The sequence below is a fragment of the Lycium barbarum genome, chromosome 5 (assembly GCF_019175385.1).
Source record: "Lycium barbarum isolate Lr01 chromosome 5, ASM1917538v2, whole genome shotgun sequence".
In the NCBI taxonomy this organism is placed as follows: Eukaryota; Viridiplantae; Streptophyta; class Magnoliopsida; order Solanales; family Solanaceae; genus Lycium; species Lycium barbarum.
The window spans coordinates 20,163,169-20,235,257 of NC_083341.1; the positions used below are offsets into that span (position 1 = coordinate 20,163,169).

General features: G+C 36.0%; 3 protein-coding genes across 5 annotated transcripts in view; 1 reads left to right on the forward strand and 2 right to left on the reverse strand.

Moving 5' to 3' along the window:
• Window positions 1-5,844: 5,844 nt before the first annotated feature.
• LOC132640668 (DNA-directed RNA polymerase I subunit 1) lies at window positions 5,845-27,606 on the reverse strand. The gene is made up of 19 exons (XM_060357354.1): window positions 27,319-27,606; window positions 26,678-26,847; window positions 25,264-25,435; window positions 19,508-19,828; window positions 18,372-18,632; window positions 17,636-17,815; window positions 16,302-16,464; window positions 14,841-15,031; window positions 14,157-14,420; window positions 13,027-13,115; window positions 12,795-12,942; window positions 12,475-12,693; window positions 12,037-12,354; window positions 11,808-11,946; window positions 11,503-11,708; window positions 9,657-9,955; window positions 8,258-8,398; window positions 6,949-7,705; window positions 5,845-6,504 (listed from the first exon to the last, which is right to left on the reverse strand). The coding sequence occupies exons 1-19, from the start codon at window positions 27,325-27,327 to the stop codon at window positions 5,911-5,913; spliced, it is 4,641 nt and encodes a 1,546-aa protein (XP_060213337.1). The 5' UTR covers window positions 27,328-27,606; the 3' UTR covers window positions 5,845-5,910.
• A 21,333-nt stretch (window positions 27,607-48,939) lies between these two features.
• LOC132640669 (uncharacterized) lies at window positions 48,940-56,542 on the forward strand. Of its 3 annotated transcripts, XM_060357355.1 has the most exons (6): window positions 48,940-49,772; window positions 50,414-50,480; window positions 51,345-51,433; window positions 52,122-53,552; window positions 55,202-55,268; window positions 56,133-56,542. In XM_060357355.1, the coding sequence occupies exons 4-5, from the start codon at window positions 52,124-52,126 to the stop codon at window positions 55,222-55,224; spliced, it is 1,452 nt and encodes a 483-aa protein (XP_060213338.1). In that variant the 5' UTR covers window positions 48,940-49,772; window positions 50,414-50,480; window positions 51,345-51,433; window positions 52,122-52,123; the 3' UTR covers window positions 55,225-55,268; window positions 56,133-56,542. The 3 variants fall into 3 exon arrangements, 2 of the variants coding, with proteins under 2 accessions (XP_060213338.1, XP_060213339.1); XM_060357356.1 differs by lacking the exon at window positions 55,202-55,268 and having other exon boundaries at window positions 52,122-53,540; XR_009582326.1 differs by lacking the exons at window positions 48,940-49,772; window positions 50,414-50,480; window positions 51,345-51,433; window positions 52,122-53,552 and adding an exon at window positions 53,972-54,560.
• A 7,518-nt stretch (window positions 56,543-64,060) lies between these two features.
• LOC132642369 (uncharacterized) overlaps window positions 64,061-72,089 on the reverse strand; it is a 14,428-nt gene continuing 6,399 nt past the window's right edge. Inside the window, exons 3-10 of the mRNA XM_060359597.1 lie at window positions 68,872-68,994; window positions 68,721-68,789; window positions 68,489-68,592; window positions 66,799-66,882; window positions 66,590-66,677; window positions 65,855-65,971; window positions 64,852-65,018; window positions 64,061-64,744 (exon numbers count right to left, since the gene is read on the reverse strand). Coding sequence (XP_060215580.1) covers window positions 64,465-64,744; window positions 64,852-65,018; window positions 65,855-65,971; window positions 66,590-66,677; window positions 66,799-66,882; window positions 68,489-68,592; window positions 68,721-68,789; window positions 68,872-68,994 — 1,032 coding nt within the window. The 3' untranslated portion in view covers window positions 64,061-64,464. The remainder of the gene's footprint in view (window positions 64,745-64,851; window positions 65,019-65,854; window positions 65,972-66,589; window positions 66,678-66,798; window positions 66,883-68,488; window positions 68,593-68,720; window positions 68,790-68,871; window positions 68,995-72,089) is intronic.

Here is a 72,089-nt window from a genome sequence, read left to right on the forward strand (position 1 = left end):
TGTGTACATGAGAATGAATTTTTCCCTTCCGCCTTTGCCGTAGCAAATACTAAATGGACACGATTCATTCTGATCGTTTGGTCCTTACATCGGAACCTAATGCAGAAGATCCGGTTCTTGGTTTTGCCGTAGAAAATTTTATGTGGACACAATTCGTTTTGATCATTTGTTCCTTACATCGGAACCTAATATTGAAGGTCCGGTTTTATTTTGTTGAGGGCGGCCTCCGGTTTCAGCTAACCGGGGTAAACTTCGGAGTGGGTGTGATAGTCCTCTAGCTCTTATCCGAGCTGCAAGATCGGGTGAGTGCTATTAAGTCCCCACTCGTTGGGTGTGACCCCGAGTTTCCGGGCGTCTGTCTTCGTCTTCGTTGAGTAACACGTTGTACTTGTTGCCTCATTAAAAACCTTGTCAGAAAACCCATTTTGGGACAAAACCGCACTAAGGAAAAAAGTGCAACACGTGTTTTCAGGCCTAAATTCTAACTTTATCCGGCTCTCGATTTTTCTGCAAAAAGAGAAAGGTTAAATAGAAAACATGGGGAGTTCATACCTTAACAGTAGTATCTTTTCAGATGAGCCACGTTCCAATTGTTGCGCAACTGTTGCCCGTTCATGGACTCCAACTGATACGATCCTTTGCCCGTTATCCCGGTTATCTTATACGGACCTTCCCAGTTCGGACCCAGTTTTCCTTCGTTGGGATTCTTGGTGTTCAAGGTAACTTTTCGAAGCACCAAGTCCCCAACTTGGAAATGCCGAAAATTGGCTCTTCGATTGTAGTACCTTTCCATTCTCTGTTTCTAGGCTGCAATACGGTCTAACGCGTTTTCGCGAAGTTCATCCGTGAGGTTGATTTTTACGGCTATGGCCTCCTTGTTTGACTCCCCGGTAGTATAGCTAAACCGGAGAGTGGGTTCACCAACCTCTACGGGAATAAGGGCTTCAGCCCCGTAGATTAACGAGAAAGGAGTTTCTCCTGTACTTGATTTTGATGTGGTTTTGTATGCCCACAACACCTCCGGTAATATTTCCCTCCAGTGATGCTTTGACGCTTCAAGCTTTTTCCTGAGGTTTTGGATTATTGTCTTGTTCGTGGATTCCGCCTGTCCGTTCGCACACGGGTGATACGGGGTTGATACAATTTTCTTGATCTACAATCCCTCGAGAAAATCATTGACTTTTCCACCCACGAACTGGGGTCCGTTATCACAGGTTATTTCAGTAGGGATGCCGAAGCGACAGACGATATGGTCCCATATGAAGTCAATGACTTCCTTCTCTCTGATTTTCTCAAAGGCCTGCGCTTCAACCCACTTAGAGAAATAATCAGTCATAAACAGAATGAAACGGGCTTTACCTGGTGCCCATGGTAGTGGACCAATGATGTCCATCCCCCACTTCATGAAAGGCCAAGGTGAAACCACCGAATACAGCAACTCCCCGGGCTGGTGAATCATCGGAGCATGTCTCTGACACCCGTCACATTTCTGGACAAAATTTTTCGAGTCTTCGTCCATCCGGTTCCAGTAGTAATCGACCCTGATGATCTTTCGGACCAGAGCTTCGGCACCAGAGTGGTTGCCACAGGTTCCTTCGTGCACCTCTCTCTTCACATACTCCGTCTCTCCGGGACCCAAACACTTAGCAAGGGGGCCGAAGAAAGATTGTCGATACAATTGGCCGTCCACTAAGCAGAAACGCACAGCTCTGGTCCTTAATGACCGTGATTCTTTTGGGTCATTCGGGAGCTTTCCATCACGCAAGTAGTCGATGTACTTGTTGCGCCAATCCCAATTTAAACCCATTGTGTTTATCTCGGCATGTCCGTTTTCTATCGCTGTGTTCAACAAGTGCACCGTAGTCCCGGGGTTGATTTCTTCCCCTTCGACCGAGGATCCCAGATTTGCCAATGCATCGGCTTCGCTGTTCTGCTCCCTCGGTATATGCTGCATGGTCCATTCTTTAAACCGATGTAGTATCACTTGGATTTTTTCAAGATACCTCTGCATCCGTTCGTCCTTGACCTCGAAGACGCCGTCACCTGGTTTACGACCAAGAGCGAATCGCACTTTGCCCCGATTGTTTTGGCCCCCATACTTCGGGCCAATTCCAAACCTGCAATCATAGCCTCATACTCGGCTTCATTGTTAGTCAATTTAGCAGCTCTAATAGACTGTCGGACGGCATCCCTGGCCGAGGTTCTAAGGACGATCCTTAGCCCGGAACCTTTGAGGTTCGAGGCTCCGTCCGTATGTAGCGACCAAATACACGAGGCTTCCCCCGAGGTTAGCAGAAGCTCTTTCTCAACCTCGGGGACCATAGCCGGGGTGAAATCTGCCACAAAGTCGCCCAAGATCTGGGACTTGATGGTCGTTCGAGGTTTGTACTCGATATCATATCCGCTAATTTCGACGGCCCATTTAGTTAGTCTACCCGATAATTTCGGTTTATGCATGATGTTTTTGAGGGGGTAAGTAGTTACTACACATATTGGATGGCATTGAAAGTAGGGCTTGAGCTTTCTAGAAGCACTTACCAGTGCCAATGCCAATGCCAATTTTTCCAAGTGGGGATAACGGGTCTCCGCATCCCCCAAAGTTCTACTTACATAATAGATAGGGAATTGCGTACCTGATTCTTCTCGGACCAAAACGCCACTTACCGCTACCTCGGAGACAGCAAGGTAGAGAAAAAGTGGCTCGTCCGCCTTTGGTGTGTGCAACAATGGGGGGCTAGACAAATATCTCTTCAATTCTTGTAAAGCCCTTTGGCACTCCGGTGTCCAAACGAAGTCGTTCTTCTTCCTTAGTAAGGAGAAGAAATGATGAATCTTGTCCGAGGACCTCGATATAAAGCGACTCAACGCCGCTATCCTTTCGGTGAGCCTCTGTACTCCTTTGACGTTATTTACCACCTCGATATCCTCGATGGCCTTGATCTTGTCCGAGTTGATTTCGATCCCCCGGTTTGACACCATGGAACCCAAAAATTTACCGGACCTTACCCCGAAGGCACATTTTTTCGGGTTAAGCTTCATGTTATACTTGCGGAGCACGTCGAAGGTTTCCTGCAAATGTTTTAAATGGTCCTCTGTTTCGAGGGACTTGACCACCATGTCGTCAATATAAACTTCTATTGCTTTCCCTATTTGTTCTTCGAACATCTCATTAACTAGGCGTTGGTAAGTTGCACCGGCATTTCTTAATCTAAAAGGCATGCCATTATAACAGTAAGTCCCATATCGGGTAATGAAGGATGTTTTCTCTTGATCCTCCGGGTGCATCCTAATCTGGTTATACCCGGAGTAGGCATCGAGAAAACTTAACATCTCATACCCGGCCGTCGCATCGATCATTCTATCGATGTGAGGCAATGGGAATGAATCCTTCGGGCATGCTTTATTTAAATCCTTGTAATCAACACACATTCGAAATTTATTACCTTTCTTGGGCACCACTACCACGTTAGCTAGCCAATCCGGGTACTTTACCTCCCGGATAGAACCTATTTTTAAAAGCTTTGTTACTTCGTCTTTTACGAAGGCGTATTTTTCTTCCGCCATGGGCCTTCTTTTCTGCTTCACCAGGGGAAACTTCCCGTCTAAGTTGAGCTTGTGAGTTGCTACCTCTAGTGATATACCTGTCATATCTATATGGGACCATGCGAAACAATCTGCGTTAGCTCGAAGAAATTCAATTAACTTGCTCCTGAGCTCCGGGGTTAACCCCGTGCCTAGGTATACCTTTCTGTCCGGTAGATACTCGAACAAGATGATCTGCTCCAGCTCCTCTATTGTCGACTTGGTTGCGTCCGAGTCATCCGGCATGACGAATGACCTGGGTACGTCGAAATCATCCTCTTCGTACTCCGGATCCAGTCGCGAGTGCTTTGATTGCTATTTGGTGTTCGGTTCCCCGGTTGGAAATGTGCAGACATGCGTTAGAGGATAATGGTCTAAATCACGAAAAATCCTCGAGTAAAGGTTGGGCCGCCATAGAGAGGAACGCACTAAATGATGTGTAATAATTAGAGTATCTGAACACCCCTATTTCCAAGAACACTAATTAATGTTACAGAATCAGAAAGTAAAAAGGAAACAAAAGAGAAGGAGAAATGGTTCATGTATGGGTAAACCCCTATTGCGCATTATTTAAAAAGTGCGCAATAGGACTTAATGATGGCTGTCCCAGTTAAGTTCTATTGGGCACAAAAAAGGTGCGCAAAAGATATTTCTGTCACTTTTTTTTAATGGGTTATTTTGGTCTCAAATTCTACTTTTTGAGTCATTTAAGTTGCCGGCTCTCATTTGTTTACCTTTGCTTGTCGCATTTTGTTTTTTGAGAGTCTATATGGCTAATCTTCAAAGTTAAATTGAACTGGATTAATTTAATATATTAAAATTAAAATTTAGATGTTAGAAAACTATACGAAAATAATGTAAGTTGTAATTTTTCTCATATTAATATTATGAAACAATACATATTAAAATGTTGGTAAAAGTGAGAGGAGGGTGTATATGATTATGCATGCATTGAGTAATTGTTCTTCTGTAGGCATCTAGTAGTTCAGTTGGTTGGCTCCCTGAATTATCTCCTCATTGATGAGGGTTTAAATCCCCACGTTGTAATCTCCTCCCCATTTCTCCTTCCCCTACCCCATATTTAATAAATTTAAAAAAAAAACCTATGTAAGAAATTAAAAAAGAAGAAGTAATTGTTGTTTAAGCAAAATGGATGTAGCAAGCTATTAATTCCATTGTAACTTGGTAACGGAATATGGGAAGCAGGATGATTTTGAGCTGATAAAGCTTTTCTTTTTTTTTTTCATACCAAAAACGGAAAAGAAAATAATAATCACTTCAGTCAAAGCTTAATTATTTTTTATTTTATTTTATTAGGTGCTTGAACTTTACCGTAAATTCTCACTTTTGGTAAAATGTTAATTCCACTGAATTGGTTTGGTAACTTTTGCTAAAAGCATTCTTTGTTAGTACTCCCTCACCTCAAATTATGTGGACCAACTTTTCTAATCTAGTTTGTATTAAAGAAATATCACCTTTCTATACCTTTCTATCATTAGAGATAATTTAATTTTAAAATTTTCCTTTTACTTTTAATAAAATATTTATAACCACACAAATGACTAAGTTTGTTTTAGATCACAAATTTTAGATGTCTACTTTCTTTTAAAAGAAAACGTTGTTCGAAGTCAAACGATGCCACATAAATTGAGACGAACGAGTAATAATTATCAGCTAATAAGACTTCTTCCTCGTTACTGCTTATACTACATAGTTGATAAGCTGTTTTCTTTACAGGAAAACTTTATGTGTCAACAAAAACAAAAGTAATTACAAATTATTGGAGCTTCACCCCACAATTAATCACAAATTGAATCTCATATCAGTTCTACCCACTCAAAAAGCCATAATTGCTAATCATGTTATGCTCGAACATCTAAACTACAACAGCGTTTTATTTTATCTGAAATAAATCACAATGTACTAAAGATGCAAGATCAAATATCTCACCTTGAATGGAAAAAGGAGATTCGAACCGTCATTCCATTAATTATCAATTTAAAAACTATGTACAAGTATTAGTATAAATCATATTCTAGGCCAGGCTAGCTCCTAAAATGATGATTAATGATGAAGACAAATCAGTCAAACCAAGGTATTGTAAAAGTTTTCCCATCTAAACGTCATTGCTTTGCTCTTTGGCATATAGTTGAATGAATGAATTTCCAGAAACTGTTACTCATGTAACAGTTTCATGGTAAAAGAAATTGATTCAAGGTGGAATTTGAACAGCAGATTAACAACTACTTATAAACAAATGCAGCACAGAAACTGAAAATCCCCAATAAATGACTATACACGAATAACAATATTATGAGTACTTATACATCAAATATCTAAATTCTGCATTATGTCAAAACAACCAGTACCCATCTTCACTGGCAAACCTAAGCAAATTCTGGAGGATGGCGTCTCCAAGTAGTCAGTCAAACCGTGAGAGGCTGCTTCGACAATGAATTTGGAAGCCGTTTCAAAAGACATCTTAAGGAACGGTGACAAAGACTCGGATATCCTTCCATGTCTGCTCATTGGCTGGTATCCACCCGTATGAGTCATGTAGTCAGCTATTAGGCTCAAATGTCGATATTCAACCTCAACCCCATATATTCCAAAAACTGTCTTAACCTCTCGTATGATTGCTGCTCGGGCAGCTTCAACTCCATATGTATTCAGTATAGCACGAATATTATTTGTGTATATTCGATTAACATCAAGATGATCTTGCATTTTCCAAAAGGTTCCAAAATCTATTCCAGCTGCTTTCAGGGCCCAATAAGCAGAATCAGCGACTTGGCTTTGTTTCTTTGTTTGCTTTTCATCCCAAATTACAGTATTTTCAGTTACTTCATACTTGACCATTCTGCATTGGTCGATTTTACCGGAGTTCTTAATATACACTTTCTTTGCAGTCTTCTGGGCAACCTGCATGCATTAGAAATTTAGATGTTATCTCAGGGCAGCATAAAGTAGAACTAGTAGTAAAGGTTCTAAATCTGACTCCGCAAATAAGGGGTATTGTGGACAATCAAATTTCAAGGCAAACAATTTAACATTAAGTTTAGCTGAAGAATGACGATAGGGCAGATAGGCCTAGCAAAGTGTTCAATAAAAGTGCAGACTAAAGAAAAGATACATAAAAAGAAGGGGTACTAAAGAAAGACATTAAATTACCCCATTTTTAAGACCGAGAAGTCCAGAGCCAACTGCAGCCTTCGAAACACGGTCCCATTATTCCCGAGTTTCAAAGGCTACAGTTAGACCTAAAGGGTTGGCTCCAGATAAATTTCTCGGTCTTCAACAAAAAGGACATTTTAATGTCTTTCTTTAGTAATTATTGAGAGAATAACAAAAATGGTTGAAGATTACCTGAGCTAGCAAGATATGAGGTTCATCGATGAATCTAAAGTGGACCTCGAAATGCAATCCCTCCACAGCAGTAAAGACGGACCTGTCTGAATCCTTTTTGCTATGTTTTTCCTTATTTTTCTTCTGTTTGATAGTCTTTTCGGTCTTCGACTTACTTGGTGTCTGCTCTTCATTGCCAGGGTCTCCAGTTTCCTCTTCTTCCTCCCTACTTCCAGTGTCATGCCCTTGATCAGGTTCCCCTTCTTCAACTTCCGCAGTGGTCTCAGCTTCATCTTCACAACCGTCCCCATAATCCATCTCATCCGTGGTTTGCCGTTTTCTTTTTTGTGCATCTGAACTAAGATCTTCGGTTCTTTCGTCCTCGGCTTCATCATCATCATCATCATCATCATCATCATCATCATCATCATCCAGCTTTTCCTCATCGTGTCTGGTACTGGAAGCATTTTCTTCCGTCTCATTTGAAGCCACCGATTCCGAGCTTGACTTGAAGTCCTTTATGCCATTAATTTTAGAGAGCAAGGCCAAATGGCTTTCTATTGCGTCCTCCAATTCCCTTTTGAACACATATTTTAGGGTATACTTGCAATCTTCTGATGACACAAATTCATGCTTTTTTAGCTTCACCGTGAGCTTGTAAAGTCGAGAAATTTTATTGTTGTGGATTGATAGTGGAAAAAGATTCACTTCCATACTCTCAATCACATCTGCAAGAGTGATCTTCTTCACTTCTGCCAAAAGAGACTGGGCATCATCCCTGAATATCACTTAAAACTTTTAGATTTTTCTGCAGCAGATTTCAAGAAAGTGTTGACAAGACAGATATACAGAATAATATCCATGAGAAAATGAAGCAAGTCTTTGGGTGTGTTGGTATGACGAAAGTCATTTTACATGGAAAATGTTTTCAATTGCTGGTGTTAGATAGGTGGGTGAAAAATCTTCCGAAAAAAATATATATATTAAAGATCAATAATAATATCAGCAAATTGGAGAGTGTTTCCGTGAAACTTTTGAGTTCTATAGATTGTTCTATTCAAGCAAATAATGTGAAGGTAAAAGTTACGGAACATCCTTAAGTGAGGAAAGTCATTTTCCTCATTTTGATGAAATGTTTTCCATGGAAATGACTTTTGTCATACCAAACACCACAAGATGACTATCTCACAGAAACCTGGAAGTCATTTTCCCTCATACCAAGCACACCCTTTACATTGTCAATGTGGAGTAGAGAACTATTAGCTCAAAGACCAATCCGAAGATACTCTCCCCATCGCCAAATAATAAATGAAATCGCCATTCAACTTACTTTGATTTCCAACCAAGGAAGGGGCACGTCATGATGGGAGTCTTAATCACATCAGAGGCAGTCATCAAAATCTCCTGAAGACGTGGAATTCCAAGAGTGACATTCATTTCTCCACGACCAGCAAGATGAAAAGTATTCAATCTGAAAGTGAGAACAACATTTAATACATTAATTTGTTTAATACATTACTATGTCCCAACAAGATTTGTTATCAACGAAGTCCTGGAGATGGAACATTCAACATTTTCTAATTCCCCCTCACTTTACCTTGTGAATCCATCTTTTAAACCAATTTTCATCAGAATTCATTCGCCATCAGCAGTAATTTTGGACAAAATGTCAAATGTTGCCATTTATTTGCAAGCGAAAGAATTAGTATGGCTCATTGGAGTTTTCAAAAGAGAAGAAAAGTTGATTTGCAGAAATGAACGACTAAATAACCACATTACTCCATCATTTTACTATTTGCCTTCCTCCAGCTCTGTCTGTGGTTTATTTACTTGAGCAGTAAAAACAAATTATTCAGTTATCTATAATAATCATACAGCTTCTAAAAGCAACGTACACATTTGTACCGGTGGTTTATAAAGATCCTACCCGGTTTCCCTCCTTCGCACTTACTACTTCAATTTACTTTCTTGTGCGAGTGATTTTAAAACAGGACTGTTTAAAGATTGGACTACACCTTCTTTCATGCTCCAGATAAAAGTAGTCCATCTGTTTCTATTGTATCTTAGTTTAACGGGGCATGGAGTTTAAAAAGGGAGACTTTTGAATCTTGTGATCTTAAAATAAAGAAGTGTAATGTGACAAAATAACCTTTAAATCTAGTAGTCTGAAACAAGTCATGTGGGATAAATAGAATGAAAGAGTTACAATATAATAGTGACATTCTTTTTCAAAGAGATTAAAGAAAAAGTAGGACATACAAATTGAAACGCGGGGAGTAATTGAATTAGAAATACAGTATCATAGGTATGCTACAAGAGCACAATATTGGAGCAAAAAGCCTAAAATTCAAGCATTGATCGTTCCAGTAACATCAGAGGCTGATCTATGATTTAAAGTTTATGAGTTAGGAGTTCCAACCTTTTGAGTTTTTGGGTATTAATAATTTATACATATTAATTGAATTTTTTTTAAGACAAATACAGAGTTTGGGGCTAAAGATACCGGGTTATGCCAAACCCGTATTGTCAACTCTACATCAGCCCCTAAGAAACATGACATTTTGATTTGAAGACCTTATCTCAACTTCTCTTTACATCATATTTGGTTAACATTTCGGTTAGGTGATATCATATTCCATTCCTATTTCGATCTCATCATGGTTCAAAGGTACTTAATAAAACAAAGTAAATAATCCACTTAGAGAATAACAAGAAGTATATTGTCTTATGTCATTTGGGTTGATGGTTCACCAACTGACTGACCAGCAAGGACACCAACCGGCTCTCCCGAATCGGCGAGACTTGAGAGGTATTTTTGTTCCACTAATTGTAGAAAGTCCGCCTCCTCCTCTTTCAGTTGCTTTAATATCTCTTCCTTTTTCACTTGCTTCTCTAGTTTCTTCTCTAACTTTTTCGCTTTGTTTTCCCAGAAGTGCTTCACTTTTTCTTCCAGGCCATCAGGCAATTTCTCAATATATGAGTTGAGCTTGCGTCCATGACACAACTTTTGGCAGATGGTTTCTTGATTCTATACAACAATGAATACATAAACGAGTCATTTAATATTTCTCTCAGCAGAAAAGAGACACAGAGGATACACTTGCGAAAATAAAAAAGTAATGAAAAAGTAACAAAAATGAAAAACACCGAGCATCAGTCTGGGGACACACGAATATTAAGGAAATTATGGTGTAATAAGCACAATGTTAAATTTTGTATTATTTCTTTACACAACCAATGGAAAACTTCAATCGCTACATGCTAAATACACAATTCCTCTCAACAATTACTCTGTTCCATTTTGCATGGAAAAAAAGAAAGACTACATAGCATACCAAAAGAACCCTAAGAACTTATGTTTTTTTAACATGACATTTGTATGGCTATAAGCTAAGTTACTCGGACTCGCCTAAAATGTCATCGGGTGCGTGTCGGATCCTTCAAAAGTAGTGTATTTTCAAAGGATCCGACATGGGTGCGGCAACACTTTCGAAGAGTCCGAGCAACTTAGGCTATAAGAACACGTCATTAATAGTTCTCATTAATTTTTGAAATAGAACGGAAAGGAAAGAGTGTCAAGTTTTATTCCAAAAACAAAAATCTTTCTTTCAAGGTAATGACTAAAATTTCTAACTTGAGAACTTAGATTTCATAATATCAAGATACCATACAGAATTTGCCTTTTGATAAATAATGTTATAATACACAGCATCTGACATGTATATGACATCAAGTCAATACATTGAATCAAAAGTACGACGAGTCCATAGTAAAGTTCATAAACTACACTCCCTCCACTACAATTTATGTTTCTTACTTCCCTTTTTAGCCTCTATCAAAACTTTCTAAATCTAGTAGTAACTCTTTAATACCAACATCCTACATGTCATGCTTAAGACCAAAAATATTTAAGGGCATTGTGGTAATTAACGTATACTTAGTTTAAGATCACCAAGATTCAAAGTATCCATTAAATTGATTAAGGAATTCTGCAACATGGTAACGTGCATCCCAAGACCACAGATTTAAGTTTCTATAACATTTTATTAAAACCCATCACTGTTTTAAGCACAAGAAGAAACTATTACATGGTAGTAGCCAAAAGAAATAATGTTTGACAACTTAAACAATACGGCAGCTGCACAGCAACAAATCACCTTTACCATTTTTTTGGACAAGCAAAAATGTCACCGTACTTTTCCAAGCTTCTTTTAAGGTTCAAAATCAGGTTTCATAGATAATGATTTTGGAAACCACCAAACATTATAAAGCCATGCTTCAAGAGTTTCTACCTCATAGAAAGTATGAGCAGACATGATAATTTATTATTCTCGTACTCATTCTTTCACTTCCCAAAATTACCAAACACGTAAGCAGGATGTTTCAGAGACAATTAAAAGGAACTGATAATTTGTCAAGGTTTAAATATAAGTAATAAATAGTCATAGCTTGCATGTCATGAAGTTCTTTTAAAACAATAATATGAGACAGCAACAGAGCACCACCTTTAAATTATGAGTGCTATCAACTATCCCATAATTAAATAGAAAAATTCCAAAAGATATACCAACTTACCGTACTCCCCTTTGCCCCAGTAATTGTCATAAGGGCAATGCAGTTTCGAGGGAAACGTTTCAACAATCCTTTCAGCAGCAACTCTTTATTAAATTGTGAGCCTTTATTCACCAATTTATTTTTCATTTTCATGTCTAAGGTTGCTGTAGCAGCTTCTTTATTGCTGCTTATGGCTTTTTCAATTTCTAGTTGGAGCTCCAAAGGGCCTGACATAAAAGGCAATATTTTTCCCATCAGTTGCCCGACACAATCCTTAGCCTAATGAAGATAGAATTAACACTGAAAAACCTCATGACATAAAATACCTATTTCTCCCCTCTTGAACTTCACAAAATCACAATGAGCCTCTTCACCAACATCCTCTCCTTCAAGTTCCTCCTTCCTTCGAATATCGTAATGTGGTAAGATGACAAGATCATCAATACCACAAGTGAAGCCATGAAACTGAAGAGACCGAGTAAATTTTGATGAAAGATTTCATCAAGAAACCAAACATATCAGGAGAAAGAAATAACTAAACACAAGATAGCGAACCTGCAAGAAAATAGTAAATAAACGACTCAGAGCAGAAAGTAAAATGCCTGCTTTGTTGGACCCATAAAGCTCCTGAATCGTGTGAACTAACCCAAACTTTCCAAACTGAGCCTTGTCGATTACACCACGCACAAGCTCATTTTTCCAAATTAGGAATTTATTTTCAGCAGTTCTATCTTCTTCTTCTTCTTCTTCACTTGACTGATACTCAGCTAGGCGACTCTGGCTCAGGAAATACGGATATGGAATTTTCCCTTTGTTTTTCACGGTACAAGGTGCACAGCCCTTTGTCAGATGATTCAGTAAAGCAGTGATGACCTACAAACGCAGAGCTAAATTGGTCAGTTCTCTATGTAGTTGACCTTTATGATTACTCTAACATCTCGTTCAAGATCTGAAAATGCAATGCATAGTGAGCTAGTTTTTGCTAGTCTGCACCTGCTTCCCTGTCCAAAGAGGCTTTGGTTTCCACACAGCAGGCAAGATAGTCTGTACAAAACCTTCAGAATCTATTACAGGAACTTTATTTAAATGATTTCCGGAAGTTAAACCGGACCCAGCAGCAAACATGCCAGACCCGTACAGAAGCTGGTTAAACTCCTCAAGGGTCAAAAATGTATTCTTCATGGTAAGAAGCACTGAACCTACAATATGATCCTGGAGAAAGTGAATACGAGAAAAAATTATCAGTTAGAAATTCTGATCAAACACATAACAAGATTGAATCACAAAAAGTTGTTCAATTTGGTTTTTCCAACCTGAATAAGGCCTCTAACAGTATCTCCCTTGGTCGGAACAATGTACTGTTCGTTAGCATTTACAATGTTATATGCTTCGGCACGAGAAATTTCATCTTGTGGAAAGTGGACATTCATTTCATCACCGTCAAAATCTGCATTATAGGTACTGCAACAAATACAGATTGTTATTCCCGCGTAGAACTTTTGTAGCATTACATACATGGGAAAAAAACGAATAGAGAATTCCAACCTGCAATTAGCATAGTGCATGCGAAGTGTTTTCTCTCCTTTCAATATGCGGACAACATGAGCCATTATACTGGGCTTGTGAAGGGTAGGCTGTCATCAGATTTTTTCCAGTTAGACCATTGTGCAGCTATGAACGAGTAGCAAGACAACAAAAAGCAGTTTATGGATACACATTCCATTGATCACTGTCGTGAAATATTTTATTTAAGTAGGTGAAGCACCAAACAAACTATTATACACCAAAAACTAGAACCAGCTCACTTTTGCACGACACAGTTATGGATACACATTCCATTGGTCACTATCATAAATATTTTGTTATGCAAGTGAAGTGGCAGAGAAGAGCCAACAAGAGACAGATAGGTGAAGCGAGAAATGAACAAAAGAACATAAAAAGTCAAAAAAAAATGAATGGGAAAAAAGGAGAAAGATCACATTTTTGTTTAAAATTTGCTTCTTTTGTGCTTTGAATAATTAAAAGCTTAGATACCATTATCTTTAATGAGCTAACTTGCTGACATTGTTCCATTGCATCTAACCCCAGGCAATCACATAGTTATCTACATCAAATATGATATGCTTGTGTGATCCATCCCATAGATAGCAAAAGTTAAAGTGGAATATCCATTAGAACTTCTTTTTCCTTAATTACAGCACATCATAGTTGCCAAGGATTAGTCTGTTACTCCCTCTGTTTCAACTTATGTGTCTTACTTTCCTTTTAGTCCATTTAAAAAAGAATGTCACTTTGTATATCCACTAAGTTTCTAACTCCAGCATTACCATTTTACCTTAAATGATAAAGGGGTATTTTTGGTCTGTTTTACACATTTAGTTTAAGATCATAGATTCAAAAGTCTTATTGACATTCTTAAAATCTGTGCCCCCAATCAAATTAGGGTAAAATTAGAAATAACCACTTTTCTAATTGAAAAATAGCCACTGTCCCGAAGGTTGCAACTTCTACAGTGAAACTCCATGACAGTTTTCACTTTTAGAAGTTGCAACCTCCAAGACAATGAAATAGAGGGAGTAGAGGGCAGTTAATTTGACAATAGTATTTACACCCCTAGAATGAAGCATGAAATACTGCATACAACCAGCTCTGCAGACTGAAGCAAAAAGCTCTACCTGTCGATTCACAAGAACAATATCCCCATCTTGTAAGTGCCGATAAACAACTTTGCCTTCAAATTCAAACTCATTGTCCCTCCCAGATTGAGTCACTGCTCCCCTGGAAGAAGGCAATTTTCTAGATATTGCTTTACGCAAGTCTCTACCTGGTGGCAGTTTCACGATAGATATTCTATCAGCAACAGAGACAGCCCCAGGAAGGGTTTCAGGTCCATTGAGAATAGCATCTCTCATTTTGAAAGCATTCCAAGGAGTCAACCTCTGATGAAAGAATGAGATAATTAGCACAGAACAAGCAAGTACAGGAGATGCTAAAAGTTAAGCATTCAGCTCGAATATAAAAACAAGATGTGTAGAATACTTTTCTACCCTTCTCCCTCTTTTGTCATTGTTTTTCCCGTTAACTTGCCATGTCAGGTAACTAATATAGCCAAACTATACTCCGTAAATAAGCCTGGGTATTGAATATCACAGGGAAATAGTTTCTCTAACAGGTTTATTGTTCAACCCATGTAAATCGAATAAGGAATCCCATACAAATCGTAGAATATAGCCAATTTGAACTCCATTTTGTGAGCATAGAAGTTGAAACTTGCATTTCTTGTTCTATTTTAATTTCTAGATAGGTAAGAAACAGCAGAAGAATTCCAAAATAAGTAAATTTAGCATCTTCACCCATACCTCAGGATAGGTTAGCCTTAAAGCAAAATATGGTGGAATCCCAATTTCATTGACAGACAAATAAGGGTCCGGAGATATAACTGATCGGCAGGCAAAATTGACTCTCTTCCCCATCATTTTCTGGCGGAAGATACCTTCTTTCTTTTCCAACAATTGACATATGCCCGTACCAACATCTTTTTGACCTTGACCTGCCATTTAATATAGATAAAGCAGCTAATCAGCCCAAAAAAATGATTGCAATCTGACAACCAGAACCGCGGAAAAGACTTAATCGCCCCAATAAGCCATTTTCAGCAATGGAAACTCAAACCACAACTCAGCGCCAATAGCAAATAAACACCATAACACCATGACGTTACAACATTGCATAGAAAATTAGATGTTGCAAGGAACATACATAAACCCCTGATTTCCTTAGAAATTACATACTGTTGAAATAACATACCGCACCTCATACATGCAAGTGTACAGAAAAATAAACCAACTAAATTCAGACAAAACTGAGATTCTTAGCTGCAATCAAGTTTCAAGCCCGTTCCTACTTTGACAGTAGAAGACCTATAAACAAAAAATATGCATTCTAAAGCTTAAATTTTTAGATAAATTTGTAACGTAATCCAATATGATAGAATCAAGTCTCACCATCGCCATTAGCAAGATAAATTTCACATACTTTATGAAAGAAAAATAATTCAAACTCGCACATAAGGGGGCGTGTTGAAGACCTAAAATAAATCAGTAGAAGTGTGGGACATCTCAATTTAAGCTTTTAATGAGATGGTCACATAGTTGAACACGGATGGATGATCCACAACCTGCAATTTTGCAGGATAATTCAGGATATGCTATAGTTCCCCTAACTGCATCACTTAAGGTGCCTAAAAATTGCAAACCCGTTTCTCCTCTTCCAACCTACAAATGGCCGCAAGATCTGTCAGAACCAATTCCTGATATGTTTGGTTAAGATATCTGTTTTACTAATCCCTACATCATCTTGGGAATAGTCGGGTAAAAGAAGAAGTACCGAGTAACTTCGGCATGTGACAAGTGTGTACATATACTCAGATCGGTATATGTCATATTCACTATTTTAAAAATGAGAACTGAAGCACACACTTCTTTAAGGTTAAATGCACAATTTATAGAAATTCAAAGAGTACCATAAATTTATACATTTTAGTACGATAATAATCATTTCAATCAAAGAAATAATTTCAGCATCTCATAAAGGATAATGATGATATTAATCCAATTTCTCAAAGTTGAGATTCAAAGAATTGATCGTTTTCGCTGGGACCACTTTGCACATAATTTTGAAGTGTACATTTATCTAAAGCGCACGGCATTGCCCATGAAGCTATGACCCCTTGCTTTGCATTGCTCCATCCCATTAAGCAATGGCAATTAATAATACAGTTTATAAGCAGCATTGGTAACAAAAGAGAGGAATTAACTCACCAGCAGCTGTTTTGCTATCAAACAGCACATTTACAGATTGTTGAAGATCCATCAAGCAGCTAATGATCTTAGACCCTCCAGCCCGGTTCATATGAGCATTTCCCAAAGCTATATTTGACTGTAGGACCTTGCCAAGAAGAACTGTATGTGGATGCTCCATAACCTGAAGAAACATCAAATCTGAAATGTAAGAAAGTGAGGAATATAAAGATAGGATGAGAAAATTTCACAAACTTGTACCTCTGTGGCTTCAAATGTTATGTAAACCTCTTTCCTTTTGTATTTAGTGTATCAAAATTATTGCAACTAAAAGGAGGACAAGTTTTGAAACAGCCTCTTCACAAGGCAGGGGTAACGCTGCGTACACACCACCCTCCCCAGACCCCACTTGTGGGATTACACTGGGTATGTTGTTGTTGTCAAAGGAGGACACGTTTTTCCTCAATGTGTTAGCTTTATGTTTCCTTTATTTTGTGTACTTGAACTAAAACATAGTATGCACACGATCAAAAACCCTTAATCGATTGCCTCCTCAACCCTTTAAAAGTGAGCTATAACTTTGAAATGGAAGAGACAATGCTTGATACAAGGAAAAAGGAGAAGAGATATGGTAATGTGCAAACACCGAAAAAGCATGACCACGTGTCATGGGCATTCCTGTTAAGTACATAGGGAGAAACTGGTTCTTTAATTATCGGTGCTCCAGAAGGAATTTTGTGGCACAAAGAGTATTAAGACAAAGGGTACCCTCATTCACCCACTTTCTTCATTCTAGTCATGGAAGGATTCAACATATTAATGGCTAAAACCATCCAATTCAGAATGAGTTGAGGGAGATGGGGAAAAATGACGTAAACTTAGATGATGCCAGTTTACTTCCATAAATAGAAACATAAAGCTCCAGCTAAACATCTGCAGTATCCATTCAAAGTAGCAGAAAAGACAAGCAATATTCAAAGATTCTGAAATATTAATTTAATTACTGCTGCTCAAGTACAGGATAAAGAGAGATCCAAGTAACTACGACATAAAGACCTAATGTCAAATATCTTTTTTTAAAATCTGTGCACATCATAGCAATATCAACCAAATAAGTAGACATAGTATACGCAATATGTGCAATTGACAAAAGTAGATGCCCGAATAATCTCCAAAAAAGATTCACCAGTCAAGTGATCTAATAGTGTATGTTCATTATTAACCTACAATTATAGTAGAAAATGTATGCGAGAACAATTGGGCTATCATATACAGTTTACGACAATCATACACAAGTTTGAAGGACACCCAACAGGTTCTTAGTGTCACTGAAAAGAGAAAAGCAAAATGCTTACTGAATTACCCCCTTTGGCTGGAGGACGGAACTTGATCGGTGGTACAAGAATGGAGTCCAAAAAGAACATGGAGGGTCCAGCCACCTTGTCAGGTGCATCACGGTGAAAACCCTGAATATCACAGAAGAACTCACAAAGACGAGCTTCATTTTCCCATAAACCCTTTATAATATTTCTGACCTGTCAATTATAACCTAAAAATGTTGATAAACAGAACTCCAAATATATATAGCAACTAAGATATTATTTTATTGAAGGAATAGCAACTAAGATATTATTATCATTCGAGGCCAATGACTGTAACTAGATATATTAGAGGAACACACCTAGAATACATGCAAGGTATGTTTTGTGTCACGGGAGTCATTTTTCCTGGAAAATGTTCTCCAAGAAAAATATTCTGGTGTTTGGTTGGCGAGTGGAAATTTTTCCAGGAAAAAACTATATATTAAAGATTAATAATACTGACAGTGTTTTGATGAAAGTTTCAAGTACTCTAGATTAATAATAATGCCTCAGTGTTAACTCAAACAAGTAATATGAACTTAAGATTTAGGATAATTGTAAGGACAATGACTTCCCAAAAAGAGGAAAGTCATTTTTCCCTTTTGATGAAAAATGGCTTCCATCATACCAAACACCAGAAAATGACTTCCGTAAGAAAACATTTTCATGAAGTCATCTTCCTTCAGACCAAACACACCCGTAAGCTACAAGCTTATGGCAGAAGCCATACCAGAGAAGGCAACTGAGCTAATGATAATAAGTCTTTCTGTTGCTTAATCACACCAGACTGGTCAACCCCATGCCTCCCACGAGCCATAGAATTTTCTAATCCATCGGAGGAAGCCTCATATAAGCTGGTTTCAGCTTCCCCTAATAGCTCAGTGGCATTTAACACCTCAGGGGAAGGATTTTCCTCACTTCCACCAGCGTACCGCAGATTGAACTTCTGATCTTTTATAAAATTTTTCTTGATTTCCGTACTTGAGGTATCCTACAAAAAATTACAAATAGAGCAGAAAGCAGCAGTTTAATACTTCACAACTGCAAGATAATCTCTATGCCTGTAAAAGTAGTGTGTCATTTGATTCATTAAAACATTTAACAAAGAGATCACAAATCAAAGCTACTAATTGACAAACACCAGAATTTAACAGAAGATGCTGAGGATAGTACTTCAATAGTTTAAAATAAAAAAATAAAGTACAATGAAGTTGGAAAAGAATTGATAAGAGTATATAGCAGCAACGATTAAATAGCCACAATTTAAAAATGTTAATAACAAAATTTATTCAAATAGAGAATGTTAAGTTGTACATGGACCACATGGTACAGGAAGCCACAATGGAAACATGAAGAATGGCAAAAGCAATACTTAGATATAAATTATGCAAAACAAACTGAGAAGAAGAACAGTTGATAAGCTATTCTAAACGCGCTTCTTTAACAATTGACCGCGCTTTTCTGTAGTTTTGGAGGGAAGTGTGGGTTGGGAGGGAGGCTACTTAATATATGTGAGTCTGTCATAGCTAATACTAGGGAAAAATTACACGCAAGGTAACCTAGAAACCAATGTCATCCAAAGGGGAAAAAGGGATATGGTATTCTTCTGCAGATGAAAAGCTACAAACTACAGATTTGCAAAATATACCTAAATATTGGATTTGTTTCAAAGTATTGAATGATATGGAAAACTACTTTTTAGAAAATGATATGTCAAGCTCTGACAAAAATTATCTATTTTATAAAACAATCAATACGCATTCGGTATAATCAGTAGGTGAATACAACATGATGTCCATCTAAATCTGAACAATGCATACTATTAAAGGGAATTTTAATAACGCATTGAAGGCGCTAGAGACATACCATATGAAATCGTCCAAAACTAGGTTTGGTGATCTTTGGATTTTTTGCTTTACAGTTGCTACATTTCTTAGATTTTGTCTTGAGAATTCCATCGATAACTGCCATGGCTTCAGTGAACTGGAAATTGTCCCAACATGACCTTTTATTGTACTCAGAACGATCTTGCAAATTCAAGTCATCTATTGTACATGACATATGACTTCCTTCGCTTTCTTCCTGATCAGTTGAATTATCAGAAGAGATGACATTTTTGGCCCCAATAACATCACCTTTTACGATTGACTCTAATTCGGAGACGCACTTTTCTGTGGGTCCAATCCCCTATCCCATATTTTAAGGAAGAAAGATTTTTCTTCCTTTGATAAAATCACATTTGTAGCAATTGTGAAATTAGCCAACTAGTCGTGACGTAAGCGCTTACCTCATCATAGTCGTGACGTAAGCGCTTACCTCATCATAGGAAATTCATTCCTATAAATAGGCAGCTTATGATTCATTTGTAATACACCAAGATCATTTGCTATACACACTAAAATCTCAGACAATACATCTGAGTGAGAGCAAAGTGAGGTGTTCCATAGACTGTAAGAAAATAGTATGTGAAGAAAAATAGAGTGTGAGTGATATTGTAGTGAGGTGGGAAAATCAAAAGAGTGTTATTTCTTTTGAGGGTGTAGTGGTCTTAGGAGTACTTGTACTGTGTGTTCCTTACTATAGTGATATCAGCTGCTCCTCTTGGCCGTTGTTTTTCCCTTATTCAGAAGGGTTTCCGCGTAAAATCTTGGTGTCATTATTGCTGCATTTTATTCTTGCTGATTTAACCATAACTTAGTGTTCCGCGTTTATCACTAATACCGTGAATATTATTTTTGCGGATCTATTTTATTCCCATCAAGTGGTATCAGAGCCAAGGTTCTGTCTGAGTATGCTCTGTGGTTGCAGCACAGTCTGAACTTCCACATCAGAAAAGAATTACTTTGGTCTTCGAATAAAATAGTATTTGTATTTGTGATAAACGATGGAAGCCAACACTAGTAGAATGGTTACTTTGAGTGGCGTAAATTATGCCATTTGGAAGGGCAAAATGGAAGATTTGCTCTATGTTAAGAATTTTCATCAACCTGTCTTTGGAAATAAAAAGCCTGATAATAAATCAGATGAAGAGTGGAATTTGTTGCATCGGCAGGTTTGCAGCTTTATTAGACAGTGGGTTGACGATAATGTGTTGAACCATATTTCTGGAGAGACACATGCTCGGACCCTATGGGAGCATCTTGAAAGTTTGTATGCTCGAAAAACTGGTAATAACAAGATGTTTCTGATAAAGCAAATGCTAGGTTTAAAATACCACGATGGTTCCGCAATGACAGATCATCTGAATATTTTTCAGGGGATCATGAACCAGTTATCTGCTATGGGTATTAATTTTGATGAAGAAATTCAAGGCTTGTTTCTACTTGGTTCCCTACCAGATTCTTGGGAAATTATTAGAACTTCATTATCAAATTCTGCTCCGGATGGTGTGATCTCTATGGATCTTGCCAAGAGCAGTCTTTTAAATGAAGAGATGAGAAGAAAATCTCAAGGCTCCTCCTCATCAGATGTCTTGGTGACTGACACTAGGGGGAGAGGCAAGAATCGTGGTTCTCAAAATAGAGAACATCATAGAAGCAAATCCAGAAGCAGACTTAAAGATATTGACTGCTATCATTGCGGGAAAAAAAGGCACACAAAGAAGTTCTGCCGGATTTTGAAAAAAGAGAATAGAGAAAAGGAGGAAAAGAAAGAAGATGGCAATCGTGTTGCCGCTGTCACTACAGAAGATCTTGTTACTGTCCTTGATGCGGATATGATAAATATTGCTTGTGATGAGTCAAGCTGGGTTGTGGACAGTGGTGCCGCATCTCATGTGACATCAAGGAAGGAATTTTTCTCATCCTATACTCCGGGTGACTTTGGAACTTTGAGTATGGGTAATGAGACTGTATCCAGGGTGGCTGGTGTTGGAACGATTTGTTTGAAAACTAGTATTGGAACTAAACTAGTTTTAAACAATGTAAAGCATGCACCTGATGTTCGTTTGCACTTGATCTCTGTTGGTGTTTTGGATGATGAGGGATATGTCAGTACCAATGGTGCTGGAAAGTGGAAGCTTACTAAAGGTTCCATGATTGTGGCTCGTGGCGAAAAGCGTCGTGGTCTATACTGGACTACGGCCTCTACCTGTGTTGATATGGTGAATGCAGTTGAGAGTAATAGCTCTTCAACGTTATGACATAAGAGGCTTAGCCACATTAGCGAGAAAGGACTAAATGTTCTGGCCAAAAAGAAATTATTGTCAAATTTCGAAAGTGCTAAATTAGAAAAGTGTGAGCACTGCTTGGCTGGAAAACAAAATAGAGTTTCTTTCAAGTCTCATCCTCCTTCAAGAAAGACAGAGTTGCTTGAGTTGGTGCATTCAGATTTATGTGGTCCAATGAAGACAAGGACTTTGGGTGGTGCACTTTATTTTGCTACCTTTATTGATGATTGCTCAAGGAAACTTTGGGTCTACGTCTTAAAGACTAAAGACCAAGTGTTGGGTGTCTTTAAGCAGTTTCAGGCCTCAGTTGAAAGAGAAACTGGAAAGAAGCTGAAGTGTATTCGTACTGATAACGGTGGTGAATATTGTGGACCGTTTGACGAATACTGCAAGCAACAGGGTATCAGACACCAGAAGACTCCTCAGCTTAATGGTTTAGCAGAGAGGATGAACATGACCTTAATGGAAAGAGTCAGATGTTTGCTTTCTGAAGCAAAGTTGCCGAATTCCTTTTGGGGTGAGGCTTTATTGACGGCTGCACATGTTATTAATCTATCCCCTGCGGTTGCTTTGCAAAGTGATGTTCCAAACAGAGTTTGGTATGGAAAGGATGTTTCCTATGACCACTTGAAAGTGTTTGGTTGTAAAGCTTTTGTACATGTGCCTAAAGATGAAAGGTCGAAATTAACTGCCAAGACAAGGCAGTGCATCTTCATTGGTTATGGCCTTGATGAGTTTGGTTACAGGCTATATGATCCAATTGGGAAGAAGGTTGTGAGAAGCCGTGATGTTATCTTCATGGAGGATCAAACCATTGAAGATATTAACAAAGCGGAGAAGATAAAATCTTCAAGTTCTGAAGGTTTAGTTAATCTCGATCAAGTTCCTCATACAAATGCTGATGAAGTTGGTGGGCTCGATGACGATGGTGATGCCCAGAATCATGTTCCAGATCAGCATGTTGATGATGATAACGATGCTGCTATTGATGAAGTAGATGCTCCTACTCATGAAGTCGTGGATGAGTCAGATATTCCACTTAGAAAGTCTACTAGACAGCATGTTCCTTCTTCCCGTTATTCACCTAATGAGTATGTATTACTCACTGATGGGGGAGAACCTGAATGTTATGAGGAGGCCATGGAAGATGAGCACAAGGATCAATGGATTGAAGCCATGCAAGATGAGATGAAATCTCTGCGTGAGAACCATACTTATGAGTTGGTGAACTTGCCTAAGGGCATGAGAGCTTTGAAGAACAAGTGGGTGTTCAAAGTTAAAGCCGAAGAACACAGCTTGAAGCCCAGATACAAAGCTAGATTGGTTGTTAAGGGATTTGGTCAAAGGAAAGGTATTGACTTTGACGAAATATTTTCTCCTGTCGTGAAAATGTCCTCCATTCGGACAGTTCTTGGTTTGACTGCTAGTCTTGATTTGGAGATTGAGCAGATGGATGTGAAGACTGCTTTTCTTCACGGTGACTTAGAAGAGGAGATTTATATGGAACAACCTGAAGGCTTCAAGGCAAAAGGTAAAGAAAATCTTGTATGCAAACTCAAGAAGAGTCTCTATGGATTGAAGCAAGCTCCCAGACAGTGGTACAAGAAGTTTGAGTCTGTTATGTGGGAGCAAGGCTACAAGAAGACTTCTTCAGATCACTGTGTGTTTGTACAAAAGATTTTCTGATGGTGACTTTATCATCCTTCTGCTATATGTGGATGATATGTTGATTGTAGGCAAAAATGCTTCCAGGATTGACGAGTTGAAGAAACAGTTGAGTAAGTCTTTTGCAATGAAAGACTTGGGTCATGCTAAGCAGATTTTGGGCATGAGAATTACTCGTTCGAGAGATGAAAAGAAGCTTTATTTGTCGCAGAAAAAGTACATAGAACGTGTACTAGAGCGCTTCAATATGAAGAGTGCTAAGTGGGTTAGCACACCTCTTCCTGGTCATCTGAAATTGAGCAAAAAGATGTGTCCTACAACAACAGAGGAAAAACAGAGAATGGCCAAGATTCCTTATTCCTCTGCCGTCGGAAGTTTAATGTATGCAATGGTATGCACTCGACCAGATATTGCTCATGCAGTCGGTGTTGTTAGCAGATTTCTCGAAAATCCAGGGAAAGAGCATTGGGAAGCTGTGAAGTGGATACTCAGGTATCTAAGAGGAAGATCAGATGAATGCTTGTGTTTTGGAGGATCAAATCCAATTTTGAAGGGCTATACAGATTCTGATATGGCAGGTGACCTTGATAACAGAAAATTCACTACTGGATATTTGTTTACTTTTTCAGGGGGAGCTATATCATGGCAGTTAAAGTTGCAGAAGTGTGTCGCACTATCTACAACGGAAGCGGAGTATATTGCGGCTACTGAAGCTGGCAAAGAGATGATATGGCTCAAGAGATTCCTTCAAGAACTTGGATTGCAGCAAATGGAGTATGTTGTTTATTGTGACAGTCAGAGTGCAATAGACTTGAGCAAGAACTCCATGTACCATGCGAGAACAAAACACATCGATGTCAGATATCATTGGATTCGTGAGCAATTGGAAAGCGAATTGTTCCAAGTCAAGAAGATTCACACGAATGAAAATCCTGCAGATATGCTCACCAAGGCGGTACCGAGAGACAAGTTCGAATTGTGCAAAGAACTTGTCGGCATGCACTCAAATTAGAAGCCAGTGTACCCTCCTTCAGGTGAATGGGACTGGAGGGGGAGATTTGTGGGGTCCAGTCCCCTATCCCATATTTTAAAGAAGGAAGATTTTTCTTCCTTTGACAAAATCACATTTGTAGCAATTGTGGAATTGGCCAACAAGCCAATTCTTTTGTTCACATTTTCGTGATGTAAGCGCTTACCTCATCATAGTCGTGACGTAAGCGCTTACCTCATCATAGGAAATTCATTCCTATAAATAGGCAGCTTATGGTTCATTTGTAATACACCAAGATCATTTGCTATACACACTAAAATCTCAGACAATACATCTGAGTGAGAGCAAAGTGAGGTGTTCCATAGATTGTAAGAAAATAGTCTGTGAAGAAAAATAGAGTGTGAGTGATATTGTAGTGAGGTGGGAAAATCAAAAGAGTGTTATTTCTTTTGAGGGTGTAGTGGTCTTAGGAGTACTTGTACTCGTTACTACACAGTGTAAAATTCCTTACTATAGTGATATCAGCTGCTCCTCTTGGCCGTGGTTTTTCCCTTATTCAGAAGGGTTTCCACGTAAAATCTTGGTGTCATTATTGCTGCATTTTATTCTTGCTGATTTAACCATAACTTAGTGTTCCGCGTTTATCACTAATACCGTGAATATTATTTTTGCGGATCTATTTTATTCCCATCATTTTCAACCTAACTCAGGAAACAAATGTAGAGTATTAGTAAGGAAAAGAATATATGGTAAGTTAGTAACACAAGTGCTAGAGAAAAGAAATAATAATCCTTTCACAAAGAAAATTACCTCTTCTCTTGGTGCCCTAAAATGCAAGCAATAAAAGCATGTTCTTTGCAGAAGATTGTAAAGCATATTGAAAAGCAGGGGATTGTAGACTGGCGAAACAAGTTCAATATGACCACAGTGACCAGGGAAGTGACGTGAACGTTGGCCACATGATTTACATCTGAACGGGTCATTACATAACAAAGTCAACAGAAAGACCTAACGAAGAAAATGTATCCAACAGAACGAGAAATAATTAAACATAATAAGCCACAAACATTTTTAGAATGGTAACAGTACCATAAATAAAACAGCATTGAGGCAATGCTGAAGCCATTTACAGATTTAGAAAAACAAAAACAACAAAATGAACCCCAAAACAAAACACCTATTGTATTCTATAATGAGTCTAAAGTTACTCATGGATTCTGCATCTTCCACAAAACTATACCTATAGTCACGTGTTTATATTTTTCTCAAATATATTAACCTAAGCAAAAGACAAACAATACTGTAAATATCAAATTCAAAACATTGCACCTCACTTACAGAAATTACACTTGCAATCAAGTTTGGGTTTCCGTAGAAAGAAATATACTTCTTAAATTATGATACCAAAAACAGGTGTATATATAAAAGACGTTGGGCATACAAGACATTCTAATCAGTGCGGAGTTCATGAATGCAATAGTAAATATACTTTAGACGATAAGAAGGCCCCAATTGCATAGTATTACACATGAAAAAATATGCACTAAGGAACTATAAGAGGAAGAACTTGAAAGTTTTGGTTATGGTGAAAAGCATGTGGATGGGTACTTGGAAGAAAATTTTGATTACTTCCCAACTTATCCCAGTCGAAGTTTAAGCTATTGAATCCCTTTGACATAAAGAGGTGATTAGTGTAGCGGTAAGGGGTTTAAAAGTTGCTTGTCATAGTTCAAATCTCAACAATGAAATTCTAGCTTTTTGAAATTCCCTTTTATTAACTTCTGGCTCCGCCATCGAAGAGGCCATTGCAATGATAATTTCTATCTTACAGCAACCATCAACCAGCGGCGGAGCCAGGATTTCACCTTTACGGGTTCTGAAATTTAGATCGGCGATTTCAAGTGCTAATAATTGAGTTCTAAATTTCATATTTGTACACATATTTAATGAATTTTCTTACACAAATAGAATGTTTGGGTAAAAGTTAGTGCGCTTGGCCGAACCTATATATGGGCTTCTACCTCCACCCATGTCATCAACCGTTGAAGCATGCGTTCAAATATATACATAATTCAATTTACTTATCCTAAAAAAGTCATCATACGATTAAATATAACAAAAATACGATAGTTCTTTCATCTAATCATAGCTATACATAATCGAATAGTCCATAACATGTATGCACAAATTACAAAAGAAAAAAAAAACTTACTGAGAATTATCATCAAGGGAACCCATAGCCGGGTCATAAAGCCCACCAGGAACGGGCTGCCCTATCGTATCGAGCAAATTAGGGTTTGTAACTTTAACAACACTATGCTTATGAACTTCTTCATTTGTCATGAAACTGAAGTGAACTGCCTCAACGGTCTCTGTTGCACCCTATTATCAGCAGCAATCATTTTTTGTTAAAAAAAACAATAAAATAAAATGCAACCAGGTCACATCAACAAAAACAAAAACAAGAAAAGAGTTAATGGTCAAAAACACACACTGAACTATCACTTTTTCGCGAGTTTCACACCCTAACTATCCGTTGTTCCCTTTTCTTGCCCGAACTATCAACATCTTTCCCGTTTCTTATCTGAACTATCACCGTCTATGTATTGAAACACATCTCGAAGCTGATTAGGCCAATTATCAGTTGTTCTCTTTCCTATCTCCGCTCAACACCTCCTCGAAGCTGATTAGGTCAATTATCAGTTGTTCTCTTTTCCTGCCTGAACTATGTGTTTTAATACAGATGGTAATATTTTAGGTAAGAAAAAGGAACAACTGATAGTTTGGATGTGATCACGAAAAAGTGATCATGAGTATGTGTTTTTCACCATTAACTCATAAAAAAAGACGTACCTGAATCATCTTGAAAAGTTGAAAGAGCTGTTTTTTGCTCTTCTGTATAGTTTGGAGGTTATGAAAAGTTATTTTGAAGAAGTTTACTACTACAAAACTTTGTCACGTTAATAATGAGTGACAGGAAAATAGTTAATGGACAGAATTGTATCAAAATTTCAGGCAAAATCTGCAAACAAAGGGTATAAGAAGATCAAAAGAAAAATATCTAAGAAGCATATAGTAATGAAATATAATATCTAATAACAAAGTCGGCAATTCAAGTTTTTTTTGAGAGAAAGAACAAGAGTTTTTATGCTATTATTTGTTATTTCCTGTGCTTTGATTATTCTATGTTATCTGTGTCGTTTGCGTTACTTCATTTCCATATCGCTTTGAATCTCTTAGCCGTATCTGACCTCTTTTTATGTTTTTATTGAGTCGAGGGTCTCTCGGAAACAGCCATCCTACCTTGGTAGGAGTAAGGTCTGCGTACACTCTACCCTCCCCAGACCCCACGTTGTGGGATTTCACTGGGTTGTTGTTGTTGTAAAGAACAAGAGTTTTTCTTCTGTTTCTGTTGGGATTGACAAGGTAACAAACAGGGCCTAACGGTTTGAGGAGGGTTTTGTGCTTTAAGTAACTTTTCTATTTATTTGTTTATTTGCAGTTTAGTCCTTAGACTAATAAATTACTCCCTCCGTTCATTTTTGCTTGTCCACTATAGACCTGGCACTACCTTTAAGAAATAATAAATGAAGTGCATATTTTACGATAATATCCGTATTAATTGGTGTATGACCTTTTAATAAATTTGAAAAATGATTTGAAATGAGTAATTAATGTTAGAGGTAAAACAGGAAAAATAAATTATTTCTCTCTTGATATGTGAAAGTGGACAAGTAAAAATGAAAAATTATTTTTTGAATAGTGAACTAAAAGTGAATGGAAAGCATCCCGCTTTAGTAGAGTTCGAAAAAAGATCGCACCCTAAGGAATGTGATATAGATAGCTTATCCCAGCGAATGTCAATTATACTAATGTGTGTATATATGTTATATTAACATTAATGTTAATATATTAATATATTATTAAATATTAAATCTCATCTTATCTTATCTTAAATTTTAAAAAGCATGAAGGCCTTTAGAGAAATATCATTCGCCTTTTTTACCCTTTAAAAATAGATTTCACACTAGACAAAATTGTACTTAAATTATTTTGTAATATTTAAGACTTTAGAATTAACTGAAAGTTTGGCTATTAAATTTTTTCTAATCTACATCTATATCTATATCCATCTATATATAATATAAAGCTAGGCATAGACAAGTTGATGTGGCACCTCTCTTTGGCCACCATTCCTATTTATCTTTTTTCTCATTTTTTTGACATTTTCTCCTATTTTTCTCAATTATTCTATTTTTAAAAATCTTTTCTATCTCTAATTAATATAAACTGAATAATTAATACATATTTATGATTATGCTTTTTAATCTTCTTCATCTTTTTTCTCATTTCAACAGTTCATGGTCAACAATTATTTAATCCCAATTAAGCATATCAATTAATGCACCTTAATTTTTATGATTTTCAATCTCCTTCCGGATTAGTTGGTGCTGCTCAAATTGTCCATTCATATGCCATATGGTACTTCAGTTTTGTAGTGGTAAGCTTATGCCTAAAAGTCTAAAAATTTTCCATTTTTTTGTTTCTCTCTCTGTATATTGTGTATGGTAAAGTATATGTAGTTTATAGATTGTTTGATCCGTCTTCAATCTATTTTATAGGTGTGAGCAATGAGAAGTTGTGAGAGTAACAAAGAGTAATAATAGATGAAAAGTGTAAAGTTTCAACTGTATGGGTCACAAAGTTTTTCTCAAACAATTGTTGAGATATACTCTAAATATTGTTGAGTTTTTAACAAATTTCTCTCTTTATCTTTACTTTTAGTTTTCTTTAGCAATAAAATTTTAACTTTTTATATTATATGAAAGTAGACCAAATGACTTTGCTATGATATATATAGACCAAATGACTTTGCTATGATATATATAGATTGCTATATAACTGTGATATGATCTGTAGATGTATCTTTTATGCGCTCCCACTGCTTATTAAATTTGACTGTGCGAGGTTTTGTGACATGCTATACAACAATCCTTCCGATGTCAATTTGAAGAGATTTTCTCCTTTATGTTCAAAATATTCAGGCCGTCATGAATGGATATAGCTAATAACACATGTAAGCACTCCTTGTATTTGACTCCCGTAATTCAGAAGGTATACTATCTCATTGCATATTTTTACTCTTGTGAAATTTTTTTAGTTTCAAATATTTGAATCTTTTTTCGTTTTATTTCGTTAGCCTTTTTTCTTTTAATTTTTGTTGAATGTTCTGAATATTAATGGCATGTACAAGATATAGATCTAAAGTGAATTTTATCAAGGGCTATGGTACATTTATCCTCATTCTTATGTTTATGTTGACGACTTTTATTCCATTGTGATGATTGTTAAAAAAATTATGGTAGTCTACAATATGTTACGGAGCTTTTATTACTTTATGTCAGAAAATTACTTTTTTTTTTAATTTCTAAATCTATCATCTTTTGAACAGAGTTAGTGGTGACGAGAACCTTTTTCATGGCAAAAGTGAGGTGTTAATGACACTTTCTTATTAATGTGATTCAAGGCTTCATAGCAAGCTGTTGTCTTCTTCTTTAAGTTTTTTCATTATCAATTTGAGTGTGTGTGATTACTTAACATATTTTTCACTTTTTTAGAGCCTGTTTGGCTTAGCTGATTTAAAGTAGCTGATAAACATTAAGTGCTGATAAGTATTTCTAAGTGTTCAAGCTGATTTAATAAATAAACAGTTACGTGTTTGGATAAAATTGTTGAAACTGATAATAAGTTGTTGAAGTGTTTGGCAAAAAAGTGTTGATAAGCATTTTTTCTGTTAGAATGACTTAAATACCCTTAAAGTTGTTTATAATAATAAGAACGTAAAGTCCAAATTAATTCAAAATAATTTATGCCTCATTTATTTATAATGTAAAATTGATTAGATAAAATTATTTCTTATGAATATAAATTATTTTATGATAAGCAAAACTACAGTCATAAGCTTTAATAAAATACTTAATAATTATACTGAAATTTGCTAGGATAACATACTCAAATAGTACACAAAATATTTGAATAGAAGAAATGCATATGCAATTAATGAAATTTTGTTTGTTGCTACTTAAATTAAAATATTCAACTATGATAAAAATTCTGAGCCATCAAATCACGAGTTGCTGTGTTTTAATTTTTAAAGACGTAGGGTGAGGAAATGACGTGATGGAGAGGGTTAGGGGTTTTGTTAGAGTAAGGGTATTTTAGGGATTAAAAAATAATATTAGGGATACAGTAGTAAAAGTCTTGGTCAAACTAAAAGTACTTATAAGGTTAAGGGTATTTCAGAGATTATAAAATAATATTAGGGATAGAATAGTAAAAGTCTTGGTCAAACTAAAAGTGTTTATAATCTAAAAAAATAATAAGTTGGGGGAGACCAACTTATGGCTTATTGCTTATTTTAGCTATATAAGCACTTTTATTTTTACCAAACATGCAAATAAGCCAAAAAATGACCAGCTTATAAGCTTAGCCAAACACCCTATTAAATTATCTAAATTCATGTTGTTGTTTCACTTGCGTATTTACTACATATTGTAGTAAATGCTACCTTGATTTCAATGATTCTCTGAGCCATGATCTATTTGATCCTTCAGAACCAGCTTTATCATTGAGTAAAGAAAAGGACCCTTAGTCTTTGGATTTGGGCGCAAGCAAAAGAAGAACAAAAAAAAAGAGGCTTTGGCTTATTAAGAAGCATACAGACGACATAGTAAGCAGAAGCACGTGACTCAAAAGAAGGGCATCGCTATCACTTACGCAATTTTAAGAATAATTGTCTCATCTCTAATTTTTTATTTTCTTTTCATTTCCTATGATTAATGCTCATTATGATTAATGTTCATTATTGTGTAATTATATAAAAATATTACTCATGTTACGTTTACAAACAGGTCCAACAGTCACATTCTTAATCTTCTTATAACTACTCTTTACTCTCTGTTATTCTTACTCTGTTTCTCGGAATTTAATGCATATTGAATGTAGGAATTCATTTGGAATGTCTTTAATGTTTTTGTAACTTTAATTACCTTCTTATCTTCCTATCCTTTCTCATGTAGCTATTTCTCTCTTCTCTTCTGTTCTTTTTTAACTTTTATTTGTAAATGCATCTTTTTCTTACCGTCTTTTGTTCTTGCTTTTAATAATTATCTTATTTCTTTTTAGTGATTTTGATATGACAATCCTTTCGATTGACGACTAGATGAAAACGAGAAAGTCAATGATGATGAAGTTAGCAAAGAGGAGGAAGAAGCGGGAACGGAAAGATAATGATGTGAAAAACTAAGCAACTCAAATTAGGGAGTATGCTTCTTATATGCAAGACTTGGAATAATAAATTGTTCACAAAAGGTAGGGTATATTAAATTGATTTTTTTTTCTTATTGTTCACTAAAGATAGGGCATATTTTTTTTTCATTTTTTTTTTATTTCCTTCTTTTAGTCTATTTTTTATTTTATTTAGAGAATAAAAAATGTGAATCTTGTGAAAGCATAAATGTCGAGAAATTAGAATTAAGAAAAGGGCCCCTCAGTGAAAGAAGAAAAAAGAAATTTACTTTCCACTAATTTTATTACCATCTTTTTCTTTTTCATTAATTCTTCTTCTAATATTTTACTTTTTCAAGTTCACAAATACTGATTTCTTATATAAGTTGTTTCATATTTAACCCAAAACATTTTTCATGGATTCCCTTTTATGAAATTTATGAAATATGTGTCATTATTTAACATTAGCCCCCTTTTATAAAAGTAATTAATAACATTAATATTCAACTGTATTTTAGTTCCTTTTATGACCGCGCGAAGCGCAAACAAGTATACTAGTTTTAAGTATGTCCGAGTCCTAATTTGCACGTATGTTGTACCTTTAATTTATGAAATTTTTATTATTTCCTTATATTCATTAATAGGTTTATGTTTTATACAATGAAATTAATTGCTTTTCATGCAAGTCAAGGTCTCCAATTCACTCATTATTTGACGAAGTAGAAACAAGTTATATGGAGGAAATCTGCTTATAAGAGACTTGCTATTTTAAGGACTACACTTGCCATATGAAATCATATTCTCCAGCTTTAATTATGGTTAAGAAAAGGCAGTGATAATAACTTGAAGAACAAGGATCTTTCAGCTTTAGAAAAAAAAAAAAAAACTGCAAATATGGTTATTTAATTGAGTGACAAGATTATTCCTAAAGCTATGGCATTTAATTCGGTGATTCTTTAGAAGCTTGATTGATAATTTATATTTATTGAATTATAGACGTGATGAAGCAAAAAAAAAAAAAAACGTGTGGAATTTCTTATAAATAAGATGTAAGTGTGGTAAAAGGTATCGGTTTTATTTTTTCCAAAGAAGTATTTTATTTTAAAAGTATTCATTATTGCCAATCTAAGAAGGGCGGCAATGCAATTTAAAAATTTCAGAGCTTGCTTGGCATAGGGTTTGAACTGTGACCGAAGACACAAGTCCTTCAACATTTGCCAATCGAACTAGTAGCCTTATATGTTTGATATAGCAAGAAAGATTTTTTTTTTTCATTTACAATTTATAATTCTTTAATAAGAATTGCTAAATAACACTTTTTAAAGTTGCAATTTAAAATTTAGAACTCAAATTCCGACTCCGCCTAACAAACCCTCTAATTCACATGTTTTCCCTTAATAATTCATCTGTATCCCATGCAGCAGCAATATACACAACTTGGTAGTGTGTACAGGGAATTATGAAAATTCAAGTCTAACTGTGCACTCAGCTACAAAGGGTGTGGGGTTTGCGGTGGACAAGAGTCTAACTAAAGATTTCAAATCATTAATCTTTATACTCTAAGTATGTAAATTTTATTTTAAAAAAAATTGTAAAATCACACCAGAAATAAGTTAATTTGACTCCGAAAAGATTCACATAAATTCAAATGAAGAAAATATTTTTTCCCTCACATATATACCGTTTGAGTGGAAACTACTGGGTTTGCATTAACTCATACCCAATAGTCTAGATCCACCCCTGACCATTGAACACATTCTACTTTTAAAATTATGAGTTCAATAATATAACATGTTAGTAGTTCTCTAGCTGAAGGATTGGTTCCCTAGCTAAAGTAAAGAATTAATTCTAAACAACCCGTCATGATAGTCTATGATTGCATTCGCTAATAAGACATAAAAAGGTGTTTTATACACCATCACTTTGGTTATAGCTGCATAATTAAAGTTAAAGAGTTTGAAACTAAGTCCATCTTCTGCAGTTTAATAATGCAATGTGTTTCATCATAGTCAGAGTGTAAAAATGTTTAGTGTATATAATTTAAATCCATAAATAATAGTTTAAAATAAAAAGAGTCTGAATAGTTTAATATATTGATTTATTACTACTATATATAAGGGACAACTAAGGGGCTTTTATAGTCTTCACAAAAATTTCCAATAAAATGTCAAATTTTTCGTTTTAGGTCCTAATATTAGTTTTTAAAGTCAAAATTACTTTTAGTTCTTAAGGTCTACTTTTCAAAAGCTGTCAAACCTCATATCTTATTTTTCCTGTTTTTTTATTTTCTATCCGACGCCCGGTATTCGTATTTGAGCCCGATTAATCTGGATAATTCGCATTGTGTAGCGCTATCTATAAGGGACAACTAAGGGGCTTTTGTAGCCCTCACAAAAGTTTCCAATAACATGTCAACCTTTTCAATTAATTACTTTTAGGTCCTAATATTATTTTTTAAAGTCAAATTTACTTTTTGTTCTTAAGGTCTACTTTTCAAAAGCTGTCAAACATCCTATCTTATTTTCCCTGTTTTTTGGTTTTCTATCCGGTGTCCGGTATTCGTATTTGAGCCCGATTAATCCAAATAATTCGCATTCAGTAGCGTCCATTCGTGGAAAGCACTCCCTCCACAGATTTTTTCATACCCAGGCTCGAACCCGAGAACCTTGATTAAGGGAGGAGCTGCCCCGTCCGCTGCACAAATTCTGTATTTATCTCAAAAGTTTATTAACTATGTATAGATTATTAATTTAGAACTAAATAACTTTGAAAAATTAGGATCCAAAACTCATAAACATCAAATTCTGACTCTGCATTTAATTTGAAGAAAATAATTTCATCAAAATGAAATTTAAAATATTAAAGAACTGAACTGAAAATTTTGCTTTTATATATTCAAAATATACTTATATGAAATTTAATTATTACTAGCATAAATTATATTTCTTTAATTAAAATATCTACTTTTATATCTTGGGTTTGGGCCCGGCCTTAGCACGGGCCTCACAAAATTAGTATAGTAAAATTTTCACAAACAGCTACCTTTTAGCTCCTTCTAACAACCTATAACTACATGTTCTACATTTACAATTCGTAGCTGGAGGACCTATATTTAGCTAGTAGACGCGTCGACTTCAATATAGGATAAATATAACGGAAATACACACGCTGAGAAAACTGAAAGTGCTATATTTATGGAAACAAAATCTATTCCAATTTAAATTAAAATCAGTTTATAATGTTCCCTGATTCATGCAAAAATCCTCCCATTCCATATCTGATCTCATATCTCATTCAAACAGCTAACAAATTCAAAAAAAAAAAAAAAAAGAATTCAAAAAGTACATTCATATTTTTAACCAAAAAAAAAGGTTCAAAAACTAGTTCATCAAAAAACTTTGAAAAATAACAATATCAAACCAGTGAACAGAGCTCGTTTTAAACGACGAATATATATTTGAATTCATCTGTTGAAATATAGAATTCAAGTTGAGTTCCTAATTGAGGTAACAACGTTTTCACTACAACTTTTTTATTTTTTTTATTTTTTTGAAAATTTTCAAAATATATGAAAAATATATCTGAAATATAGTCAACAGAAACCAAAATAAGTAATATTGAACATAATAATCAAAATACAATTACAATATAGCCAAAATATAGTCATAATTGAGTTCATAATTGAGGTAACAACGTTTTCACTGCAACTTTTTTTTTATTTTTTTTTTTTAAAAATTTTTCTAAATATAGTCAAAATATATGAAAAATATATCTGAAATATAGTCAACAGAAACCAGAATAAGTAATATTAAACATAATAATCAAAATACAATTAAAATATAGCCAATATATATATGAAAACAACTATTAAAATATCAATCCAAAACATTGGGAATTGAAAATTCGGAAAGTAACGAAGAAAAAAACACTAAAATATAGGTTAAATAGACGGTGAAACTTAAAAATTAGTATAGAATCTTGCCTTTTTTGGGAATTAGATTTGAATTATGAGTGAAATTAATGACTAGTTAATTAGAGATAAACAAGGAAGTTGAACTATTGTAAAACTGATTTGAAATTGGAGGAAATTAAGGGATATTGGGCATAATGGTGTGTATTTAGGGGGATAGGAGAGTATCAGATGAGTGGTAAAAAAGTGATAGCTATAAGAAGTAAATATGTTATATTTTAGCTACTAAATATAATTATTGTAAAGTTTAGTTATGCTTCATAAATAGGTAATAATGTAAGCTATGCCAAGTCAATTTTACATTAGTATATATATATATTGTAAATATAACTCAATGCAAGATGTTCAAGATAGGATCAAACAATATTAGGATAAATTTGCAGATATGTCTTAGAGGTGGCAACCTAGCTAATTTCAGAACTCCTGTTGACTTAGATCTGAAAATTAAATATAAGGCCAAGAATGTGTTCTCTCTTTACAGCTAAATTTGGGTTAAATTTTTCCGATTCATTTTGTTGTTATTAATTATTCTTCTATGATCATATTTATTTAACTGTTTAATTATTATTCAAAGCCACCTTTAGGGTGATTGGCGGGGGGGGGGGGTGCGTAGGCTTGACCCCTGCCTTATGTATTACTGTAATAACCAAAAGGAATATTCATGTATTAGAAGTATATAAAGAGCCTAACCTCTTCAAAAATTTCTAAGCCAATGGACAATCCCATAGTTTTACAGCTTACTCTCCAAGATCTTGTCTTGACAGATTCACAAATTTTGAGACCATAAGTCTTTAATTTGTACAATTAATGAGAGTGAGGCTCTCATGATCACTGTTAATAGTCCAAAAATGAGGAGCAAACTATACGTGAGAGATTCAGAATTTGAAATGTATGGCTTGCTTGTGGTTCTTTGTTAAAAAAGCAAAAGTGAAGTTATTTATAGCGTCCAAGGGGAATTGAACGCTCGTCAAGGAGGGCCACAAAGCTTAAGCTAGTTCGAGCTTTGCCACAGAACCAACAGCACTACCAATACTGGGACATTCCCAAGTAGAAATTACTTATATATAAAATGGATTCTCAAATAAATACAAGGTCTGAGCAAAAGTTACTGGGTTCCCGGGCAGAGGAAAATTTAAGGGGTTTGAGGGTGTTCACCCGAACACCCTTGGCAAAAAATAGCATGGTAAATATAGGGTAGATTTTCTGTATTTATGTACATATTTAAGTTTTGAATACCCTAAACAAATGCAAAAGGTTAGCTCAAGTGGTCCAGGGTGTTCAAAATGCACTCTAGCGTCCTAGCTAGGTTCAATTCCGAGGGACAATAATATTTTTTTATGTTTAGCTTTTGGCGTCCGGGGTGTGGAATTTTTATTTTTCGAACCCCTGAATAAAAATTCTGGATCCGCCACTGGAATCCCGGAAAGCCACACCGGATACCCTAGATCCACCACTGGTACCACATCAGAGTATTTGATTTCTATGATTTGTTGCTAATTCTGAAATTAGGATATTCCCTTTTGTCCAAAGGTACAAGTCCTTTCACTTGTCTTGAAAGTTCTTCAAATGAGTTGTATAACATGTCAGTCTGAGATGTATGGCTAATGGTCGCAAGTTTGTCTGCTACTTTGTTGGCCTCTTTGTAGTCCTGCATACTTTAAAAGCCATCTTCTAATCTAGAAGAAAACTTAGTTCATTCCAAGATAAATCATATTTAAAGTTGAGAAATTGTAAACTTACAATAAGGAGGGTCTGAGTAATCTGAAAAACCAGTTTGGAAGAAAAGGTTTAAGATTGTTAAACCTACTATACTATGTTTTGATTTCCAAAACTCCCATGAAATGACAGTAGGAATAATCTTAATTGACAAAGCAGCCACATGATTGCAAGGGCAATACTCCACCAGGTTGAAAAAGCATTATGAATGGAGGAACTGCTCAGAGATATCAAAGCAGGCACCAAAGTGGCTCCAAACTGCTTGAGCCAAGTAACCATTAGCAAAAACATGATGAATATTTTCATTATTTACTTGTACTTGTATGATGACATAATAGGAATACCATAAATCTCCTTTCCAAATTTTCAAGTTCTAATTTTCCAAAATCTAAAATATTAAGAAAAACATTAAGTGATTATGAATGCATTAAGTACCATTTTTTTAATATAAAAATTCATATTTTCTTGTATAGTGACATAGGAATGCATTAATTTTTCTCTCTAAATTTTTAAGTTTTAATTTTAATATCTCAAGTTACAACTAAATAACTAATTCTAATTGTTCACCAAAGGCCTTGTTAACCTTGTGTGTCAAAAAGTTTACAATTAATATTTACAAAAATTCACTATTTCCTTGTATGATCCTAGCATTAGGAATGTAGAAAAATCTTTTTTCCAAGTTTTTTAAGTTTTAAATTAATTGTTTCAAGTTTTTCATACTAGAACTACTTTGCATACTATTTAAGAACTTTGTATTAAATTACTTAAATATTCATATCTATCAATAAAATTTTTGACAGCAAGAACCAAAGTATTGTATTGCAACAAATGGCTAACATTTTATTAATTTGAAAGAACCTTTGCCAATATAAATAGATATTATGAAGAAATGTTTGTTGTGAAGCAAAACGATTTATCTCTAGTGAGAATACTGGAGCTACAAACTATAATCATGAAACTAAAACCGAGAATACTGATCTTTTGCATAATGAGTTATTAACTATAATAATGTAGTAAAAACTAGTTATATAACAATAGAAGTTTTTTTTGGAGGCCTAAAGCAGATATTTTCATGGCCTTATCCTTGAGCCGCTTATGAATAGAACTTCTCCTCGCTGTGATTTTACATTCAATAGAGTGATTTTCTTTTACACTTACATGTACATGAACGTGTTCAACTATGCTCAGCAGGCAGCACTTTTTCCAACGGTCCCACTTTTTTATGCTTTGTGATCATGACATGAAAGATGTTCTTAATGTTAGAGAGCTTATCTAATATTAGGTCACTTTTGAAGTTGATTCCTCTAGTTTTTTAAACCATTTGGACACTTCCTTTATCCATCTCACGAAAACTTATTCTATAACATTTTGTCCTTTTGATTCCATTATAATTGGCAGGAAAAAAGCATCAATTGTTCGATGCGCCGTTATGAGTTTGCAACGTATGAGAATAAATTATTGAGGTGGGTACCTGACGGTGTAAATCACATGGGTTTACACTGACAGACTTTCTTTTTCTTCATAAACATTTTATTCTAAGGCGTTGAATTGATATCACTTGGATTACATTAAGGAATTTTTGGTACAATAATGAAGTTAAGCTGAAGAATGAATACCTTCAATACCATTTTAAAAAGCTTCATATTAGGCGGCTCTACAAATAAGTGACTAATACCGTGTGATACTATGTTTATCTAAATTTATTTCTAAGAATTGTAATATGGTGAGTCTGCCAGATGTCAGCACCCTTATTCACAGTTCGATAATGGTAAATTGTCAAGGATAGATGATAGAAATCGTCTTTGTCGATTGCATTATTGCTTTTGTTTCCTTTCTGAAAGGTGTAAGTTGTTTGACACAAACTATTGTTGTGTAGGTGTTTTTAGTGGTATACACTATCTTTGTGTCGACTCCTTTTTCAATGCTTGTGTTCTTGCAGAGTTTGGAATTGACCAATGAAACAGTAAAGTTCATGAAAGGGTTCTTTAGTAAACACTAATAGTGTATGCTTGCACTATTTTTCCATGATTTCTTATAAGTCACTGTTTTTCATGCATTTCATAAGTCATTCTTTTCCTCTTACACATTGTATACATACCTAAATATTGTGTATATACAGTGTATAACATGTATAAACATTGACTAACTTATACAAACTATGCATTGAAGAACATTCACACACACAAAGACTTAGCGCCAGGTCCTTCATAGAAGAACAAAGTTTCTCCACCGTAACCTCCTGCTTCATAACACGGCAACCTCGTCTCCTTCACAGTCAACAATAAATTTCAGAAATTCTTACCAAAATAGACGCAAACCCAGAAAGAAGAAAAGATTTAGAGAAGATTTTTAAAAGATTTAGAGAAGATTTTTCTCGATGTTCTTCCATATTGATAGTTTGAATTGGGGCAAGAAGATGATAATGGGTGGTTTATGGCAATTCGAAAAAGATAATAAATTTGTGCTTGTTGTTGCTATTGATGCACTGTTAGAGACGGTGAAGAATAATAAGCCATCTAACAATCCCAATTTATGTGTGTTTTTTTGCAAATGCACAACAGGTCAACGTAACGAATTTTGATACAAAGGTATTGTTCACTTCAATATCCTCACAACATAGATTATACTAAACTGTATTTTTGGAAATCCAGTGACAGATCGACTATTAGGATTTGAGAAACGTACTTCTTGTTAACCACATTAGCTAGCCAAGATATTATGTACTATTTTGGTGCAGCCCCACCACTTCCTCTGTTCCTTTCTAGTACGTAGCGACTTAAATGAAACCGAAAATTTGCGTGCAATTCTGCTTTGTTGAAATATTCGAATCCAACCATATCTAGTTTTCTTTTGTTTTTTTCATATTAGTTTTAAAAATAATCCAATATAATTTTCCTTTTTGCCTTTTATATCAAAACATTTGAAATGACTTTTGCTGTGTTCGAGTATGACTAGTCGATCTCTACATTGAAACTTTTAAAAGTATGGATCAGTTCGTAATAGAATGAACAAAGGAAATAACTTATTTTAAAATTTAAGACAACAAATTATTTAGCATTGGTTTTGTTTGTGATAATTTGGTTTTTGAAACTCACTAGCGGTTAAATTTATATTCTCATGGCGTGAGACCCATTAAATGAAAAAAATCACCCTATCAAAAATTTCACTAGTCGAACCTGTGCCTCAATTTATTAAAATGAATTAAAACCATCAATACTTGAAGTTAAGCATTTTGAAGAAGATTTTATTAAATTTCCTATAGATTCTTCTTCTCAAGTATTGTCTTAATTATTTTCCGCTTTACCTTGTCAATCCCGAGTTGTGACCACTGCTGCACCAGCCACCGGATTGTGGGGGGGGGGGGGGGGGGGGGGGATCGTGGAGGGTTTGGGACATGTAGACCAACCCAGGTATTAGCTCGGGTTGCGGCCACGAGTGCACCGCCATAGGGTTGGCCATGGTACGGTATTGAAAATTTTGATTTTCAATTTTTTTAAAAACTATACCATTACCATCCTAATTAGTTCGGTTTTGGTATGGTAACTCGGTATCTACCGTACCATGCCCACCCCTATACACTGGGGCAATTTTTTTTTTTTTTTTTTAATCGACAACTTTTTTGCAACGGCTAAAATGAGCCAAATATGCCGAACTGCTAGAGGGCTATGCCACACACCTATTTTCTAACCCCAACTCAACCCCTAAAAGTGAGTTCGAAACTTTGGGCCCGGTCCAACCGAAAATCAGTGGGGGCTCACATTTAGGGGGTCAGGTTGACCTAGCCCGGTCTCATTGCCAGGTTTATATTAATAGAAAGAGAACAACCATCCTAACCAATACGATAAATTTTTTCAGGAGAATCCAAAGAAAATCAATGTGATTGTAATATTGTGATTCAATTTACCTTTTCAAACTCCACCATATATCTCCATATTGTTTCTCTCGTTTGGACATTGTTTAATTTGAATTCCTATTTTCATGATGGAAAGAGAATCACATCTGGAACAATTCTAGAAGCTTATGTCACATGTTTTAACTAAAGTTCAAAAATTACTAAATATAATGTGAATAAAAAACATTTCATAATGGAGATAGACAAGCAGCGTAGGTGGTTATTCTTTTGATTTTGTATAAATATTGTTCACAATAATACACACTCATTTCCCTCTCAAATCACAATTCCACACTAGTTATTTCTCGCAAAATGTCTAGCGATTTAATTTGGGTAGTTCAATCTCTCATCTCTCACAAGATGCACGGTTCAATCTCCCGTGGTCTTACTAACTTTTATATCGTCATCGTTGGTACCGTGCCACTGAAAAATCAACTCTCATTACTTCTTTGGCTACTGAAACTTTTTCTGGGGAAGTTTTGCCGGTGCTTTCCCCATTCAATTGACTTTCTCTCATAAGTATTGGCCGTGTTACAATCATCAATACTTCCTCAATGTTCTTATTGCTTATTTTGGAATTTGAATACATTGGTCATGAGTGATCAATGTTCGGCTATGCTTGGGATTAGACTTCTACACTCAGTAGCTTGACTAATCTCTGCCTTCCTGAGTTTCGTCGTTTAAAGGTTTTGTGTTTCTAAATTTATCCCTATTGTATTTCAATTTGTTTGCAATTATACTCATTAAATCTGCAAGTTGCAATTATGCTCATGTGCATTACTCAAAAAACGATTTAGGAGTATAGCTCGATTTACAGTCATCAACTCTGAATGAAAGATGACAACTATTTATCTTTTGACTGTAATTTTGATTTGGCATTTAAGTTGTGCCAAGTAATCCTGTCACGGTGTCGGCTGGTCCACACGGATTCTGGCCGGGTTGGGGGTACAAAATGGTGTCCGACCCCCTACACAATAAAAATTTTAGTCAGGTTTTGCATGCCCGGCTGTGCTAATTTATAATTTTAATTTTTTTTGTTGCTAAATTACTAAATTGACACGAGCTATGAGAAGTTATTTTAAAATTGAACTCTATTTTTTTGCATACAAATTGAAAGATTAAAATCTTGTACCAATTTGGGGGAAATATAAATTGAATTGGAAAATGAAGAAGTTTTCTCAAAATTGGCTCGGACAAACCGCCTTGATATGGTTAATTCTAAATTTAGACTTTTGTATGAAGATAGGAAATTAATCTAAATCCATAATGCTAGCATCTATACAACAATTACTAGTTGATCTATAGTTACGGAAACTTCTATTGGTAAGTAAAATATATTATCAATTCCTCGTAGTATATATCTACTATTCAATGATCCTACTGCTATATATCAAGAACATGACGTTGGGAATAACCTTTATATTTCAAGAAATCCATTAAAATGTACAAACTATTAATTCAGAACTCAATAACTCAAAAAGGCTCGAATCCAAAACTCATAAGCTTCAAATTCTAGCTCCGTCTTTGACACTGACGTAATGCTAGTTGTACATCAAGTTTTCTTCAGTTAGTTTCTATTTAATTGGACATCCAATGGAATACATTTCAATTCACTAATATACACAATAGTAATTTCATAAGGAAAATAATCCAACATAAAATACGAGGAAGCAATGAATTAGGAGAAGAGTCTAACTTGGATTTCCAACGCCAGAAGTGCATCTTAAGAGTAAGGCTAGTACAACCTTTCTTTTAGCCCTCTAAAATTTTGGGGCCCTTATTTCTTAATGCGGGTTTATAATTTTAATTAGCTTAAGAAAGTGCTCCCTCTCTCACATAAATTCTCAAGCACTTCAGCCTAAAAATTAGCTGCGAGAGATGGATAATTTGGCACATGTTGAAGCTGTGGGCGATGAAGTTCAACAAAGAAGAACGGCTCAGGCAAATGATGTCTACGAGATCATTGGGAAGTTGGAGAAACTCAAGACATACTTCCTTACCGAAGCTATGCAACAACTAAGATGATAGTTTCTCAGCAGGCAGATGTAGTTCCTCAACATTTCCTTATGCCAGATCAGTTCTCGGCACCACCATTTCCCCAACCTTTGGATGTACAGTAGCAAGCCACGGTAGTTCCTCAACAAAGGCTCATGCCACCACATGTTCTACTGATGAGTGGCCATGAACATGGATTTTTAGCTATATTTTCACCTCTTATTTACTACGTTTTAATCATGTTGTAGCTATTATTATTATTATTATTATTATTATTATTATTATTTAATTTATACTCATTTCGTGTGTTTTATTGCATAGGACATGTTCCTGAGCTAATGAACAAGTTCAAAGCCAAAATGAATGCTTCGGGACTTTGAAGTCTGAGTAGAAGTCTAAGTAATCCATTCGGGGATCCAATACAGGGTTCAAGGATCAAGATGCATGCGAAATGGAAAAAGGCTGGAAAAATGCCTTGGCTTGCCGCGCCGCGCTAGCATAAGTTGCCAACCTGGCTAGAAATTTTGAGATGCTGGAAAAATGGCTTGTCGCGTCAGGCATATTTTGTACCAGCTTTTCAGTTCAGTCTTTTAAGGGTATTTTGGTCCGAATTGTTTGACCTAGCTAGCATTGGAGGAGCATAGAAGAATTCAAACTGCGGAATTCGTTACTTTCCATCACGATTTGATTTAATATGGAAATTTGGATTAATCGTTGGTTGTAATGTTTTCTAGTTCTTAACCGTTGGTTGTAATGTTTTCTAGTTCTTATTCTTTGATGTTCTTTTATTCTATCATGGAGTAGTTTTATTACTTGAATTCGTTAATGGAGTTTTGAATCGAATTGCAGAGTTATACTATCTTACATAATCTAAAGAGGAATAGTTTGGTGAATATCTTTTCATTATTTTGTTTGGTTTTAATTGGTGATTCTTCGAAGTAATCGAAAAGGCTTCTTGAATTATTGGTTGAACCAAGAGAGGAAAAAATTCAAGAGACGTTTTCCTTGATACTAAACCCTTAATTTTTCTTACATACGTTCGCGGGACTTTTCATTAGTTTTGAACTCATAGATAGTAGTTTTACTTGCTTATTGATATATTCTTGGATACTTTAATCGGAAGAGGAAGTGTTCTATAATCTTAATATAAATCTGATTTAGCTCATGATTGAATGATTCTGTTGAGTAATTGAAAAAGGCTCTTAAGTAAATTATCTTGGATTATAAGCTGACGATATTCGTGAGAAGCCGTCAGAAGATGTATTTCTATCCATAGCTTTTGCACATTCTCATGGCTTGAGTTTAATTTGTGAAATTTGAATAGATAATCGGGAGAGGTTTATCATATTCTTGAGTAAACTAATTACTTCTTTAATTCAAAAGATTCAATAAATATTTGAAGAGAATGATAAAAAGAATTAGAGCTAATTGCTAAAATCTTGCATATGGTTTGTCTATTACCTTTACTTCTCATATTAAATTAATAGTAATCGTGTCTCTCGTTATCAATTGTCTTTAATTATATTTATAGTTGATAATCGTGCTTTATAACCACAACAACTGAAGTTTTGATCACCTGAACAATACTAAGCAAGTTTTGTTTGTACCAATTGCTGTGGAGATGAACTAAATACTATAATATACTATGTTTTTCTCTCGTCATCTAACACTGGAAGTATCATGAGCAGAGATATATGCTTGTTCTCACCATTGAGGAGGATGGTGTAGCTGGGTCATCTGGAACTAGGCCTTTTGAAGCAAGGCCATCAGGAACTGGGCTTTTTGGAGCTGTGCCATCTGGAACTGGACCTTTTGAAGCGGGGCCATCTGGACTGGGCCTTTTGGAGCGGGGCCATATGGAACTGGGCCTTTTGGAGATGGGCCTTATTGATTGGAGTTGGGCCATTCTTGGCAAAATTAATATCAAAGTGGTAGGAATGGAGAGACTCTGCATTTTTTTTCTTGAGTTTCGTGACTATGCGATGACAAGTCGCATATGTCTTTTGAGTTATGTTGTTTGAATTGACTCGTTTTGAGTGGTCTTAAAAAAAATTAGCTTAAGAGATTTTGATGTTTCTTTTTTTCAAAAAAGAAAAGTATAAAGTCTTTATGGTAAAAGAAGAAAAGAGAGTTTTTCTTCTCTTTTAACAATAGAAATATTTTAGACCTCGAATTAAATTACTCAAATCTTCATATAGTAAATAAGTTTCTTATAACAAAATCAACGGTAATTTATTGCAAACACATGGCTAACATTTATTAATTTGAATTAACATGTCCAACATAAATATAACATAACTATCAAATGTTCGTTGTAAACTTAAAGGATATGTCTTGTAAAAATACTGCACTATAAACGAAAAGTACGTGAAAAGAAATAGATGTATAAACTTTTTGCATATATTTGTATATATTTTGGAGAAAGTTCCGCCGGTGCTTTCCCCATTCAGTCGACTTCTTCTCACATATACTGACCGTGTGACAATCATTAACACATATATTCGGCGCATACATGTTTTCTTTTTATAAATTTTCTCCAAATTATATTTCAATTTGTTTGACATATTTCAACCTTACACTAGTTGGCCCCGGGATTAAAAAACTATTAGTTGCAATTCTCATCGGAAACATTCCAAGATATTAATTAGTCAAAACTCACTAATTCCGGGTCTAGAAGATCCAAATAAGTTGTTGAAAGAGAGAATATGTTTTCTAAAAAATGGAGGCCTATGTCTTTGATCATCAGTTCCTATGTCTTTGATCATTAGTTAGTTTTAATATTTTCATAATATTTCTTGGAAGTCAATTAATTGTAACTTTTTGAGAAAATACTCAAAATACCCCCCAACGTTTGACCAAAATCCCAACTACACACCTAACCTTTGCTGGGCTTCTATTACCCCCCTGGACAAATTTTTTCAGTATCAAAATGCTCCTTTTTTGCTGATGTGGACAAGAGCGTGAATGCACTGCTCAGTGGCGCATTATAGCCTTCAAAAAACTGCATCTGACGTGTTTTGGAGCGCCAACTAAGCTGCCACATAGATAAATTTAAATTCCCTCCATTTTTAGGCTACTTCATCTTCTTCTTCACCCTATTTAATACCCATCTCCATTTTTTTTTTGTCAAAATAATACTCATTATAAATTCATAAATTAAACTCCGTTGTTACTTGTTGCTTGGTTGGAGATTCTTTGAGTTGATTTGGGGAGAAAATTAAACTCCATTGTGGAGAAAGCTATGAAGAACACCAAGTGAGTTTCTTTAAATTCTTAATTGTTTGATCAAATTAATGGATGAACTTTGTTCTACTTGATGTTAGGAAGCTTCCTTTCACATTTGGGTTTGTTTGGATTATAATCACTGTTTTCCAAATCAAATTAAAAAAAAAATCTCAAGAAAAAAAAATGAAAAATCTGGGGAAAAAAAAACCAAGGTTGAAAAATCTAATCTTGTTAAAGAAAATCAGGGATGATGATGTTGACGAAGATGAAGGAGAATTAGGTATGGGTTTTCGGATCCTCATATTGAAAATGGAGTATGGAAAATTGAGAGATTTTTTTTTTTTTTAAGAAGAGTAGATGGATGGAGGAAGGGGGGAAATTAATAAAAAAATGAAGGAAAATTAAAGATGTGGCACGTGGGCCAAGCGCGTGTGGACAAGCGCCTGTTAATAATTGGGAGTTGTCATATTGGACTGCCACATCAGCAAAAAAGGGGCATTTTGATACTGAAAAAATTTGTCCAGGGGGGTAATAGGACCCCCGCAAAGGTTAGGTGTGTAGTTGGGATTTTGGTCAAACGTTGGGGGGTATTTTGAGTATTTTCTCTAACCTTTTTGGACGGATAGTAGTCTCTATTAAGAAACGAGAGAATGATTTCTCATGTGCATTTTATCATTTGGTTAGATCAAAGTGCTGGTAATTGTTGTTGTTTGTAAGCTAGATAAGAGATGACATTAGATAAAGCTAGAGCAACTGGTAGTTCCAATCATCTAGCAGTTCAGCGAGATTGAGAAATGCACAAAATATTCTGCAACAAAACTAGCTAACATGGGTGTAATTTTTCAATAGGAACTTCTCCTCGTTGTGGTTTTTACATTCAATAGAGTGAATTTCTTTTGCTCTTATAAGTATGTGAAGTGTTCTTTTATGCTCAGCAGACAATACTGTTTTCAATAGTCCCACTTTTTAATCGTGATTTCACTAGCCCTCTTATTAATGATATTTAAGACATAGGACAATCTGATAGTGGTAAGGATTGTTGTTAAGACAAAGGAGCAATTTTGTAGTAACAATGTTTATTAAATAGCCCAACTAAAAATGAAAAAATTGAACTTCAATGCATTTTATTGAGCCAAACTCCAATTGTCCTCCTTTTAAGATTGCAAATTGAACTCGAAGAGAATAACGAGTTATTGGAAGATGGTTAGAGGTAAAGGTGGCAACCGGTTCTTTATAACCGGTTTTAACCGGTAATCGGACCGGTTAAACCGGAACCGGAACCGGTATAACCGGTTCCGGTTAACCGTGTATTAGTTTACCGGTCCGGACAAGACTCTACTAGACACGGTCTGTAGACACTCCGAGGACGAACTGCTCTGATACCACTTTTGTCACGACCCGACCCCGTGGGCCATGACTAGTGCCCGATCTGGACACCCGTATACGTATCTGCTAGATATAGTAAAACTGAAACTACGACAATATGGATTCCAATTTTTTTTTAACCGGAACCGGTTAAACCTGAACCGGACCGGTTTAACCGGTTAAAATTAAAAAAAAAAAAAAAAAAAAAGAGCCGTTGGGCCGTTGTTAATGGACCGTTGGCAACGGTCCATTTGCAAAAATGGCCGTTGCCAAACGGTCATTTTCTTAATTTTTGGCCCCCAATTTTTTTTTTAACACTTTAATCCATCCCCCACCCCTATATAAACCCTTCTTCATTTTCATTTTAATTCACATCAATTCACTCTTCTTCATCTTTCTCTCAAATCTCAATCTCTCAATTATAGTTACTTTGCAATAATTAGCCACAAAGTCTTATTATAGTTTCAACTTTCAATTATTAATTTTGCAATTATAATATTATTGGTGGAATTGGTGATTTTGCAACAATCCGAAGTAGCTTTGGTGGATTTGCAATTCTAGCCGCCTTCACTTTGTTGGAAATTAATCCGGCAATTTGGTACCTTCGTTCCAACTCTATCTTTAATTTTCGCAATTTATTTTTCGCAATTTAATTTACGCAATTTAATTCTAGCAATTTAATTTGTTGTAATTTATTTTCTTGTGATTTATTTGATTGTGATTTAAATTATTTCTATTTAATAATGTCAAAGAGATTAAGACGTGGTGCCGGTAGTAGTAGTCGTACTGTTAGGGATGCGCTTAATGAGGAAACATTTGTGGAAGAAACACCTAATTTAGGTATTGATGTTGGTGGAAATACTCCACTTTTAGGTCATGAGGCAATGCAACAACATTTTACCGACACTTTTAATGAAGACTTAGATGATGATGATGAAACACAACCCCCCGAAAATCCCATAGGAGATACATGTCCTGCACAATCACATACTGTTACGTCCCGTATTTTTATACATTGGGACAACCCGGATTAACTATGATAATTTAAGGCCAAGACCATTCCGGGATTTGAAGTCGGGACTTTTGGCCTTTGATTTTATTTTGAGAGATAAGTTGTGCATGAAAATTGTTGACATTAAACACTTAGGAAAATTTAGGACCAAAAGTGATATAATTGGAATTGAAAAAAAATCTTGTGCAAAAAGGCCTTGTATATAAAGAAAGAAGTCCCGATATAATTTAGGCCTTAACAAGTATGACGACGGTGGTTGAGAATAATATTTGTTTAGATATAAAGAGGCTATGGACTAGGATTATACCACATGAGTATGTGAAGTGTGTTAAAAATGATTATTATTTAAGTGAACTGAGATCAAAAAATTAATTATGTGTGTGATTGACCAAATGTTAGAATTGTAGTGGAAGTAAAACAATTAATTGGGTTTATTGAATAATCATTAATGTGGACATACTCCACATGTTCGGTTCACAAATGGACAACAATATGTCCACACTCAAGGACACGTAAGGTTGTAGACAAGATGAATATTAAGGGGATTCCATATGTTTGGCACGTGTAAAGGCAATTAGCCATTTTACTTGTCTCACTGTATAATGCTATCTAAAGGCATATTTTTGCAACAAACAGTCATTTCCTCTTAGCTACATCAACGAGCAGTTCATGATAGTAGCAACATAATTATTATTTTTAGGAAGCAAATTCTACTATTTCTCAGGAACAATATCCGAGTTTCGTTCACCGCTTTGATATCGTTGTTTTTATTTTATCGCGTTATTAAATTTGGGCTTTCTTCGAAGGAAAGTAAAGAGGAAGAAGATCATTTCTTGGCATATAAGGTAAGATTTATTCTCCCCTAAGTATATTTAAATTCATCCCGGTATAGCTAAATTGTTAGATGGGAACTACGAAATTAATTGCGGGAAATCGGATAAATGGTTTTTATGTAATTATGAAAATGGAATTGTTAAGATGCAAATTGTGGTTGTAGTGATGAAATTGGAAGATGAAAAGTGTGTTGTGAATTTTGTGTCGAAGGTTGGTGGTTTCAGGTGAATTATAGTTTTGGTGGGATTTTTTTTGTGTATTTTGTAGAATGGTACAAAATGCTTTTGAATTGCACTTGAATGGTCTTGAATTGGTAGTGAATATGCAAGTGCCGATATCGACTTGAAAATTCGTAATTGAAATGAGTGTTGATGAATTATGTTGAAAGGAAGGTTACTAATGTTAGAATGTGTTTTGAATTGATTATTGATGTTATTGGTATGGTTGTTGATATTGTTGGTATGGTTGTTGATGTTTTGGCCGAGTTAAATTCTCGGATTTATTGTTGATGATATAGCCGAGTGGAATTCTCGGGGATGGTAGCATTTACAGGGGAAATGTTGCCGAATTTTCTGTAGAATTTAATGGTTAGTTGGGAAGAATGGCTTAAGTGCCCTTAGCTGATGTTTGGTATTCGTTGGCATATTTGTAGACCTTGGGGAGCCTGAGGCGTAGATTGGATATTTACTTAAGATTGGCCATCTTGGAGTGCGTACGAGGTATGTAAGGCAACCTTCTTTCTTTTGGCATGCCTTAGTTTGTATAGGCTAAATTATAAGCCTTAAGGAAATTCTAAATTCGAAATCCGAGCATGTTATGATCCGTATATGTTCCTTGGCACTCTTATGTATGATTTGATGAAATATGAACCTTTATGTATTTGAAATAATCGCTTTCCGAACTTTGCGCAAAAAGGTTTCACTTTAAAGAACTTCGAAATTTCCGAATGTCATATCTTTCACATAAGTGCTCGGATTGCTCCAATATATTTTAATAAAAGTTTGCATTACGTATAACGAGTATGTTTTCCATAAGCGGGCCCGACTTGGGTAAATTTCCGTCCGTGGGTCCCGCGGCTTCCCTTTATGAAATTCGGGAGCGTTTGAAAGAATTTGTTAAGATTATTATTTCGATTTTCAAATATGATCATTTTGCTTATGTTTGAATTTATGATATTGATTTTATGCATATGACTACTCACGACTCTATTCGTGCGTTCTGTTATATCTTTCGCCGGTTCCCGGGCCGGTTCTGTTGTCGTGCGCACTTTGATATACTTTGGTGTTATGCTGTGTATGGCGTTATGCTGTGTTGTGATGTGTGACGGGGATTCGGAGATTTGAAACTTTCTGGTGTTATGCTGTGTTGTGGCGCCATCGACAGGCGGGCGACCACATTTTCCTGTGCCCTATGCATAATTTATACTTTGGAAATAAACATTTTGATATTTTTTTTATATGTATTACTTTCTATATATCTAATTCGATTATTGTTCAGATTTATTTCTGTACCTTCTGCTTTGCATACTCAGTACATATTTCGTACTGACCCCCTTCTCCGGGGGCTGCGTTTCATGCCCGCAGGTACAGACGCACAGCCTGGTGATCCACCTGTTTAGGACACCCTTTCTGCTATTCGGAGTGCTCCTCTCTTTCCGGAGCTTATACTTTTGGTATATATATTTATTAGTGCATTTGTATATATTCGTTCATGGGTACGGCGGGACCCTGTCCCGTCATATGATTCTGTCGCTCTGTTTAGAGGTCTGTGGACATGTTTGCGGGTTAGGGTCTTTCTGTATGGATGTATGTACATGTCGTTTGGGCGATCCCATACGCCGAGGCGGCCGGTCCGCATATGTTGTTTGGGCGATCCTATACGCCGAGGCGGCCGGTCCGCATATGTTTATATATTGCTTGGTTAGCCCTGTGTGGCTTTTGTTGGTATTTTCTGCGTGCAGGGTATATTGGATAGTCCGTAAAACAAAGGAAACTCTGCCGAAATTTTTCTGGAAATTACCTAAATTTGAAATAAAGCCTTGTCGGCTTCCGCCATATACTAGAATGAGTTAATAGAATTTGAGATAATATTTGATAGATGGGTTCGGGTGCCCAGATCGGGCACTAGTCACGGCCTACGGGGTTGGGTCGTGACAAAAGTGGTATCAGAGCGGTTTGTCCTCGGAGTGTCCACAGATCGTGTCTAGTAGAGTCTTGTTTATCGGTGTGTTGTGCACCACATCTATAAACAGGAGGCTACAAGACATTTAGGATGTTGTCTTTTCTTCTGATCTTAGATCGTGCGATAGAACTGTGCTATTAGGATGATTCTGTTTTGATCTGTTGTTGTTTTTCTTTCAGTGATGCCTCCGAAAAAGGCGACGGCCGCCCAGAAGAAAAAGGGCGTAGTAGGAGAGACCAGCCGGGCTCAGAAGGGTACTCGGACCCTTGCTCAGATGATGCGTGATATTACGTCCCGGCCAGTCGACTCTGCTACGTCTTCATCGTCAGAGGAGTCTGGAGCAGCTTCACCATTAGCTCCAGGGGCTTCAGCTCCCGCGCCTCCAGCTCCTCAGCCAGGGGCGGAGGACAGGACACTGAGAGAGGCTGTGCAGTTATTGACCACTCTGGTAGCGGGACAGGCTCGCAGACGCGGGCGGAGAGATGATGATGATGACGATAGGCGTGACAGCCTGAGGGTTCGAGAGTTTCTATTATGTGGCCCTCCAGAGTTTTACGGGTCTAAGCCCGACGAGGACCCCCATGACTTTATTCGGGGGATGCGGCGCTCACTAGATTTGGTCAGGGCTTCAGAGACTGAGTCTGTTGAGTTGGCTTCGCATAGACTACGGGATGTCGCTGCTCACTGGTATGAGTCCTGGGAGCTATCTAGGGGTGAGGGTGCTTCCCCAGCTACTTGGGACGAGTTCGTGGCTGCTTTTACCCGCCACTTTTTGCCCCCAGAGTTACGGCGGGCGCGGGTTGACCGATTTTTACATCTGCAGCAGAGGGGTCGGAGTGTTCGTGAGTATAATATGGAGTTTGATTCTCTGGCCCGGTACGCACCTACCATAGTAGCAGATATGGCCGATCGGATGCACAGATACGTGATGGGGTTAGACCGCTACTTGATTGATGGCTGTATGGCGGTGGCATTGCAGACAGACATGGATATTGCCCGACTACAGGCTTATGCTCTGGGTATGGAGGACCGACATAGAGCTGATTATTCCAGCAGAGATCGGGACAGGAGGCCGCCCAAGAGGGCCAGGTCCGCTGGGTATTCTGGGGAGCCTCAAGGCGGGCAGCCTCAACAGTATGTTAGACAGTGTTCTCAGCCAGGGCAGAGTGCGCCCCCGCAATCTACCGGAGAGGGATTTGATAGTGCCAGATACTTAGGAGCAGGCCAGAGCTCCAGGGTTCCAGGTTCACAGGTGAGCCGAGGTTCCAGCCAGGCGAGGCCACCTATGCCTCGGTGTTCGTATTGTGGGAGATCTCATCCAGGAGAGTGCTACCGAGCTACGGGAGCCTGTTTTTCTTGCGGCCGTCAGGGCCATATGATGCGTGATTGTCCAATGGCAAGTGGTTCTGGTAGTACAGTTCAGCCGACGGGATCAGCCGCGGGTTCATCTTCTACTCCCTCAGCCATGCGCCCTGCGGGACGAGGTATGCCGGTACAGGCGGGTCGCGGTCGAGGCCGTGGCGGTGCTTCAGGTTCTAGCGGTCCCTCGAACCGCATATATGCGTTGGCCAGCCGACAGGACCAGGAGGCGCCACCAGGTGTGGTTACAGGTGATTTGAATTTTTAAATTCGTTACATTGTTTGGTAAGAAATTGATATATGCTATTCAAAAAGAAACTCCCCCGAATTTGAGTAATATCCGTAACATTAAATCGAACATTTGAGGACGAATGTTCTTAAGGGGGGGGAGGATGTTACGTCCCGTATTTTTATACATTGGGACAACCCGGATTAACTATGATAATTTAAGGCCAAGACCATTCCGGGATTTGAAGTCGGGACTTTTGGCCTTTGATTTTATTTTGAGAGATAAGTTGTGCATGAAAATTGTTGACATTAAACACTTAGGAAAATTTAGGACCAAAAGTGATATAATTGGAATTGAAAAAAAATCTTGTGCAAAAAGGCCTTGTATATAAAGAAAGAAGTCCCGATATAATTTAGGCCTTAACAAGTATGACGACGGTGGTTGAGAATAATATTTGTTTAGATATAAAGAGGCTATGGACTAGGATTATACCACATGAGTATGTGAAGTGTGTTAAAAATGATTATTATTTAAGTGAACTGAGATCAAAAAATTAATTATGTGTGTGATTGACCAAATGTTAGAATTGTAGTGGAAGTAAAACAATTAATTGGGTTTATTGAATAATCATTAATGTGGACATACTCCACATGTTCGGTTCACAAATGGACAACAATATGTCCACACTCAAGGACACGTAAGGTTGTAGACAAGATGAATATTAAGGGGATTCCATATGTTTGGCACGTGTAAAGGCAATTAGCCATTTTACTTGTCTCACTGTATAATGCTATCTAAAGGCATATTTTTGCAACAAACAGTCATTTCCTCTTAGCTACATCAACGAGCAGTTCATGATAGTAGCAACATAATTATTATTTTTAGGAAGCAAATTCTACTATTTCTCAGGAACAATATCCGAGTTTCGTTCACCGCTTTGATATCGTTGTTTTTATTTTATCGCGTTATTAAATTTGGGCTTTCTTCGAAGGAAAGTAAAGCGGAAGAAGATCATTTCTTGGCATATAAGGTAAGATTTATTCTCCCCTAAGTATATTTAAATTCATCCCGGTATAGCTAAATTGTTAGATGGGAACTACGAAATTAATTGCGGGAAATCGGATAAATGGTTTTTATGTAATTATGAAAATGGAATTGTTAAGATGCAAATTGTGGTTGTAGTGATGAAATTGGAAGATGAAAAGTGTGTTGTGAATTTTGTGTCGAAGGTTGGTGGTTTCAGGTGAATTATAGTTTTGGTGGGATTTTTTTTGTGTATTTTGTAGAATGGTACAAAATGCTTTTGAATTGCACTTGAATGGTCTTGAATTGGTAGTGAATATGCAAGTGCCGATATCGACTTGAAAATTCGTAATTGAAATGAGTGTTGATGAATTATGTTGAAAGGAAGGTTACTAATGTTAGAATGTGTTTTGAATTGATTATTGATGTTATTGGTATGGTTGTTGATATTGTTGGTATGGTTGTTGATGTTTTGGCCGAGTTAAATTCTCGGATTTATTGTTGATGATATAGCCGAGTGGAATTCTCGGGGATGGTAGCATTTACAGGGGAAATGTTGCCGAATTTTCTGTAGAATTTAATGGTTAGTTGGGAAGAATGGCTTAAGTGCCCTTAGCTGATGTTTGGTATTCGTTGGCATATTTGTAGACCTTGGGGAGCCTGAGGCGTAGATTGGATATTTACTTAAGATTGGCCATCTTGGAGTGCGTACGAGGTATGTAAGGCAACCTTCTTTCTTTTGGCATGCCTTAGTTTGTATAGGCTAAATTATAAGCCTTAAGGAAATTCTAAATTCGAAATCCGAGCATGTTATGATCCGTATATGTTCCTTGGCACTCTTATGTATGATTTGATGAAATATGAACCTTTATGTATTTGAAATAATCGCTTTCCGAACTTTGCGCAAAAAGGTTTCACTTTAAAGAACTTCGAAATTTCCGAATGTCATATCTTTCACATAAGTGCTCGGATTGCTCCAATATATTTTAATAAAAGTTTGCATTACGTATAACGAGTATGTTTTCCATAAGCGGGCCCGACTTGGGTAAATTTCCGTCCGTGGGTCCCGCGGCTTCCCTTTATGAAATTCGGGAGCGTTTGAAAGAATTTGTTAAGATTATTATTTCGATTTTCAAATATGATCATTTTGCTTATGTTTGAATTTATGATATTGATTTTATGCATATGACTACTCACGACTCTATTCGTGCGTTCTGTTATATCTTTCGCCGGTTCCCGGGCCGGTTCTGTTGTCGTGCGCACTTTGATATACTTTGGTGTTATGCTGTGTATGGCGTTATGCTGTGTTGTGATGTGTGACGGGGATTCGGAGATTTGAAACTTTCTGGTGTTATGCTGTGTTGTGGCGCCATCGACAGGCGGGCGACCACATTTTCCTGTGCCCTATGCATAATTTATACTTTGGAAATAAACATTTTGATATTTTTTTTATATGTATTACTTTCTATATATCTAATTCGATTATTGTTCAGATTTATTTCTGTACCTTCTGCTTTGCATACTCAGTACATATTTCGTACTGACCCCCTTCTCCGGGGGCTGCGTTTCATGCCCGCAGGTACAGACGCACAGCCTGGTGATCCACCTGTTTAGGACACCCTTTCTGCTATTCGGAGTGCTCCTCTCTTTCCGGAGCTTATACTTTTGGTATATATATTTATTAGTGCATTTGTATATATTCGTTCATGGGTACGGCGGGACCCTGTCCCGTCATATGATTCTGTCGCTCTGTTTAGAGGTCTGTGGACATGTTTGCGGGTTAGGGTCTTTCTGTATGGATGTATGTACATGTCGTTTGGGCGATCCCATACGCCGAGGCGGCCGGTCCGCATATGTTGTTTGGGCGATCCTATACGCCGAGGCGGCCGGTCCGCATATGTTTATATATTGCTTGGTTAGCCCTGTGTGGCTTTTGTTGGTATTTTCTGCGTGCAGGGTATATTGGATAGTCCGTAAAACAAAGGAAACTCTGCCGAAACTTTTCTGGAAATTACCTAAATTTGAAATAAAGCCTTGTCGGCTTCCGCCATATACTAGAATGAGTTAATAGAATTTGAGATAATATTTGATAGATGGGTTCGGGTGCCCAGATCGGGCACTAGTCACGGCCTACGGGGTTGGGTCGTGACAAAGTTTACCGGTCCGGACAAGACTCTACTAGACACGGTCTGTAGACACTCCGAGGACGAACTGCTCTGATACCACTTTTGTCACGACCCGACCCCGTGGGCCATGACTAGTGCCCGATCTGGACACCCGTATACGTATCTGCTAGATTTAGTAAAACTGAAACTACGACAATATGGATTCCAATTTTTTTTTAACCGGAACCGGTTAAACCTGAACCGGACCGGTTTAACCGGTTAAAATTAAAAAAAAAAAAAAAAAGAGCCGTTGGGCCGTTGTTAATGGACCGTTGGCAACGGTCCATTTGCAAAAATGGCCGTTGCCAAACGGTCATTTTCTTAATTTTTGGCCCCCAATTTTTTTTTTAACACTTTAATCCATCCCCCACCCCTATATAAACCCTTCTTCATTTTCATTTTAATTCACATCAATTCACTCTTCTTCATCTTTCTCTCAAATCTCAATCTCTCAATTATAGTTACTTTGCAATAATTAGCCACAAAGTCTTATTATAGTTTCAACTTTCAATTATTAATTTTGCAATTATAATATTATTGGTGGAATTGGTGATTTTGCAACAATCCGAAGTAGCTTTGGTGGATTTGCAATTCTAGCCGCCTTCACTTTGTTGGAAATTAATCCGGCAATTTGGTACCTTCGTTCCAACTCTATCTTTAATTTTCGCAATTTAATTTACGCAATTTAATTTGTTGTAATTTATTTTCTTGTGATTTATTTGATTGTGATTTAAATTATTTCTATTTAATAATGTCAAAGAGATTAAGACGTGGTGCCGGTAGTAGTAGTCGTACTGTTAGGGATGCGCTTAATGAGGAAACATTTGTGGAAGAAACACCTAATTTAGGTATTGATGTTGGTGGAAATACTCCACTTTTAGGTCATGAGGCAATGCAACAACATTTTACCGACACTTTTAATGAAGACTTAGATGATGATGATGAAACACAACCCCCCGAAAATCGCATAGGAGATACATGTCCTGCACAATCACATACACAAGACAAACCGCCTAGAACTCGTAAGCCAACAGCTAAAGTTTGGAAATTTATGACTAAGAATAGGAAAACCAATCAGCTATATGTACCCTATGTGGACAAGTATTTAGTTTTAAGCAAGGAACTGGTAAGGATGGTGGAACGGGTACACTAAATGCTCATATGAGAACCAAACATATGGATGTTTGGGGAGAGCAAACGGGTTCAAATGTGGGGGGGATTCAAATGACGATAGACCCACGAACCGGTAGAAATTTTAAGTATGACAAGAAAAAAGAACGCGTAGAAATAGCTAAAATGGTAGCTTATGATTGTTTACCATTTTCCTTTCCCTTGGGTTTGGGGTTTGTTACTTACATTCAACGTTGTTATAACCCGTTATTTGAGGGTATTCCTAGAAGTACTTGTAGAGCCGATGTTATAGATTTGTTTAAAAAATATAGATTTTATTTGCGCCATGTATTTAATTCTTTAAATTGTAATGTTTGTCTTACCGCTGATTTGGGTCTTAGTATTAACCATTTAGATTTTTTTGCTATTACATGTCATTGGGTTGATGACAACTGGGTTATGCAAAAAAAGAATTATAGCTTTTTTATACGACGAAGGAAAAGGTCGTCACGATGGAAAAATTTTAGCCGATTCAATGTCTACTATAATGAGATTTTTTAACATTTATAGAAAAACACTTTGTATTGCTTTAGATAATGCTTCTAATAATACAAAGGCAATTGGTCTTTTAAAAAGAGAAATAAACCCTCCTCTAAGAAATATTTTTCATGTAAGATGTAGTTGTCACATTTTAAATTTAATTGTTAAAGATGATCTTGTGCATTTTGATGATTCTGTTCAAAAAGTTAGAAATGCTGTTGCGTTTCTTTTTTGTAATGCTAATAGGGGAAGAATTAGAGATTTTAAGAATGCTTGTGTGGAAAATAACCTTAGACCTAGGAAAATTCAAGTAGAAATTGAGACTAGGTGGAACTACACTTAATTATGCTACAACAAGCATATGAGTATAGGATTCTCATATAACAAGTTCACAACAAATATAATATTGATAGTGAGGATTGGTTAACTTTTAGGCATTGGGAAGATGTTAAAGAATGTATTGAACTCTTAGAAAATTTTTATAATGCAACTCTTGCTTTTTCTAGACAATTCTATCCCACGATAACCAGAATTTTAGCCTACTTAGCGGAAATAGCTAGAGTTTTACAAGAGTATAAATATAAACCCGATTATCAAGTGGCTATTTTTGAAATGATAATCAAATTTAAGAAGTATTTTTTTCCCATCCCAACTTTATTTATATTGGGTTCCCTTTTAAATCAATCTTTAGCTGAAGCCGATCTCGCTATTGATGATGAGTTTAGAAAAGTTTTTACTCATTATTCTAGTTTGGAAGAACGTGCTACACCCGTTGCTCCACGCCCTACTACTTCTCAGAGTAGCAAAAAGGGCTTGTCGGGTTTAAAAGTTTTACATTCACAGCCAACTTCTTCTTCTACTGCCAATTTTGATGAATTTAACTTTTATTTGATGCAGTCAAATGTGGATATCAGCCAACTGGATGAGGTGGACGTCTTAGCATGGTGGAAGAAGTACAAAGCAAGCTATCCGGTACTTTCAAGAATGGCTCGAGATATCCTTACGGTTCAAGTATCAACCGTGGCTTCGGAGAGCGCATTTAGCCAAGGAAGACAGCAAATTGAAGACCATAGACATTCATTATCCGGCTTTAGCTTGCAAGTACTAGTGTGCATTCGAGATTGGATTAGATCGGAGCGACGCAACCAAAACTCAGAAGCGGAGGAAGGCGAAGAGGAAGAAATTGAAGATTTGATAGCTAGTGGACCGGACCAAATGGAAGACTTTGAAGATATTTCTATGACCGAATATGATGTGGGGGAAATTAACGAAATGGTTCAAAATTGGTGATTTTATTATTCTACTATTTTTGTACAACTTGTGTATTATTTGCAAGTTAAAAAAAAAATACAACTTGCAAATAAATGTTATCCAAGAATGAATAAAATATATGGCTCATTGAGCTTTCTTCTATTTACTTATGTTCATATTTTTACTTTTATTAAGTTAGGAATATACCTAAAATATACTAAGAATATACTTATAAGTATATTAAGTTATATAGTATACTTAAACATATATAAGTATATATAGTATATATAGAAAAAATAGTATATATAGTATATAAGTAAGTATATATAGTGTATAGTACATATATATAAGTATATATAGTATATATAGTATATATATTAAGTTATACACATATATAAGTATATATAGTATATAAGTATATATAGTATATATTATATATAAATATATATAGTATATATATTAAGTATATATACTTATATAGTATATATAGTATATATGTATATATAGTATATATATTAAGTTATACATATATATAGAGTATATAGTACATATATATAAGTATATATAGTATATAGTACATATATATAAGTATATATAGTATATATAGTATATATATTAAGTTATACACATATATAAGTATATATTATATATAAATATATGTAGTATATATATTAAGTATATATGCTTATATAGTATATATAGTATATATGGTATATATATTAAGTTATACATATATATAGTATATATATTAATTTATACATATATATAGTATATATGGTATATATAGTAAGTTATACATATATATAGTATATATATTAAGTTATACATATATATAGTATATATATTAATTTATACATATATATAGTATATATAGTATATATAGTAAGTTATACATATATATAAGTATATAGAGTATATAGTACATATATATCAGTATATATAGTATATATATTAAGTTATACAAATATATAAGTATATGTAAGTTATATATATATATATGTATACGAAAAACACTATTCTGTATTGCTGACTTGCTGTTAGGCTGTTAGTCAGTAAATATTTAAACTTTAATTATAAAGTTGTATAACATATGTAAATATACCTACAATATACTAATAAATACTATAATATATATATATAATACAAAAATAAAAAAAAAGATTTTAACTACTCCAAACCGGACCGGTCCCGGTTTGGAGTTTAAAACCGGTTAACCGGAACTGGCCGGTTCCTTAACCGGTTACCGGTCCGGTTCCGGTTGGAACCGGTTAACAGGTTTAGTTAGAGGTAAACCTGTGGGGTCAGCGCTTGTCCAACCCGAATCTGCACGGCTTGCCTAAACCCTGGGGGATCGCGGAGGAAGTTGGGCCCGATAGACCAACCTAGGTTGCATCCAAGGTCACGTCCCACTAGTGCACGGGCCCGGCTATTAAAAAGAATTAAAATTTCAATGCAGCCAACCATTACATTATAGTGCATCCAAATTATATAACTAAAACAACTAAATGCAACTACATCCATCTTTTCATGTCTTCCCTCATGACATGGAACTAACGATAAACCAACAAGGCAATCCAATAAAGAAATTTTTTTTCCCCTCATATTTCGAAGTCTCCCATCATTATTAATAGAAGAAGAAGAAGCTTCAAACTCAGTCACTAATTCCTTTAAAGTTACAATTTCAAGTTGAAGAGCGTCTAGTTTTCCTTCAAAAGATTGGTTTCACTAATAAGAGCGTCCTTTTCCCTTTTCAATTTGTTGATGACAACAATAGCTCTTGACGGAAATTCACTGTCTTCCCATTCTCAATATCCACGTGATATTTTCTGCAACAAAACATAAACATCGCAACAAAAATCGATTACACGTCAGCTAACAATTACAATTCAAATTTGTCGCTAAAATAAAAAAACACCAGGAAGAACGAAAATACTTATATCGGGTTTATGACACCTGAAAAATGACTCCCGAGATTTAAAGGAGTCAACGATGTGACAGGGAGTGCAATAATTCCATATCGACAAGTCTACAATGGTTATTTGAAGAACTTGAACATTCTGCTATATATAAGCAAATGACAGAAAATAAAAGAGAAACGTGGCTAGAAATCAAACAAAAGAACTGACCTACTTCAAAATTTACTCAATCTAAGGGAAGAATCTAACCCTAATTGGGGATTTTAGAAAGGGGCCCTTTTCATGAAGAGAGAAGGTGCAAATGAAGGAAAAGAAATAAGGGTGGGGTCGGGTCAATATTTAAATGGGTAAGGAACACAAGGGGGTGGGGTCGGGTTACTTATTGGCTTATTATCGGGCAAATAGGCTAATTGGTGAGTACCTTTAAATAAGGGCGAGATTGGACCAAGTATTGGACAATAGGGGCGTGTTTGTGCTAAAGTATTAACGACGGGCAAATTCACATAAAATAATGTGAGGCCCCCATAATTGTGGGGCCTTAGGCAATTGCCTAATGGCCTTAAGGGCACGCCGGCACTGGTCTTTATTTGGCTAAAAATAATGGAGCAAGATATAACTTTATTTACAATTTAGCACGGAAAAGAGAAAAAGCATACACTTTAATTAAATAGTCATTGCATTCAAAGAATAAACAAAGAACGTAAAGAAGCCCTAGTCAAATTTGGCACAAATGATATAAAACACACTGAAAACAAATAATCATCGCATTAGATAAAATACAAAGAATGCACAGTTAAGACTTCACTATTTTGACCATTATTTCGGCTAATATTTCGGTTTGGCTACAATAATGGAGTTTCTCTCACGATTTTTACATAATTGGCCAAAAAACAATAAATACATCATTAAAATAAATAGTCATTGCATTTATATCAGGCACAGAGCCTCGTACTGTATTAACTCCACAAAGAAAATACATCTGAAATAAGCTATTTGCACCATTAATTTAGGAGCCTATTTGGATTGGCTTATTTTACCTGCTTTTAAGCCAAAATAGCTTTTAAACACTTTTGTAGGGTTTGGGTAAGATAAAAAAGTGCTTTTAAGCAATTGTTTTTACGTTAAAATAATAAAATAAGCCAAAAGTCATAAGTTACAATTTTGACTTATAAGTCAAAAACTATAAGTCCATCCAAACAGGCTTTAGATCATCAAAAACCAGCTATTACTATTGCTAAATTTCCAACGATGTTAGTTGGTTAACTCTTAGCTGCACGTAAGGTGAAGGAGGATTTCAAGATGTCAGTCGCATTAAATGATGTTAAACGATAAACAGGGGCAGATGTACATGGCGGTGAGGGTGTTCACCCGAACACCCTAAGCAAAAACTTATAGTGTATATATAAGGTAAATTTTTCGTGTTTATGTACATATATTAACTTTTGAACACCCTGAATAAATACAAAAGGTTAGCTCAAGCGGTCCAGGGTGTTCAAAATTGTCTCTAACGTCCCAGGCTCGATCCCAAAGACAACTTAGTTTTCCATATCTAACTTTTATTGTTTTTCTCGAATCCCCTAAGTGAAAATCCTTAATCCGCCACTGACAATTCAGTTCTTCAATTATTTAATTCATTATTTACAACTTCTATTACTTAGTCAAAGTTTTTATAATACAGTCAAACCTCTCTATAGTGACAGCGTTTGTCCGAAAATTTCATGGCTGCTATAGTGAAGTGTTGTTATGTATGTATACTAGCATTTGATGTTAGATCTCATTTAGCTATTATAAATAAAAGTACTCAAACAATTATTTTTCTGTACTTTTTATGTTATAAACGAAAACAATATACTTGTTAATTTTAAAATCTCAATTGATTTTCATATCTCAATAACTAAAACTTGAAAAGACTAATAAATTACTAATAAATCCATAACTAGTTGTACCATACCGATAAAAAATTAACATCTAAGGAACATATGCATTTAAAATTAATTGACAATTTAAATATTTCAAGTTTTGTAAGAATTCTATAATTGTAGGTTGGTGTGTAAACTTGAGTCTCTTAGTGATAATATAACACTTGAATTAGTGAAGAATTTTGTCCAAAATTTCAACAAAAGGAAGTCAATAGTTTTCCCTTAAAGGTTGTCCAAAAGCTTAACAGTTGACTCTTCATCAACACTTTTGTTGTCACATAATAAATTTCTTACAAAATATTATTACACGATATTTGAGTATGACTGTTATAGAGAAGTAAAATATAACATGCAAAATCGATTATGGAAAAAAGCAGACTGTTATAGTGAAATGTTGTTATAACGAATAACAATTCGATGCGTTGCTAAATACCTCTTTCAAACAAATTCAACTAGTTACCTAATAAATGAATTTTCAGCTCAACAACATGCATAATGGAATTAAATATTATAAAAGACCGTTACACAATTTTTTTTTTCGAAGAATAAGCTACAAACCGGACATGCTTTTTCATTCACAGAAGATATAACTGTTGAAAAATGTTATCACGAAAAACGATGCAGGTCACTTTCAATTTATCACACAATGCCATTATTGAGTGATAGTCTTCTAATTTTAGCTTATCCAATTTAAGCAGAGACTAAACAGATGGGTAATCTACCTTCAGCGCCCCTTATACACTTATGTTGCACTCATCTCCTGAAGCGCCACACCAACAAGAAAATACAATAGAAACTTACCTATTTCCACCATTAATTTAGATCATCAAACCAGCTATTGTTAATTATTTTCTAAAAAAATAGCTTTTGCTATAAATACAAATATTGGACCTCTAACATCATGCACAACGAATATCACAAAATTTTCATTAGAAGCTCTAAACTATCTCCTCATGCAATGGTTAACATTTCCTCTTTCACGACAGGCAAACGGCATAATAAATTAATCTCTACAAGGACTCTGGAGTAGGTGGGATTCTTGAAGGCATCATCTGCATGTCGCATCGTAATTCCCCTCCAAAGCACGGAGTAACTTCAGGTGTTATCAACATCTCGCTCATTTCTTCATCACGATCCTGATAATCACTTCGAGCAGCTCCATTATTAGCTATATCCATTCCCTTCCCTGCAGTAGGGATTTCAATATCGTCTTTACCCTCATCAACATCAGCAGCAGCACCATGAGAGCTCCGGACCATTGACCAGTACACAAAATGTGGCCGGATGTATCTTCCAAAACATATGGCAAGACGAGACAAAAAGAACACACAATTTAAATACATATAGCAGAACAATCACCTGGAAATTCTCTCTATAATGCCTATGTAGAAACTAACCTGTCAGATCTCATTAGCAGACAAGGATCAAATGGGAAAAACATGTCAAGCCTCTCTTCACCACCAAAAGCCATTGAAAGTTCTGACTTTAGCAGATCACTTGATACAAAGTTATCAGACAAATTTGCAAACCCAAGAATTTCTTTCACTATTGATGGCAAGCATACCTGTTGGAATTTTTTAAAATTCAGGAACAGAATCAACAAGTAGAGAACCTACTAACAGAGAAGCACATAACAAGCCTTGGATAAACTTGAAAATAACTACACCTCAATCCCAATCTATTTGGATAAATTCCAATATGTGATTATTTGTTTTTAGTACAACTTAGGGTTCTCTAAAATTAACGATTTTTTGGCTCTCGTGATTATACCTACAATGGTAGAGAATTATCTAACCAAGCTTACAAGAGTACTTACAAAAACACTAGACCTAATGAAAAATGAGACAAGAATGACTATATCTTAATATTAACTAATCAGCCACATGACTACCTTTTTTCGTAACCAAGAAATCCAGAGAGTTTGAAACTGTACGTGCGCTTAACTCACACATCACTTGTTGCACTCTAACCATATGAATACTTTGCATCCGCTACATTCTGTCTTTACTATTCCGCATGGATTTCAGGAGATCATAAATTTATTCAAATTTTCCTCAATGTGATTCTGGTTAACACGTCTAATCATCATAGTAGCACCCATGAATCAATGTCTTTAAAGTGAAAGTAGGACATGATGAAACCATCTCGGATAATCTTTGCATTTTGTTAGAGGTGACCATTTCAATCTAACCGAATCATGAAGGACCACACATCCATCTTAACATCCACAGCTCATCTTATAAAATTGTTTCACTTTGAGGAATATCCCCTATTCATCACATCACACTCCTGTCACTTCTCCCTTATTTTAATCCCCTACTTTAATTTTGTGTTAGATCTGCATCTAGCAACCATTTTCAGATTGAACCTATATATCTAGAAGAAACTCAAGCGATGTACCATTAATGGGCTCAATGGATGCCTCAGGATATCCTCTATATGCTTTGATATCCGTTGTCTGATGCGAGGATCAGCAAGCATTGATCTCATGTGAAAGCAAAGTACATACATCATCGCCTGCAATACAATGAACAGAATCAATAACAATTGGTTTGAATGTCAAGAAAAGTTTCCGAAAAGTGTTTTGCTAAAGAAATGAAAAACAATTTTCATGAATAGGTCTGTTGCCAAGGTAAAGTTAAGTTTTCCTTGAAGTTTCCTACATATTTTGCAAGACTTAATTTTGAAACAAGTCTTTCTAATGGAAAAGTTTTCAGCCACTCCTCTTATAAGTACGCTGTGACGCCAAAAAAAAAAAAAAAAAAAAAAAAAAGATTTACTTTTCAACACTCTCCTTCTATCTTCCTAGCAGTAGCACCCATATGGTACATAAATAAAACTAGCACCAGGGATAAAACTTGGAAAGCCTTTTAGCTGATCCACACTAAGATACAGAAAAAAACCCACACTCGTTGAACAATATAATAAACAATACCAAGACTACTCATAAAGACGCATTTGTCAATTACAGAGATGAGACTGATCTATTATCTTGGTCTCAAGATTGACACTAACAATGTAGTTGTCTCTTACTTAAAATAGAAACCGAAAAAAAATCTATACAACATGCATGAGGTTCTCTGTGTGTGAAGACAGACTATTGAAGGTTTTGACTAGAACAAAGTTGTCAAATACCTGGCAGCCAGCATAGAATTCTTTGTGAGCTATTGGATTGACGCCGCCACTCTGGTTGGAGCAATAAGTGGAACACCATTTCACCAAACTGAACCCTCGCACAAAAAAACAAAACTTGAGATACGTTTTAACTTATTTTAGACCAGTGGAAGCAAGTTAAAGCTAAAATATCATGTATGAAGTTGAACATGTTAAGTCAACAAATAAACCTTTCGACGTATTCAGCAACAAATGAGATAGGCAAAAACTTTGCACGAGCCAAAAAACTAGCAAGATAGGCAACAGCACTCATTCTGCAAGTAACCACCAATGAAATTATAAGTACATCCCAACAACCATGAGCAGATGAACTTGTAAGCAAAAAACTATAAACTTTATCCACTTCAGATAATAACAGATATGTTCAGCAGTATTTGAAATTGAAAAACATAAGATCACAAAAGAAACACTTCACAACCTTTTGACAGGGAAATAAAAATGAGCAAATGACTACTGCCTTTTGCTTTTTCCAGCATACGAACACTATTTGGATGGCAGGATCATAATGGGGCTAATAATATTGAGACCCCAAGTAGTGCCCCAAATAAATTCAAATTAGCACACCTGCTGGTGCAGATTAAAAAGAAAATAAAAGAGGGATCATTTTAGCTGTTGTTTTGGTGCAGTTTTTTTGATCCAGTTTTAGTGCAGATATTGCTCCATTTTTTTTTATTTTTTTTTTCGAAAAGGGTAACTTAATATAGCTCCAGTTTTGCTCCAGATACAGCCAAAACTGGACCAAAAATCCACCAAAAACTGCATCAGTGTATCAGGTTAAAGGCCCACAGGGAGGATTTTTTTCCCACGTTGGCAGCTACGTCATTTTATTTATTGCTCCTTTATGGTGTCAAAAATGGACGGAGGGAGTAGTTCTGTTTGAATTTGGTTACATGAACATTCATTTTTGCATAAAACCTTTCTGGTTGAAATGATCTGTAGACTATAAAGCCCTTAATTAATACTGATGAGCAATCAGTCACTTAATTGTCAATTCCAATTTGGTTACGTCGGCTTAATAACTGTTAAGTTACTGCTACATAAGCTCATATAGGTGAAGTTCCTTAGCACTGATGAATGATCCTTTTTTTTTTTTTTTGTTTTTTTTTTGACAAGGTAAAAACCACTGATGAATGATACTTCTAGATCGTTCTCTTTTTTTTTTTTCCTTGAAAGAGTGCATTTGATCAAATTGTTTTATTATCTTATCAGTTTATACATTGTCTCAAATTAGCTTCTACATTAAAACAGAAAAATAAATCCTGAATTAGCCTTCTTCTGCCGAAACTCAATCCAAATAATAAGGTAATTGGACTACTATATGTAACTAAAGAGTTACCTTTCCCTACTTGGCTAAAATCTGTATTTTGCTTATACAGTTATTGAAGTTATTGACTTATCATAAAGCATTTTTTTGAAGTTGTAGTTATTCGCTGGACCTTAATAGTAAGGGCAGATGTGGTCCCAAAATTAGACGGCTGCAGTAAAATTGCTACCAAAACTTAGCGAAGGGTAAAAGTTGTCTATTTTCGATAGTTTAAGAGCATTTTCTACCCTTTTCCGTATATAGAATTACTTCATATGCATAAAAATAAAAATAAATAAATTTATATATATAAATTTTCCATCTGTATTGAATTTATTAAAAATTATTAAATTCAACAAAATTTACTAAACTGCGCAAAACGTGGGCAAGTTCTCTAGTTAATGTATAAAGATGACAAAATCTTAAGTGGTATCCTCTAAGCTCTCGTGTATCCATAACATATGAGTAAACAAATTGATCAAGAAAGGGGTGTCAAGGTTCAATAGGTGAGGAGAAGAAGAAAAAGAACCAATGATTCAAAATCTCTTTATACTCACCTCTGTTCTAGACAGATGCTGATCTTAAATATATCAAAAAGTGTATCAGCAAATCTCCTGCCACAATTCTCTGGATCCAGTGAACATGCATAAAACATCATGAACTACAAAAATTGAACAATATCAATAAATTTATTTTAAGTTCTAAAGGCCATGAGGTACATTGAAGTAAGAACAAAGAAACTAAGAAGACTAGTGTCAAGTTTGAAAGGACTACAATTATGCCTCTCACCTGAGCAAATTTAGACCTGTATGTCGGTAAAACAGTTTGCTGAAATGACTGGAGAAGAGTATCAAAAACCTACACCATTTTGAAGACAAATATATGTAAGAAAAGCAAGGAGTAGGTTAGAAACTAAACACTGATGATGCATCCACTTTACCTGACTCAACCGTCCACTCTCCTTGCAAAAGTTAAGGTGATCAAAGGTAAGCACCATCAAGCTGTCCAATTGTTGAGCAATAAAATTTTCACCAGAAAATCGTTCCATCCAAGAAATCCGGAGCTGGGATTAATAGCTTTGTTAGTATATAAAAAGCAGATAACAAAAGCCAAATCAAACGATTGATGAGCTCAGTGAGTAGAGTGAAAGGTATACAAAGATTCAAAAAGATTCATGAAAACTTAAAACACAAACATGACCAATCATTTGCTGCGAGCTACTTATTTTCTCCATGTTTTCCTTATAATACAGTACTCTTTGCATGATTAGTGCATTGTATTTATACAAGATGCATCCAAAGACTAGTTTATCAAACAATAGAAGAAGGTATATGACTGAACACAACAAGGAAAGCAGAACCTTTTACAGAACAAAGGAAAACATCTTGTCATCAGTGGCTCCTGATTTCCGCCGAGGGGGTTCGGATGAACACCCTCGGCTCTATGTGGCTCCGCCACTGCTTGTCATAGATGGTATTTGTGGTTCTTTCTCATTGATTAAATTTGTGAATATAGTGGATCCAAATCCAATTGAATACAATCTTAAAATGGTTGATGAATGCCATAAAAAAGGAAACTTGTCTGTAGACGAACATGGGAAGGGTGAACTGGTCAAAATTTGCAGTGTCGAAAAGGCAATTCTTTTCCCAAGGGTGATACAATATTCAAAACGAAAATGAAGAAAAATGACAAGAAAAATAAAGGATAGATAATTTGACACAACTCAAGACCCAAATTAGCAACCAAAGTTCTTAAATTAACTTGACCTCTAATTTAGGAACTAAAGAGCACCAAACTCTTAGGATGACCAATAGGGATTTGATACCCTAATAACCAATCCTCTCACAAGATTCACATTCTCTAGCTTAGCAAGCTCTCAACACTCAAAAGAGTTCACAATTTGAAGATATCAATATTCAACATAGACTACGTCTTCTAAATGAAATAGACTACTATTTATACTAAGGTTCAAAAGAAGACAACTACACTATTACACTTTTACCCTTAATGAAGTAAGGGCCTTGTTTGGGTGTCTTCTTTTGGGAACAAAACTTGAATTTGCAAATCTTCAAGTAATAGTCACATTGCCAGTATGACCATCTTCCAACCTCTTCTCCAAACCATCCTCCCATGCTATCATGAACACTTGCAATCCCCGGGAAGGTGTTAGAGTGTATTCAAGTATGTCCCTCCTCATGAACAATGCTTGCATCGCTTGAAGTTCCCTCGCTTGGCTCCTTGTAAAAGGTCTTGATGCCATTCGAGTTGTATCATTCTCCCCTTCTTGAAGAGAATTTGTCCTCAAATTTAAGGGATCAACATCTTGCACCACCATAGGAGAGAGATCACACACATTGAAAGTGTTATGAACTTGGTATTCGGGTGGAAGATCAATTTTGTATGCATTATCATTGAGTCGTTCAAGTACTTCAAATGGACCATCTCCTCTAGGCATCAACTTGGTCTTTCTTTTGTTGGGAAACCTCTCCTTTCGGAAATGTACCCAAACCCAATCACCCGGTTCAAGCACAACTCGTTTGCGGCCCTTGTTCGCTCTCTTGGCCGTTTCTTGATTCTTTTTCTCAAGGTGAAGCCTCACCTTCTCATGCAACTTCTTCATGGCCTCGGCTCGTTTGTTTCCATCTAAACTCAACACAACATCTTGAAATAAAGGGGTTAGATCTAAAGGGGTTAGGGGGTTAAAACCATAAACGACTTCAAAAGGTGACATGCCAATAGTGCTATGAATGACTCTATTGTAAGCAAATTCAACCAAAGGCAATTGATCTTCCCAAGATGTTAATTTTCCTTTAACCATGGCCCTAAGCATAGAACCCAAGGTCCTATTGACAACTTCGGTTTGGCCATCGGTTTGTGGGTGACAAGAGGTAGAAAACAACAATTTAGTACCAAGTCGTCCCCACAATTCTTTCCGAAAGTGGCTAAGGAATTTTGGATCCCTATCGCTCACGATGGTTTTGGGAATACCATGCAACTTTACCACATGTTCAACAAACAAAGAGGCAACATGAGGAGCATCATCAACTTTATGACAAGCAATGAAATGAGCCATTTTAGAAAATCGATCAACCACAACAAAGATGCTATCTTTACCCCTTTTGGTTCTAGGCAATCCCAACACAAAATCCATCGAAATATCAACCCAAGGTTGTTGAGGGGTGGGGAGAGGGGTATACAAACCATGGGGAAGGAGTCTAGACTTGGCGCCGCGACATTCAATGCATTGGCCACAAATCTTAGCCACATCCCTCCGCATATGAGGCCAATAAAATTGCTCCTCAAGAATCCCCAAAGTCTTATCAATTCCAAAATGTCCCATCAATCCCCCATTATGTGCCTCTCTCACAAATAACTCCCTTCAAAAGCTCATGGGCACACATAGTCGCTTGTTCTTGAACAAGAAACCATCAAACTTGGAATAGGGAGTAGAAGACCTATCCCTAATCCACCTCTCCCTTTCCCATTCTTCGCAATCTAGAAAGATTTTGGCAAAGACGGGGTCCTCGGGATACAATGTCTTCAAGCTTTCAAAACCCATCAATTTGGAAGACAAGGTATTAATCAAAACATGTTTCCTTGATAGGGCATCCGCCACTACATTCTCCTTTCCCTTTTTGTATTGAATTACATAAGGGAAGGTTTCAAGGAATTCAACCCATTTGGCATGCCTTTTGTTCAACTTACCTTGGGCCTTAAGATGCTTTAAGGACTCATGGTCGGTCCGAATTACAAACTCTTTAGGCCACAAGTAGTGTTGCCAATTTCCCAAAGCACGAAGCAAGGCATACAACTCAAGATCATAGGTAGTGTAATTCAAAGTCGCTCCCTTGAGTTTTTCACTAAAATAGGCTATGGGCTTTTGGTCTTGCATTAAAACGGCTCCAATACCCACTTTGCTTGCATCACATTCAATCTCAAATATTTTGTCAAAGTCGGGTAATTGCAACAATGGTGCGGAGCTAAGAATTTGTTTCAAAGTTTCAAAGGCATTAGCTTGCTCCACACCCCAAGAAAAAGGTTTGTCCTTTCGGATTACCTCGGTCAAAGGAGCGACTATGGTACTAAATCCTTTAACAAAACGCCTATAGAAACTAGCCAAGCCATGAAAGCTTCTTACATCTCCAATGGATTTTGGAG

Coding starts and splice junctions, on each gene's coding strand:
- LOC132640668 (XM_060357354.1), bottom strand. Junction 18,633..19,507: donor GTTTTGGACGATTTCATATG/GTATGTCTCTAG, acceptor AATTTTTTGTAG/GATACCTCAAGTACGGAAAT. Junction 9,956..11,502: donor CTGGGGCAAAGGGGAGTACG/GTAAGTTGGTAT, acceptor ATTGTTGTATAG/AATCAAGAAACCATCTGCCA.
- LOC132640669 (XM_060357355.1), top strand. CDS start 52,124: ATGCCTCCGAAAAAGGCGACGGCCGCCCAGAAGAAAAAGGGCGTAGTA. Junction 53,553..55,201: donor GCCACCAGGTGTGGTTACAG/GTGATTTGAATT, acceptor GCATATTTGTAG/ACCTTGGGGAGCCTGAGGCG.